General features: G+C 36.5%; 7 protein-coding genes, 1 long non-coding RNA gene and 1 pseudogene across 10 annotated transcripts; 5 read left to right on the top strand and 4 right to left on the bottom strand.

Annotated features, from left to right (window-relative positions):
* The first annotated feature begins 10,624 nt into the window (after positions 1–10,624).
* Positions 10,625–13,781, top strand: LOC137743810 (heat shock cognate 70 kDa protein 2-like). The gene is made up of 2 exons (XM_068483747.1): positions 10,625–10,838; positions 11,850–13,781. The coding sequence occupies exons 1-2, from the start codon at positions 10,625–10,627 to the stop codon at positions 13,583–13,585; spliced, it is 1,950 nt and encodes a 649-aa protein (XP_068339848.1). The 3' UTR covers positions 13,586–13,781.
* Positions 13,782–14,472: 691 nt separating this feature from the next.
* On the bottom strand, positions 14,473–16,714 carry LOC137743576 (uncharacterized). Its single transcript, XM_068483496.1, has 3 exons — positions 16,583–16,714; positions 14,997–15,186; positions 14,473–14,879 (listed from the first exon to the last, which is right to left on the bottom strand). The coding sequence occupies exons 2-3, from the start codon at positions 15,165–15,167 to the stop codon at positions 14,808–14,810; spliced, it is 243 nt and encodes an 80-aa protein (XP_068339597.1). The 5' UTR covers positions 15,168–15,186; positions 16,583–16,714; the 3' UTR covers positions 14,473–14,807.
* A 6,318-nt stretch (positions 16,715–23,032) lies between these two features.
* Positions 23,033–24,492, bottom strand: LOC137743431 (uncharacterized). The gene is made up of 2 exons (XM_068483320.1): positions 24,242–24,492; positions 23,033–24,150 (listed from the first exon to the last, which is right to left on the bottom strand). The coding sequence occupies exon 2, from the start codon at positions 24,092–24,094 to the stop codon at positions 23,156–23,158; it is 939 nt and encodes a 312-aa protein (XP_068339421.1). The 5' UTR covers positions 24,095–24,150; positions 24,242–24,492; the 3' UTR covers positions 23,033–23,155.
* A 6,689-nt stretch (positions 24,493–31,181) lies between these two features.
* On the top strand, positions 31,182–32,991 carry LOC137743109 (WUSCHEL-related homeobox 2). Its single transcript, XM_068483015.1, has 2 exons — positions 31,182–31,554; positions 32,549–32,991. The coding sequence occupies exons 1-2, from the start codon at positions 31,182–31,184 to the stop codon at positions 32,989–32,991; spliced, it is 816 nt and encodes a 271-aa protein (XP_068339116.1).
* A 1,683-nt stretch (positions 32,992–34,674) lies between these two features.
* On the top strand, positions 34,675–39,512 carry LOC137742117 (inner membrane protein PPF-1, chloroplastic-like). 3 transcript variants are annotated; one of them, XM_068481874.1, is made up of 12 exons: positions 34,675–35,102; positions 35,182–35,292; positions 35,387–35,461; positions 35,600–35,660; positions 36,031–36,104; positions 36,209–36,313; positions 36,563–36,670; positions 36,851–36,954; positions 37,697–37,846; positions 37,928–38,042; positions 38,917–39,057; positions 39,303–39,512. In XM_068481874.1, the coding sequence occupies exons 1-11, from the start codon at positions 34,776–34,778 to the stop codon at positions 39,022–39,024; spliced, it is 1,338 nt and encodes a 445-aa protein (XP_068337975.1). In that variant the 5' UTR covers positions 34,675–34,775; the 3' UTR covers positions 39,025–39,057; positions 39,303–39,512. The 3 variants fall into 3 exon arrangements, with proteins under 3 accessions (XP_068337975.1, XP_068337974.1, XP_068337973.1); XM_068481873.1 differs by having other exon boundaries at positions 39,243–39,512; XM_068481872.1 differs by lacking the exon at positions 39,303–39,512 and having other exon boundaries at positions 38,917–39,164.
* A 153-nt stretch (positions 39,513–39,665) lies between these two features.
* Positions 39,666–41,549, bottom strand: LOC137742118 (uncharacterized). Its single transcript, XR_011069360.1, has 3 exons — positions 40,347–41,549; positions 39,914–39,996; positions 39,666–39,814 (listed from the first exon to the last, which is right to left on the bottom strand). It is a non-coding gene; the product is annotated as an uncharacterized lncRNA (long non-coding RNA).
* Positions 41,550–48,804: 7,255 nt separating this feature from the next.
* On the top strand, positions 48,805–49,833 carry LOC137741475 (osmotin-like protein; annotated as a pseudogene).
* Positions 49,834–59,266: 9,433 nt separating this feature from the next.
* Positions 59,267–63,225, top strand: LOC137742327 (ubiquitin-conjugating enzyme E2 7). The gene is made up of 6 exons (XM_068482168.1): positions 59,267–59,425; positions 59,541–59,643; positions 60,373–60,470; positions 60,547–60,647; positions 62,492–62,569; positions 62,911–63,225. Exons 1-6 carry the CDS (start codon positions 59,380–59,382, stop codon positions 62,986–62,988), a joined length of 504 nt encoding a protein of 167 aa, XP_068338269.1. The 5' UTR covers positions 59,267–59,379; the 3' UTR covers positions 62,989–63,225.
* Positions 63,226–66,188: 2,963 nt separating this feature from the next.
* LOC137743108 (uncharacterized) lies at positions 66,189–67,114 on the bottom strand. The gene is made up of 3 exons (XM_068483014.1): positions 66,976–67,114; positions 66,653–66,815; positions 66,189–66,326 (listed from the first exon to the last, which is right to left on the bottom strand). The coding sequence occupies exons 1-3, from the start codon at positions 67,104–67,106 to the stop codon at positions 66,189–66,191; spliced, it is 432 nt and encodes a 143-aa protein (XP_068339115.1). The 5' UTR covers positions 67,107–67,114.
* Between the last annotated feature and the right edge of the window lie 1,952 nt (positions 67,115–69,066).

Below are 69,066 nucleotides of genomic sequence, written 5' to 3'. Positions count from 1 at the left end.
TCATTGAATTTGTAATTATGCGTTAAATCTAGAACATGCTCCAATCAAGTTCAAACAACTTCTACTCGGATCAAAATTCTAACAAAATAAGATTTCGTTTACCCATATATATATACACACACACACACACACACACACACACACACACACACACTTCACGAACTCACTACTAAGAGATATATGTCGAACTTGCATCCGTGCGTTAAACCTGGAACATGTCTTTGAACTAGCACCCTTGCGTTAAACTTAGAACATGCTCCAACCAAGTGAAAAACAACCTCCACTTGATCAAAATTCTAGCGGACTGTACGGTTTCATTTATATATATATATATATATATATATATATATAATCACAAAACAAATGAGAACTTTTTCTTCCATGGAAAACCAATGCCATTTGGGTTTTCCAAGGGATACCAAAAGAAAAAAAAGGTTCAGATAAATGTTAAATCTTCAAAAGCATATAGAAAAATTTAAGATGAGCTTCTCTCAAAGTTGGATTCCATGGCTCATAATGATGGACAAAAGTTAGGCAGTGGGGGGGGGTCTTCTTGTACGTCTCCTGAAATTAAGAGAGCATGGGCCGGTGGCGCCCCCATTGTCCAATCATGTAGCAACAGGTAGGATGATCGACGTCAGTCTTTTCATCAGATGCCAGTGGTCGGAAAACCTTATGGCCACGTAATCCACTGATTAGTTTTAGATCCTCTTTGTTAGGATCATGTGGATCCGTAAATCGTGTCCGTTCATCTTACATTTTGAGGTCAGAAATCATTTTAAATATTTTTATTTAAAATTAAATACAAACAGTACCTAATAAAAACTGACAACATAATATACGATGAACGGATACGATTCACAGATCCTCAGAATCCTAAGGATCCGGGGAGGAACCTGTTGGCTTAACCTAAACGCGTCTGAATATATATATTCATTACTTCTTGCTTAAAATTTTCTTTTATTCATGTTTTTCATGGGCCATGTGTATTACGTTTTGACTTCACCGTTTAAGATTTAGAGTTTAAATACTAAGCAGGGAATAACTTTCACGCGGGAGAGGCATCTTTCAACCTTTCACTTTGATTATTACACATGTATTCTAATTAGACCTTACATAGTCGGCAATGGCCATGAAAATAAATGTCATTTAAGTCGTACTTTACGTGATGATTTTTTAGAGTACTAACAACAACTCTTAGTTTTAATTACAATTTGAATGTTGCAAACATTCAAGGGCGGAGCTAGCTATATATAGACTCCATGAGTTATAGCCTAGTGCAATTCTTGGTAAATTAGAAATTACTATTGAGATTTAGCCTAAATTTGTGAAAAATAAATTTTAGCCCATCCTAATTAAATCTAATTTACACTCCATACTTCAAGACAAGAAAAACATCAACCCGCTCAAGTATAAATTCTTAGCTCTACCCTTGTAAACATTGACATAAACGGTGTCCTTTGAAACTTACTAACTTAACATAACTTCAGTTTGATCCAGTTGATCAAAACCACATATGTTCATAATAATTCGTGATCGTGTGATGAAGACTCAGCAATATATGTTTTCAATAACATATTTCTTATTCCCCATCTTATTGGTTGCAATAGTTCCATTTGAGGACGTACAACTAGGAAATTTGCCGACACTCTTAAATAAATGTGGATCTTACCATTATATGTGAATCTTATTTGTATTAAAGAGTGTCAATTTTGTATGTTTACATAACAATGCTCGTTACTTTATAACTATTATATTTTTGCAATAACAAGTTTTGATTTTAATTTTAGTTACTTTAACTAACATTTATTAATTTGTACTTTATACGAAGATGGACTCTATGCATGGTTACCTCATAATCTTTTTGTTTGGACACCATTTAATATTGCATGCAAATCATCGTGCTTCCTGCTGCCGATATTATCTTTGAAATGATCAACGTGCGGGAAGATTCCAGTTGTTTATAAACCCATCCGAATCGTAAAGTCTGAAATATGGTTGGTTAGTGGTGTTGGAATCTAATTCTCTCCATGCATTTTTCACAGAGTACGGCCTTTTCGCTCATCTCCATACCAAAAGCTACACATTCTACATGTGGAGAGATTATATTAGTTGTAAAAAGGAAGCAAAATTGCAGCCTTAACATAGTCACTTGTCCATTTGATTTTGATCCCTCTCTCTCATACACGCCCACAGGGGCTATCCTCTTTGCTCGTAGACAGTTATGTACGTGGACCACAAGGACCAGTGCACTTTCGAGTTTTATATATATACAGATATGTACGTGGACCACGAGGACCAGTGCACTTTCGAGTTATATATATATATATATATATATATATATATATATATATATATCTCTCTCTCTCTCTCTGTGCGTGAGTAAACTTTAACTATAATAAATGAGAAACTGGTTTCATGGCTGAACCTAATTGCCAACTTTTTTGTTACGAACCCTGCATGGATCAAGCATTATGAGGGGGTCAACTAAAAAAGCAAGGTTCTTCGAATCTCCATCCAATCTTAGTGAGAGATGATATTCGTACCATTTCTCTATCATGCCTATAGATTGTAACAAGTGGCTGTGTGTGCATATTAATCATAGAGGGCAACAAGAGTCAGAAATTGGCTAGCTAGGGCACTTCTAAGCTAGCTAGATACGCGCACCACATAAGTTCAAATCTTTAAATTAAACTAATAATAATTGGATTTTAAGTTTGAAAAACATATGGAAAACATATATTTGTAAGGACAGTTAGCTCCTAAGTAAAGTAATTATTTACACTACCTTTTAAACAAAGGTATCAATATCTCTGATTTGAACGATAATTATGTAATACAATCTCGTCCATGCATAACAACTTATCTTGACAGATCAGTAATAGCATGTCCATAACATAAACACCAATCTTGTTAACTTGCTCTTTATGCTGAGAAAAAAAAACCTTAGTTGATAGAGAGAAAAAATAGAAAAATCCCTTTGTCATCGGCCCCTACCTTTGGTTTTGGGATCAGTGGCAATCCCTCTTGGTCTCTTCCCTTTCTTCGCCTCCATATTTTTCCTATCTTCTAACTACTCTCATCTTCTGGTTGTGGTTACTCTTTCGCTTTGATTAAAAGAATATTTGTGGTTGTGATTGCTCTTTCTTTGTCAAGAAGAGCCTTTGTAGTGTGACTAGTGTCTATGGCATAGTGCTCAAACTATAAGTTTTGAGCGGAGGTTGGCTGAGTTGGTGATCTTTGTGTTTCTTGCGGTTTTGTACACATTGAAAAGGACTATGAGGAGGAATTTAAACGTTTATTGGAGTTAACTCGTAGCAGCGTTTTTTCTTTCTTTCAAAGAATGCAAGATCATCAAAGGGTAGTGCGGGCATGAGTGTTAATATTCTTGTTGGTTGGTTGTGGGTATCCTTTTGGCTAAGGAATTGTACCGCATTCTTGATAATTTGTAGTTATGAAGTTGATGTGTTTTTTTTTTTAGGTCTGTGAACTCTGGGTTAATGTTTGGCATGTCTGCCCTACATGCGTTATTGATCATTCTTATTAAAGTTTCACTTGATCTTAAAAATTATAACGTTATCATTATTATATAGGGTGGTGATATCCACACACTCATTTTTACCTTTCACATAGTCCTCTCAATTGTTGCCCGTTAGATCGAATGAATTGAAGATGATCAAATGACAGAAATTAAAAGGGGGTGTGTGAATAGCACCACCATATATATATATATGTAACCTTGCACTATAAACTTGACAATTATAAAATAAATTATGTAATCTTGCTTTTCGTTTTCCTATTTACATATTCGTGTCATTTAATTGTATTAATTAGATATTGTGAGCCATAAAATATGTTTGCTCCATAATTTATGTGAGTGTGTATATACAAGTGTGACCGGAATAAAAATTTATTGACCAGATCATATATAACTTAGTCCATCTTTAATGCAAGACCGAAACTCAAATCTGACCTTTATTTAAGATTCAAACATATTGTTTGGGCATAAATAAAAATAAGGAAAACTAACGAAAATGACTTGAAAACTTTGAGTTTTAATGAAAAAGATAAAATAAAGGGTAAATTGAATAGTACCAGAATTGACTTTTTAGTGTAAAAATGTGGTTTTTCGTTAAAGTGAACAGTACTGAGAGCTTTTCGTTAAAGTTCCCATAAAAATAAGGTTTGCTATGAGATCAAATTAGTTTTATTTACGCAAAAGTTGCACGACTCAAGCCCATCAACTTTAAAGCCTAATTTGAAATCCTATCTCAGGGCTCAGACGATCACCTCACTTCATCCCAACCTGTCTAAGGGCTCAGAAAAGATTCTCATTGAGGAACGTTTACCACGCGGACAACCAGACTCAAGAATATCTCACCTCCTTAAATGCCTATACACGCGCACATCATCTGACACGCTCATGTTATTATCACGATCGTGCAAACCACCACAAAGCACAGTTGAAAACCACTTACCAGGAATTACAGTCACTGTCAGTGCCAAATGATGTATTTACCCCTACTTCAGCTCAGCAATATGATCGAAGTCGCTCCTTCTTCATTGCCTATAAATAGAACCAGAGGCCTTCAAGTAGAAGACCTTCGTCAAAATTCAATCTTTATGACTAAACAAAAACTTGAGTGATTCTTCAATCAACCCAACTGCTTTTTGCTACAAACCTAATTGCTTTTTAGCAAACCACTGGCTCCTTAGCTACAACCTTAAAAGCCTTCGAAGCAAACGTTGCCTATGATCCCTGAGATCTAAAACTTTTACAACTATGCCACCACGTGGTATGCTTCGGTTGATTTGTCATTCCAACCATCATGATGTCTTTTCTAAGGCCCAGATTTTACTTTTATAAACGCTTGTAATCTTCACTTCATCATGAATTCTCATGAAATGATTACATTTTGTTTTTCTCCTTCATTTACTTTTTAGGCAAGCATACACAAAATTATACTAGATTTTAAGTCCTCGTCCACTCAAGGCACATAAAAGACTTAACCAAACCAACGTCTCACTAGGTGCACAATCACTTGGTTAAGAAGGCCAATTTACGCACAACTTTCAGACTCACTCAAACACACAAACACTTTTTGTTGACAGTCTCCAACAGTGTCACGCCTCTCTTTCACTCATGTCACCCCGTGGCACCAAGATTAAAAACAACATAACTGTAGCAAAGTCTTTTGATAATTGCACGGAGTGACACAAGTGAAAAAGAGGCGTGACATATATATATATATATGTGTGTGTGTGTGTGTGTGTGTGTTGGTATTAAAATTCAGATGGATGGAGTCTTTTAGAAGTGGAATTGCTATTAGAGATGCAACATAACTGTAGCAAAGTCTTTTGATAATTGCACGTGCAACTCTGACATCAAATGGATAGATACATGCTACTACATAATTAGCAAAGTACCATTAGGCCATCTCCAACCAAAGGGTCCAGAGGGCGGAAAATAGCCCGAAAACCATCTCCAACCGAGGGCTAAGCCAGAGGGTTCGTGGAATCTGAAAGGGCTGGAGGGCTAGCTGCAAGCAGCCAGCCCAGGGCTGGCCAGAAAACTGATTAATCATGTCGATTATAACCGACATGAATTCTTAAAAAGAATTTTGAATCCAACGGCTGGCTGGCGCCAGTTACCGTTGGATTCAATTTTTTTTTTTTTTTTTTTTTTTAGGTTTTTTGGGCCTTTTTTAAAAAAAAAAAAAAAATCTATTTTTTTTCCTATAAATACCTAAACCATTCCTCACAAAATTTTCACCATTTCAATTCTCATATTTTCCTTCCTCTTTCAAAAATCTATCCTTCAATTTTTTTTAATAATTTTGAAATGGCCTTGTCTGCAATGAAAGGTAAGGATTGGACCCGAAAAGAAGATGAAGCTCTTTGCAAGGCTTATAGATGTGTGTAGAAAGATAGTGTGAGGGGGAATTGTCAAACAAATGACGGTGTTTGGACTCGTGTGTCCAAAAAATACTTAGAGTTCTATAAAGGCACCACTCTAGTGAATATTCAAAACCACGAGAGTTGTTCTTCAAGATGGAAGAAACATCTTCAGCCAAGTTTGAACAAATGGCATCAAGCATTGTTAGCAACCGCAAGTAGACATGAAAGCGGCGCTAATTACTACGACAAAGTAAGTGTTTGCACAATTTATTTTAAATATTTAATTATATTACATTTAATTTCATAAATTAATTTCCTTTAATTTTTTTCTAGGTACACCAAGCGGAGGAATTGTATATGGACAGCAGCTCGAAACCCTTTTAGTTTCACAGTTGTTAGGACATTTTAAAGGGTGGGTGTTATTTGAAGATCCACCACAGAGAGCTCCTACGCCGGTGTTCGGAACTGCATCCTCAGTTGTAGATATAGATGAAGATGGATCTCCAACCATTCAATAAACAAGGGTAGAAAATCCGTCTTCGGGTGAAGGTTTCATACCTAGGACTATGGGACGAAACAAGGTGCGAAGGTTGAAGGAAAAGGGCAAGGCAAATGATGATTACACCGCTCAACATGAAGTGGCGGCCTTATTGCGATTATTGGCGGAGCAAAATGCCTTTGAGGCGGAAGAAAGGAAGTGTAGGCATGAAGAACGGGCCAAACAAATACAAGAAGAGATGAATGATAAGAATATGGAAAGGAACACTTCGAATTACATTCCAAAGAGTAAAGCCTATTTTGATAGGAAAAAAAAAAAGAAATTATGAGCCGACGACAGTTGTTTACCTCTGACTATACTCCTACGATGGCGGATGATGAAGATGATGTTGATTATGGATATTAAATTTTAGTTGTTGTAGATTTTAAATTTAAGTTAATGTTGTTTTCGAATTTAATTTGTAGTTATTAAATTTAATTTGTCGTTTTTAAATTTTAGTTGTAGTTTTTAAATTTAAGTTGTTGTTGTTTTTAAATTTAAGTTGTTGTAGTTTTAGAATTTAAATAATAAATTATGTTTGGCCCTATGGGCCTCGATTGGAGACGGTTTTTTGTGATAGAGCTAAAACGAGCCCTTTGGCCCTTTGGCCCTCAGTTGGAGATGGAGGCAAATATGGCCTTGTATTGTTCATTAAAATATTAATATCTTGGAGGGCCAAAGGGGTAAAACGAGCCCTCTGGCCAGCCCTCGGTTGGAGATGGCCTTATTAGTTGGCTAGTTTGCTTTATAGACTAGCTAGCTAGGAGCCTAGGAGGCGTGGTTAGCTCCATACGAGAAAATAACTAGGGATTTGGGCCATTCGGATTCAAATCGTGGGGATTCTAGGGATTTCACAACCGCAAAGCTACAACTGAAGTGACCGCTGCTGTGGGAGTGTACAAATCTGCTGCCAAAGATTAAAGCAGCTCTTCTTCATGCATGCATCAGCACAGCTTTAATCTGATCAAAAGAATGATCTGGACTGATCACCTATCACAGCTTCACAACACATGAGGATCGACCAAACATGTATATCTCCAGAAATATGTGTGTGTGTGTGTGTGTGTATAAAAAAACCTATACATATCTATATGTATGTGTCTCTGTATGACGACAAAAATAATAAAATTTGAGACAAGGTTTAGTCTAGCCAAGACTGCATGCTGAGATTAGCTAGGGTCCGGAAGACATAATAACTTTGTAGAAACTAAAGTTATTTTCAGTTCTTTATCCTTCGACTAAGCTGTATTTTAGATCATTGCTGATCTTCAGCTTGGCATTAGGTTGACATATATAGTTACACTTTTCGATCTTTATTAGAAATTTAAGATGAGTATTGATTAGGAATTCATTCAGGTTTTAAGATAAGTGAAGTTAATTCACTTTAGTGTTGTAAAAGGCAGAAAACAACTATTTACTGTTATACTTATAAAATAGTTTTTTCTTTAAAGGGATTGTACCGGTAGTTTTACGCATTTATATTTGTTTTTTTTTCTTAATTAGAATTACGATTTCACTATTGTATACTATGTTTTACCAGAGAAATTATTTTCCAGAGTGCTCGAAACCCCACGTCACCTTTGACACATGCATCACCCCTCCAATCAGTTGATGCCACCAGCAGCCCCACTAAATTTGAATCCACTATCCTACATATTAATCCCAAAACTAAATTTTAAATTTGAATCCACTATACTACATGTTTTTGCTGTTGTCCATTCTTACTTCTGCATCAGGTAATCATATATGTATGAAAACTGGGTATAATCGTACTGTCATTCAAACCAAGTTTATTGACACTATCATTCGTAATTCACAGACAGGTTCATTAACAAACAACATTATCATTCATATATTTTTGACAGAAGTTTCTCTCTATTTCGTACTGTGTGTCAGTTTAATGATTCTAGGGCTGTCGCAATTGTTGCCTTTGAGCTAGTTGTTGGCCAAAATTTTGCACAAAATTTTACAGCTAATCAGATACACTGAACCAACCCCAAGAGGTCCTTCAACATATGTATGCTTAACATTAGAAATTAGAACTCACATGCAGAGGTTCATTCACATTATAAACCTACATGAAAGGTCCACCACTCTTCTATGCAGGTTTCATTAACATTACAAACCACATTAATTAATAGGTTCATTACATCTATTATAAACCACATCCACATGAATATGTTCACTAAAGGAACTCGCCTACATATTAGGTCCCTTAATTAGAAGTTCAGGTTCATTAAACACATAAAAATTGGATAATTGGTTTCACTATTATAAACCCCATTACTGATCCATTGCCAACCACATACAAAATAATTTGCAGATTCACAACAAATTTTAAACCAAGGATTGGTTGTTTTCAAACCTGTGAAGAAGGTTTAGTAAAAATCCTTTTCTCACATATTTTAACTTCACAAACAATACCTAGTCACAGAATTTGTAGAAGCATATCAGTTAATGTATACCAGCGCATAATATTACAAAAAATTTCTCCAAAGAAAGACAACTTTTCCCAGATTCGGAGATTCCACATTGACATTTGCAGCAACTTCAAACGGGTTATCAATTGTAACAGCTGAATTTATTTTGGTTGGACTGTAACAGCCGAATTTAGAGAGAGCAGTAAAGTTTAGGACGTAAATCTCGGGAATAAAGGACAAGAGGTTGCCGTATGGGAGAATGACATATGGGGTAATACTATTTTGGACCACAACTTGGTATTGATTATAGATGGATTAGACCTCATACAAGTACTACGGAACAGAACCGAGATTCATTTGCCCCTATAGAAAACCACAAATGTAACAGAATGTCCAAGCCCACAGGAGAAACCCAAAAATCGATTACCGAACCCACTTTGTTGGTATGCGTGTTTTCCAAGCTGACACCGATTGATACCGACAGTGTCGGTTACTGACATTCGGTTTTCGATCAGTCCGGTGCGGTTTGTGGTGGCGGTAGCTGATTTGTGACGGCGATGGCAAGAAGGGGGTGGGAGGAGGAATCTTGGTGGTGGTGGTGGCTGGAGGCAATAAGTTGAGAGAGAGAGAGAGGGTTTAAGATGAACGACGGCTAGGGCATATCGATGACTGGAGAGGATTTCTTTTAATTTTATTTTACATTGAGTCATTTAAATATAGGCTAAATTGTAGCAAAGGTCGTGAAGTCATACCATAAGTTTAGTTTTGATCTCTGAACTCTACTAACAGTTGCTCTTATCCTCAAATTATGCCCCGTGTTGCACTTGTGGACTTTTCGTTAACTCTATCAACTTTTAGTTATGGGGTAAAATGGGTATTTAATCTAAAGATGAACAAAAAATAATTAAAACTAAAATCACTTTGTCAATACTTAAGGAGTTCTGATCATAATCAAAAAGTTTCGTGAATAGGTCACAAGATATTTTAAGGAGGAGTTCTTCCTCAATCCCCTCAATCCTCGAGGAGCCAAGTCTTTCTCTTTAAAATTTTATTTTCTTATTTTTTGGATGAAATTTCTACTTTATCCCTCAACTTAATGAAAAAGTTGACGGAGTTAATTAAAATAATTACTAGTGCAACAAATGACATAATTCGAGCTATTAGTAGAGTTTAGATATGAAAACTGAACTCGTAGTATAGATTAGATACCTTTGCTCCAATTTAGCCTTAAATATATTCCTTGTACAACTTAATCACAACGTTTGAAGTGTCACAGTACGTTGTTTGGTCCAAATATTCATAAATTTGTAGATCTTCTTAACGTTCTAATACAACCGTTGCCATTTCACCAAAAAAGGAAACTCATGTTTGTCATTTACAACTAAGTTCTACTGGTATTTCATTACATTTTAAGTAATAATTTTTAAGTTCAAATCTCGTAAATGGTAAGTTCATAACCAATTTATTCTTCCAACTCTTAAGCTAAGAAACTCATGTTTTAGAAAGAGAAAATAAAAACAGAAAAATTAAAAATCTCATATTCCAGTTTTACTCTGTCAAACCACACATTCGCTATAAAATATGGAAACAGTTGGAGAAGAAGCTTCTGGAAACTCGGTCTATGAAATCCCACACAACTCGATCTAGAAGGTTTACTCTGTTATATATCTACATGTAACCATCGGTTCAGCAGTATAACCTAATTCACCTTCATACTACTCACAAAAAAGCAAATTTCATTCAAAAGGTTTTTTACAAGTTTTCAACAATGGCTGCAAAAGGGGAGGGTCCAGCGATCGGCATCGATCTTGGAACCACCTACTCATGCGTCGGCGTTTGGCAGCACGATCGTGTTGAGATCATAGCCAATGATCAGGGTAACCGGACGACGCCGTCCTACGTTGGTTTCACCGACACTGAGCGCTTGATTGGCGATGCCGCAAAGAACCAGGTCGCCATGAACCCCGTCAACACTGTTTTTGGTGAGTATACCTGCACATCTAAACCTCGTTTAATTGTTTTTTATTGTTTCGTTTCTGCAGATTGCATGCATGATTTGTCTAATATGACCTTTGATTGAAAGATTGTGTGTCTTAGGGTTTCATGGTGGTTTGATAAGGCTAAAGGTTAAATTGGTCATTGTGATTCATTTGTGCATGTGTGATGACTCAAGTAAGTAAATATAAATTGGATTTGATTGATAAGATGGTTTTATTTTATGTATTTTGTCGCATCTGAAAAAATAAATGTGGATAGTAATTCGTCGTTGATTATATACTATTTGATCACATTTTTAATCAGGGGTGTATGACATCTCATAATATATTTGATATATATAGTATCCTTTAAAGAAAAACTAATGAAAAGTTCAAAAAAAAATTAGTTTTAATAAAAAATGACAAATGAAGATGTAATGAATAGTACCTGAGAAATATAAAAATGTGGTTTTTCGTTAGAAGTGAACAGCACCATGAGTTTTTCGTTAAAACTCTCATCTTTTAATAAAAAAAAAATTAGAAGAAAACATGTCATTTCCTAAGATTTAATTTTGTGAATCACAATTCAGTGTAGCCTTTGTTTCCAATATTTTTTTTCTTTTTTTGAGATCCTGGATAAATAGGAAAAGAGATTGGGCTCCACGTTTGGACTTGAAAGCGAGATGGCTGATTATTGTGGTTGAGTGATGACTAAAGATGTGTGATTACTAGTGTGTAGATTTGATGTCAGTGACAGATAATTAATGTACTTGTTTTAAATGTTTTAATCTCAATCTTTGGTATATCTAAACATGATTTGTGATAGTACAGTTGTAATTGTTGTTTTTAGGTTATTGGCATCTTATGCTTTGATTATGATGTTTCCCTTATAATGATTTGCTTGATCAGTAATGTTTCTTTCATTATCCTTTTTTTTTTCTTTTTTTTTCTTTTTTTTTTGTCAAAGCTTTAATATCCAAATTTTGACCACTTTTACTTTTGTTTGCTCTATGTTAGATGCAAAGCGTTTGATTGGTAGGAGATTCACTGATGCCACAATCCAGAGTGACATGAAGCTATGGCCTTTCAAGGTCATTGCTGGTGCCGGCGACAAGCCAACAATTGTGGTTAACTACAAGGGCGAGGACAAGCAGTTTGCTGCTGAGGAGATCTCGTCTATGGTTCTCACCAAGATGCGTGAAATAGCAGAAGCCTACCTCGGTTCAACCGTGAAGAATTCCGTTGTCACAGTCCCGGCATACTTCAACGACTCTCAAAGACAAGCCACGAAGGATGCCGGTGTGATTGCGGGCATGAACGTTATGCGTATCATTAACGAGCCAACTGCAGCCGCCATTGCCTATGGACTTGACAAGAAAGCAACTAGTGTTGGTGAGAAGAATGTCCTCATCTTTGATCTTGGTGGTGGCACTTTCGATGTTTCGCTTCTTACGATCGAAGAGGGTATTTTCGAGGTCAAATCTACCGCTGGTGACACTCATCTCGGGGGTGAAGATTTTGATAACAGAATGGTGAATCATTTCGTGCAAGAGTTTAAGAGGAAGAACAAGAAGGACATTAGCAATAACCCCAGAGCACTGAGGAGATTGAGAACATCTTGTGAGAGAGCAAAGAGGACTCTTTCTTCCACTGCTCAAACAACTATTGAGATTGATTCGCTGTTTGAGGGTATTGATTTTTACTCCACCATAACCAGAGCGAGATTCGAGGAGCTCAACATGGATCTCTTCCGAAAGTGTATGGAGCCGGTGGAGAAGTGTTTGAGGGATGCTAAGATGGACAAGAGCACTGTCCATGATGTTGTTCTCGTCGGCGGTTCTACTAGAATTCCCAAGGTGCAGCAACTATTGCAGGATTTTTTCAATGGTAAGGAGCTTTGCAAGAGCATCAACCCTGACGAAGCAGTTGCGTATGGTGCGGCCGTGCAAGCTGCCATTTTGAGCGGTGAGGGAAATGAGAAGGTGCAGGACTTGCTCTTGTTGGATGTCACCCCTCTTTCACTTGGATTGGAGACTGCCGGTGGAGTTATGACTGTTCTTATCCCACGAAATACTACGATTCCCACCAAGAAAGAACAGGTTTTCTCAACCTATTCGGATAACCAACCTGGTGTGTTGATTCAGGTATATGAAGGTGAAAGAACAAGAACTAGAGACAATAACTTGTTGGGCAAGTTTGAGCTCTCAGGCATCCCTCCGGCTCCAAGAGGTGTGCCCCAGATCACCGTTTGCTTTGATATCGATGCGAATGGAATCTTAAATGTCTCTGCTGAGGACAAAACCACCGGGCAGAAGAATAAGATCACGATCACCAATGACAAAGGTAGATTGTCGAAGGAGGAAATCGAGAACATGGTTCAAGAGGCGGAGAAGTACAAGGCAGAGGACGAGGATCACAAGAAGAAAGTGGAGGCCAAGAATGCACTCGAAAACTATGCTTACAACATGAGGAACACGGTGAGGGATGAAAAGATTGGTTCGAAGCTCAATCCGGCGGACAAGAAGAAAATCGAGGATGCAGTCGAAGACGCCATTCAGTGGCTTGACGGGAACCAGCTCGGTGATTGTGATGAGTTTGAGGACAAGATGAAAGAGCTTGAGAACCTCTGCAATCCCATCATTGCCAAGATGTATCAGGGTGCGGGTGCTGATGTGGGTGGCGGAGCCCCGGACGAAGATGCTCCTCCGGCGGCTTCAGGTGGTGCTGGACCGAAGATCGAGGAAGTTGATTAAGAAAAATTTTTTTAGTTCCATGAACTGCTCTTTTGGTTTGGGCAATCACAGTATGTAGTTGGATATGTCTATGTTGCGAATTTAGTTTTTTTATTGGTGCTATGGTTTATGAATTTCGGTTCATATTTTTCATTTTCCATCCTGCTCTTTGTGACCGATGATTAATAATCTTTTTATTATCCTAAATTTTCTTTTGCTACCAATCTTGTTTTATTCTTTTGATTTAGGTGAGTTTGTTTCAAACAGGTATTGTTTGGATTGTGTCATCGTTCTCGCCGAACTGTTAGGGTTTGCAACAGTAATGTTGTTGATCCTAAATTACCGTTGCATGACTGATTGGTTTTTAGTCCGATGCTCACATCTAACACGTCACTATCGGACCGGGAGGATGGCCCCTCGGGCTGAGAAGTGAGCTTCTCGGACACGCATGTTAAGCCGAATCAGCTCATGTTGATAAGAGCATTTACTAAAAAATAAAGATAAAACAAAGCCTTGTTATACAGACGCAAAGACTTAGGACTAGGTTGGTATTAATGTGCTTTTTGAAAAAACAATTGCTTTTGTTGTACTGAGAAAATAAACGGTTGTAAAATAAAGCAGCTTAGTGTTCTGTAAACTTTAGTTATAAAAGTGCTTTTAACAAAAATAAATAAATAATGTCTGAATGCTCGGTAAAATTTTTTATGTATAACTACTGTAAATATGCAAAAACGACGAAAATGGGCATGGCAGTGAATGTGGAATATAATGTTTATCTTAAGAAATTTTTTTCATAATGTGTATCTTCCCTATTCACTTACCTAAAAAACAGGACCATCAAATAACTTAACAGAACTTAAATCCAATTCAAATTTTAAATAAATTAGAGAAAAAAAATATTTTCGCAATTAAAGAGAAGAAAAAGAGGATATTTTCATAATTCATTTTTAAAGTTAATTAGGTTTACAGATCAATGGAAAATATCATTAAACCAAATTAGCAACAGATTTTCAAAAACAATATGTCCAGAAATTCCCATACCTATTGAATGAAGCAGGGAAATTATACGTGAACACTCTCAGGTGTTGCAATAGAAACACGGTTGTGCTGTCCACACACCCCTCTTAATTTCCGGTCATCGGATCAAATGAATTGACGATTAAAGGACAAAAATGGGTGTGTGATAATTGATGACCCCAAATAATCATGCATCAACTTAAACAATGTTCCCTACAAAGCCAAACTACTTCCTTCCCCTGCTCAGCCTCTGCAAGTGGTAATTGATGCTTCCCATTGACTTTCTGTTTTTGTTGCTCTGTAGCGAAAGGATCAGGTGCATTACGATAGACTTCAAGGAATGAAAAGAATCGATGCAAAAAAGGGAGAACAAAATGAAGATGCATAATCCAAAGGAAAACAACGAAAAATCTACCTGAGCCTCCATACAAGTACCCAAAAGTTCCTTCTGCTTTACACACTTATCATCACAGAGCTGGTTAGTAGCCATGCAGTTGAGAAATGCTATCATTTCCTTCATGCAAGGTTTGTGAAAAGTCCCAAATTTCTTTGGATTTATATATACCGTACCAACCTTCCGACCCATTTTATGATTTGAAGAACACCTATCCAAGCAAGAAACTGTTAGGGGTACCCGACTTTTGAAAGAAGACTGGAGAAGTTCAGTTGCAAAGAAAATCAAATACATCACGAGAAAAGCTACAACAAACATGACCACAACCACCGCTTTGTATTTAAGTTAAACAACTACTTTCACCAAGGTGGAAGGTGCTCATGCATGGTCTTATCCCATGAAAATCTGGGTTTAAACTTACATAAACATTTTACATAAAGCGGCAATGCTGTAACCTTTTGCAGTTCAACTACTAACAAAAAATGCCCCCATAAAACCCAATGTGTTGCTCAGATTAGAACTCCAGCCTGCAAATCAAACAAGTCTCATCCCAAGACAGTACAATCGGATGTCCATTGGAATTGTCTCGATCTACTCACTAAGAAGAAGTTCAAAAGACGGTTTTTGGGAACAAAGGGTTTTTGGATTTGTCTCAATTTACTCATTTTTAATTGTGTGCCACGAAAGAAGCTTCCTTCATCTACTGGATGTATAAACCCTATGAAATATCACAATCAAATGCATTAAAACATTATCGCACAGAAAAGTAATTAAAAGATCTCATACGGTGATCATTAAGGCATAGTTTTACAGATGTAGTATTTGTGTTCTTGTCCTAATGTAGCTTGCACATCCATCATATGTTTTGCCTACTCACTCTACCATACAAAAGGTTTGATTTGTAAAAAGTAAAACAATTTGAAACAACTAAGCGCTGAAAGAACTTGTATATCAATGAATGAAATGCACCATCATTGTAAAATTCTTTCAGCCTCCAGTTCCACCATAACAGAAACAAGGGTGCTCACAAACTTTGACAGAGCAAAATTACAAAGCTTGAAAACCAATACCACACACTCTATTAAACTACCAAAACAAGTTCAGTGAAATGTTATAAAACTTGAAAACCAAGACGCGGCACAATCAAAATATTCTTTCGGATCTCAGCAAGCCCAATAATCAGTATGGATTAAAAACAGTAATGAAGTTTGCACTGTAAATGAGCCGGAACAAATTAACCCAATTGCAGCGTAAATCAGCGAGGGCAAACTAACCCGCTTACAGCGTAAACCAGCTAATAAGAAATTATCCAGTTGCATACATTAACCCAGCAAGAACAAATTAATCAAGTCACGGTGTTAATCAGCAATCAAAAAATTGACCCAGTTGCAGTGCAAATAGATGGATAAGCACTAGATGCAAAATGCTAATTAAATCCAATTAAATTAACAAACTTTACATTTTCCCCCAATTTTCACAACCTACGGAACACCATTTGGATCAAAATCAAGTAAAAACCAAATAACAACGGAAACCCAATTCTACAAACACAGAAATAAAAGCACGATAAATTTAAAAGAAATGGAGGAAGGGAAGAGCAAAATTACCGAGTCGGTGGCTCTAACCGCGGAGAATGAGAGAGTGATAACGAGCGACAATGGCCACTCTAGGGCTTGCTGGTTTTTCAAAATGTTATTCAATTTTCAATTGGGGATTTCCAGAGAACGCCGAAGTTCTTCGCAAATGGGACTGAGAGTGAGAGCAAAAGGCCCTGAGCTGAATTGGGCTAGGCTAAATTACAACCTCATCGTTGTGGGCTGACAAATTCTTGGACAATTAGCTTGGGTTGGCCTATTAAAATAGACAGATAAAATGAAAAAAATAAAAAAGGACAATTGGATTTTTAGAGTCTCGTTCTTTTGGTCTACATCGGGTGACAATAAAGTTTTAGCCTGGCGACCAAGAGACCGAGACTCTAAGAACGGAGCATGATTAATCGTAGTAAAATGAATGATGAACACGAACAGAAAATGCAAAGCACATCAATCTCAATAAGCAAAATGAAATAATCTTGCAAGCGCTCCGTTAATCTCATGATTAAAATTCAAAGACAGGTTTGCTAATTTGCTATGCTAATAGGCTAATTTGCACATTAAACATTTCCAATGGTAATCTACTTGTAATAAGACTAATACTAAGCATTCATTGATTTCAATCAATAAAATGATTGCAAAACCACCAAAATTATCTCTTTAACACCAAGTCTGCAGATCATTGAACATTCCTTTAGAGTGAAAAAAATTTTACAAAAAAAAAAAATTAAGTGATACGTTGAATAGAAAAATAGAACAGAATGACACTTTTTCGAATCGAGGTGGGTTGCCCAAACGGCCAGAGAAAACTCACAAAACTCTCCATACACATATTAGGCTAAAACCTAACTCTCCATATACATATTAGGCTAACACAAACCTCTCCGTTAATTGTTAACACGTGGGGCTGGCTCAAGTGCTATTAATTAACAAAAAGTTGACGAAATTTTCAATTTTTGGCATAAATCCTAACAGACTTTACTACATGAGCTTAAATCCTAGTTTTTTTTACCATGGACTATCTTCCAACTACCATATCACCACGATAACTATTAATCCAATTAAACCTTTATATAATTTTGATTCGAATTTGAGGCAACAACAGCAGTTGGATTTCCAACGGTAAAAACAAAATAAAAAAATTTGGGGCTACGCCATGTGATGCGTCAGATTTTAAAAAATTGAAAATTTTAACGGCCAAGAATAATCCAACTTTAAAAAATTAATACAAAGTTCACACTTAAAAAAGTACACTTGCAAAATTCAAATAAAAAAAATAAAAAAAATAAAAAAAAAACCACACACTTGCAAATTAAACAAATGAAGGATAAGACGAAGAAAATATTAAAAAATATATTGCCCTTGCCCTTCCTCCTTTAAATGTGAGGACTTGCACAAAGTCAAATACTGTTTAGAGTGAATAGTAAGAGCAATTTTATTATTCTTGCCCTCCAATTGTTCTTGTCCTCCAAAAACGAGTGGAGATGCTCTAAGAACTACTGCATGTATTGCGTTCTGGAAAGTTAAAGGGTGAGAATTAATATCCCATCCATTGTATGGAACAAAGGTAACAATTTATCGTTAGCAATCAAAAAGTATGATTTTCTCCTCTCCTATTTTCCTTTCCTTTCCTCCCTTCCTCTCACACTTTCGTTTTTGTCATTTTCTCTCTATAAAAAATTCAAAACAAAATATTGACGTGATTTAATCGTAATCGTTTAAAAAAAAAAAAAAAAATATTAGGAATAGAGAGTATCCAACTCCAGCAATCAAAGCTAACATTGCAAAAAGTGCAGGAGGATCCTCTTCGGATCTTATTTGTGAGGATCCCGAGAATCCTTCAATTACATATGTTCATCATACATCTTACGATCAGAAATCATTATAAATTTTTTATTTAAAATTGAATATAAACAGTACCTGACGAAAACTAACATCACGATGTACGATGAACGAACATGATTAAAGAATTTCTGGAATTCTCACAAAGAAGATCCCGATCCTCACAAAAAGGACCCAGGATCCTCATTCACAAAAAAGCAAAAGTAGCTATCATGTCAGATATACAAATCGACGTCTTTCTACAATTTCTTCTGGCCAGTGCATAGGCAATTAGGCATACCAAAATTCCTAGGACCCTTGTACCTTATGTCTAACTCCCAAATATTCAACGCTCAAGCAAGTTGATGGATGATGAGCGGGAGAAACAAAAAGAAAAGTTGGTGGATATATGGACCCTTCTCAATATCTAAAGTTCCAACAGCACTCCACTAATTTGCACAAAACATGATCAAGTTGTTTTCTTCATCTTTCTTGATTGCCAATTCCCAATTGTCCATAATTCAAATTGCTTTAGCTTGAAGGCGTAACGGTTAGAAATCAGTCATTCAATACGCATTTATTGATTATCTAATCTCTTAAGGCTTGATGGATGAAAGAATTATACTAATTTAAAATCAACTGATAATGTTCGTAATGTTGAAGAATTGTTAATTATTTGTATTTCTATAATTTCAACGTGATATTCTCTCACTGTCATGTAATCTTTCGGTGACATGCAGTATTAGAATCATTTCAATCTCAAACTTTCCATGTGTTTAGCAACACTTTTGAAAATATGAAAAGTTTGATTTTCTCTGTAAAATTCCTAAACCAATACTTGAATATCATGAACTGGATCAAACTAGAGCATACGCTCATTACGTGTTATCTGGTTCCTTACTTCTCCGATTCATGTATTAAGTAAACAAGCCTTAAGATTCAAGTCCACACATCGTTCCGCTTATTTGCAAATCTCAAATTCATTTATCTTAACACGTAACAGGTACAATCGTTTAACCATTGTCTCCTTTGTAGTATTCAACACTTGATCGATTGTGAGAGGATTAGTGCATACCCTCGTTATGTATAAATTTTTCTGTTTTATCGTCTGTAAAATATGACACAAATCTCATCCTCAAACATGCTTTTCTTCAAGCCAAGTAACTCCAATATTCGTAGTCTTATACCAAACAAGTATGGCTTCAGACATTATTGCATGCATGTGTGAGTGAAAAAGAAAATTGACAACGACAAATGCAAATTCGCGGCTTGATCTTCATATGTTTGATTGTCATGGCTGATGTGTCATGTCCAGAGCAAAACTACAAAGTTTCCATCAAGGAACAACTCGATCTGCTTTTGTTTGTCTCTTTATATATCCAGGATAGGCCTAGAAATCTGGCCTAGTTCAAAACGGAGCTCGGCCCCACCTTATTTTCAAGACTAATGTTGAAGAAACATAATATAATATAATACATTTCAAGAGTAACGTTGAAGAAATCATTTTTTGTTGATGCTACAATATATTTGCATTGAAAGGTGACTGATTTGAGTTAAACTACACAATGCGATGATTGTTACGATTTAATATCGAACTCGTAATTTGTATAAGTCGAATTCAAGACTCTCATTACAAATGTAGAAACTAACTTTTGAGATATGTATTAATGCAAGCATGTTTCATTCATCTTTAGTAGTAGGGGCTCGCTTTGTAACTTTTTTTCATTAACCTAAGGGGGAGGTTACTTGAGGTAGGTCACAAAATATTTGCGTTAAAATTATTGGATCAATCAACATTTTGCGCTTTTAAGGAAAGGTCAATGAAGAGAAATTCCATTAATTGATATTGATCTTGGTTGGGGAAGAAAATTATTTTGGTTGACTTTAGTTGAAGAGCAAAATTGTTTCTGTTGATCAATGTTAGAAAATAAAATGTCTATCAACTTATGTCAAAATACAAAATACCTACTAATTATATGTTTGGATGATGAGCTTTCAAAACGTCAATAAGCTTTTGACTCAATTGTTAAAACCCACTACAAAGACAATGAACAAGGGACTTCCAAAGTACCAATTAACTCCTCAAGAACTATAAAACCTATTACTAAAACCCTGCAAATGCACTAAAAACACAATAAAGAGCTTGAATTTAATTTTACAAAGAAGAGAATTCGACCTCACATACAAACTGAGCACAAATGAGCCAGCACATTATCCTAACTGATTAATCTAATTCACGTTCGCCACATGTTCGCCACATGATTGGTTTGGAAACAAATTGAGAAAATGATAAATTAAGTGGGCCCACCAACCCAGGGTTTAAATGGGATGGACCCATAAAATTGACAGCGGCTTTGGGGGTTTTGGACCACAACCCAAATGGAATGGAACTAGCTATGTTTGTTTCCCAGCTCTAAAACTTAGCCAAACACACAAGAATGCTTTCTTAATTCAAAACTTTATATGAGTCATTTAGTATTACGGTCTAGTAGTATTTCTCTTCATATGTAAGTGAAAGGTTTTAGGTTCGATTCTTGCAGAAGACGAATTTAAACCACATTATTGCTAGCTCATTGTGAGGCTAAACTCATCTCTTCCCTCTTAATAGTATAGATAATATCGTTTATTCCAAAAATAAATAAAAAATAAAAAAAAATTTCAAAACTTCATATGGAAGGATGTAATCTTTCTCCAAGTTTCCAAGTAGTTCTTTGTCTTTAAGAATTCAAATTTTGAATGGGCAACTTTTTGCCATGTCGCGTGATAACAACGACATTACTTGTTGTTTAGGTAAAAAACCTAACCCTCTCATGCACTCGTTTTCAACCTTTCTAACATTTTTTGTTGGAGTACCAAGTCTTCCTCTAAAGGGCAAACAATCATGACACCTGCCCTTTTAAGCCTTAAATTGTTAAAAGTTTTTCAGTACGAACTTAAAATCTCTTTTGACAGTCATGACTCACGAGATTAAGATTTAGTTAGTCTTCATATTAAGATTCGATAATGCGGATATACTTGCACTTTAGTGGACATAATCATGTGGTAAGCGACATCACATGTCTATCACGGTGATGCATGTAGAGAGGTCGCCATAGCCATTGGTATTACTCTAGCCATTGCTTTTGTGGCATACACATTATACTAAACGACTGCATTTTGGTAGCAAAAGGTTGGGGGAAGCGTACTGATTTGATATTAGGATTTTGTCTTCTTTAAAACAAAACCGTCATTTGGGAAATTTCTATTTAAATTTTTTCACCGGGTTCAAAACGGCATTGTTTTAAAAATAAATAAATAAATAAAACGAAACAATGCGATTGCAGAAAACCCAACGCAGCACTAACTACACCACAAAAAGCAGAGGGGCGAAAACCTAGGCTTTAGCTACGAACTCTGGCGAGAGGAGGGGCGGCTTGCGCCTCTATAGCTTCGCCCATGATGGGATGATTACGAGAAGTAAGCGTTTATATGAAACCTCTCGCCCAAAACTTTTTTCAATTTTGAATTGTACCGTTTGAAGAAGAAAATATACCATGTTACCGAGAATATACCCCTTTGTGTTTACAACACTCATCACACACGATTGTAGGGAAAATTCTCTCCCCTCCCCTCCCTTAGAAGATGCAAAATACAATAAGTCCCTAAAGTTAGCTCAAGCAGCGAGAGATAGTAATGAGTTAGGATTAAGATAGGTAAGAACTAGATCACCTCCAATAAGTCCCCAAAAAAAGGCCAATGAGGGGTGGGGACCTAGTACTACTACTACTACGATCCTATTTCTTGTTAAGTTGAGTCACTCTTAAGCATCTAAGATGGGTAAAATCTGGATTCTGGTGTGAATATTCTGCATTCTTTTAATGGAAAGGAGGGCAGCAACTGAACTAGTGGGTACTCCATTGTCCAATTGTTTCCTTCAAGACCAATTCAAACCACAGAACACTTTATTCAAAAAACAATTAAATAAGTGCCCCACAAAGTTGATTGCCTGTGGATCATTTTTGGCTAATTGCATTAGTTGAACAAATTTCAACGGATGCAATACCCACTTCTGCCCAACATGGCTTAAATGAATACGACTGCACTATGTCGAAGCCACCTAAGAACATAGAGAAACTTACTAACATCAGAATGTCATTGTGGCGGAATTTCACACCATCACGCACTGTCACGTTACAGTTCATAATTGGATAAGAATATCGTTACATACTTACAAAAACATTCCGATATAGTTCTTTTGTAACAGAGTCTTCAGACAAGATTATAAACCCTTTTCCGGAAAGCATGCCTTAAATATATCTGTATTTATACTTCATTACTTCCAATTGTAGAATGAAAAAGTGAAGAAAAACAATTTTAAAAGAAAGAATATGTTTAACCAAACCACAAGATAATGAATGATTATTGGTCAAAGAGAAACCTGAGGACATTTGAGGACTGGACAAAAATGATTACCCCACAAGTTCCCCACTTGAATTAACCAGCACCTTAATAACTCCGCACAATTTGTCAGTTTTGTCTGGGAATCCTCCATGAGAGCTCAGACCATCCATGTTTTTTAACCCTACCTAACTCGTGAAAACGGTATCTCAAACTAGTAACGCATTCACCTCTAAACAAGCCCCGCAAGCTAAAAAATAAAAACAATGGCAGTAAAATGAAGAAGATAAAAACCTTCAACCTCTAAGATTAATACAGAAGTAATCCTCTTTCAAAACTAATTAACAGAGATCTCTTGGTAATTGACAGATATTTAGTTGCCCAATCCTGTCAAGTTGGTTTGGACATTGTAGGAGAAGAAGCCAGTGGAAGTACCTTGGAAGAGCTTGGAGGATTCTGATGATTCTCCTTGTTCTTGCCAGCAATGAGTCTTATAAAAGACCCATCTCTCTCTTCTGCAGCCATTGTTGAATTTGTTGAAGCTTTCACCCCACAATCTTGAGCTGCAGAAGCTGCAGACCCACCATTTTTAGCTGCTCTTTTCTCAGCTTCCTCCATCAATCTCCTCAGCAGCTTCTCCTCTGCATCTCTCAAGAACTTGAACTTTGGAGGGGGTGAAGATCTCAGCCTGTTCATATCAGCTTCTGTGGAGGATTCAAAGAGGGGGTTGAATCCATGGTGTTTGTAGGCCTCCAAATTGCTCAAAGGTGAAGACTTTACTGATGGGGAAGGCATAGGGGAGAGAAAAGGTGTGTCCACTGCCAAAATCAGATCACTCAAACTTCTAGTCCTTGACCTTTTTCTGCTGCTTCTAGACTTCCCATCTTCTGATTCCAAATCCTCCTTTTCTTCCTCCTTGATTGTGAACAAAAACCTTGGTGGGCCAGCAAGATTGTGCAGCCTCATCAGCTCTGAGATTTCCACATTTTCTTCCCCATTGAGCTTCAACAGCAAATCCGTGCTAGAACCCAGTTCCAAATCTGGCTCGCTACTTCCATTGACATTCACATCTGGCTCTCTCAAATTCTCATGGGAATTTGAATTTCCATCGCTGCTGGTGTGAAAAGAATTGGGTTTTTTGAAGCAATTAAATTGGAAGATTTCCTTTGCATGGCTGGTGATGTAACCATCATCTTCTTCCTCCTCAATCTCTCTGTTGGTGATTCTCTTCTTCCCCCATAGCAGGTAGTAAAGCTCTGCAACAAGTGCCAACAGCAGGCACCCAAAAACTATGCCCAACCCAATTCCCAATCCACTGAAAGAAGTCATCTTTTTCTCTGGAATTTCATAGCCTCGTAGCCCTCAAAATCTCTCAGTTTTCTCCACTATAAGCAAAACCCACAACAAAAAAATAAGAACCCACAAATTTAAACCACCGAACAAGTACAAATTCTCCATAAAATTAACAGCACTTACCTTTAAAGGCCAAGATTTCAACCATCCAGAAAGGTCACAGCCACCACCGCAACTTGTCGAGAAGTAAAAGAACCAATGGAGAGTAAAGCGTAAAGCTTTGATAAAATTAAATAATTCTTGTTTCCAGCAGATAGTCAAATTAAAATTTTATAGTTTGTCAAGCATTCGGTGAGTTAAGGTTTTTTGGTTTTGGAAAGGAGGCGAGGAGGAGATTATATTAACTTGACAAATGGAGGATGCGCGTGTGTGGAATGGCAATGGCTGGAAAGCAACCCACATGGGTTTGCAAAAGCGTGTGTGCCAATTTAATCATTTAAAAAAGGAAGTAAAATGGAAAGGAAATATTAGGGTTTAGAAATTGGAGCAACTCCACTCTAAGTCAATTGCCCAAGCAATTACGCTATTGAGCTAAGTCAATTGCGATTTAATAAACAGTAACGGTTCAAGTACATTTTTTTGGTATTGTTTGAATTTCTTTGTATTGTTTTAAAAATCCCCTCAAATATTTTTGTTGAAACAAGTAACTTCTCTTGTTCCATAGATCTCGTACACTATGTAGTTATTATTGAAGTGATGAAGAAAAAAAATCATGTGTGGACTGCGCCTGACATATTATTTAAGAGTAGTGTTACACTTATTATCTATTTGTACCATTATTTATATCATCTTTTTAATAAAAGTATGACCCACCAACACATGTGGATGTCATCTCTATTAGAAAGATGATACAAATCGATAATAAGAATAACATTTTTTATTATTCAATATTTATTCATTCTTCTAAACAAAACGTATTATTTTCTATTCGTTGTTCCATATTTCATGCAATGTGGAAATCAATACACCCACCAGCCTCACGCAGCCTCACTCCAAATTTTAAGGAAAATTAATGAAAATAACTTGAAAATTTTGAATTTTAACGATAAGAACAAAATAAATGGTAAAGTGAATAGTACCATGATTGACTTTTTAAAATATGATTTTTTTGTTAAAGTGAACAGTATCGGAGAGCTTTTCGTTAAAGTTCCCCAAATTTTATTTAGTTGATGTGATCAGATATAGATTGTATTATATTTATGGATAATTTTCACTTTACTGTGTTTAAGTTTTTACAAAATTTTATTACATTTATTTGTGTTTATCTCACTTTAATATTTAAATTCATCCTCAAAATCCAAACCTCACTTCTCAAAATTGATTCAATTAGCTTCGAAAAATCTTTAAAAAAATCATAACAAAGGTTTAGGGCAAAATTTAAGGATAATAAAATGGAAATTACCTGCGTATATTTTGTTATTCTTTAATCTTAAAAAAAAAAAAATCAGATTAAATAATGACTAGTGGGAGTGCATCAACGAAGCCGCCCTCCACGTAACATAGCGTGATTAGAGGGACAGTGCCAAACAACACGCTGGTCACCCATGACCATCTATCTGGTCTTTCCCGGTGAAATTCAACCTTCTGCAGAGCTTTCTTAGGGCAACAGATGTAATATGCTTACTTTCTGCCGAAAATGAGGCGAAAGCAAAAGGGGGTTGCTTTCTTCTTTTTGTTGTTTCTTTTTTGGTTCTTACACAAGTTAAAGAAAACCATGAAAATTCGTTTTCTTGTTCAACAATTTGACATCAAATGGGGATTTTCGTTTGAATAATAGGCATTGCTTTTAACAACGTTTTTTTTTATTTGAGAAAATCGATATTCTATACCAAGTTACACTAAAGACAGGGGAAGAGTTTAAACCCGATACGCAGTAGGTTAAGGGGGAATACCATAAATTATTAGGGTCATCCACCACTTTCTTCAATAATGTTAATTATAAATACTTTTCAAGTGGCCACTTTTACATAGTAAAACATTTTCAACAAAACGCTTATGAATCTTAAACCATTTTAGATCAACATTCTAATAAAAGCATATCAAACTGTGTTAAAGTATTTATAAATCTTCGTCTCTTCTCTGTCATGGATTCGATTAAAAGTATGTGATTATATTTTTCTCTACGGAATTACTAACACGTTAAAATAGTTATCATGCAAATTTTTTGAAATAAATAACGAAGGCAGGGTGTAGGTTTTTGTATATTTGTATTGGCATGACATAAACTCCTCTAATTTACGTGGAGAGGTTCAAAACAACTGCATGGCAGGTCAAGCAAAGCTTGGGCTGGCGGATACCCTTTGGTAATCAAATTAAAATGGACCTACGCGGGCCCATTTATTTGGGTCATTGATGATTAATTAATGAGAGGTCAAATCGAAACCCTTTGTGATTTGCCCCATCATCAAATCAAGTTGCCTACATCCGATCCAATTCTGAATGATCCACGTTGGCCACCTAGACAATTTTTGCCGACAACGATATTTGGACGTGTTTATTGATAATACGGATGAATTTTACATACACTAGTAGATATTATTTTTATTTAAGTAAGAGGTCTATGTTCAAATTTCGTATGATTGATTGTTAGAGTGTTTTTTAACTATTGAAGATTTCATTATATGGTTTTTAGATTTTTTAGTTAAAATGGTATATATGATTGACATAACTCCTCCTTTTGATTCTTAAGATTTGAAATTGATAAAAGTGGTCCATAAGTTTGTCTACCAACAATCGTTTTGGTCCTTATTTAACCGAAATTTTCACGAAAAGACCAAAATGATTGATGGTAGACAAACTCGTGGACCAGTTCTATAAATTTCAAATCTCAGGGACCAAAGTGAAGAGTTATGCAAATCTCAGATACCATTGTGACTAAAAAGCCGATTTTTTAACATACAAAGCAATCAAACTCATTAGTAATACATGGCCAAGTTACAAAATTTGGAACATACAATACCTCAACAGATAAGGATTCTTAGAATATCAAATTTCAAAAAGTGAACAAATTGCTTAAAAATAGAGATATTCTATAGGGCCCCTCAATGTATGTTCTTAAATAGGAATATACAAATTCTAATATGAAGTTGTATTTGGCAAGAAGTAACATTTTTTTGGGACGTACGTGAATAACGCGATTGTATCTAACAAAATATAATGCGGTCTTACTCACAGATACATGGATCCAACAATTGCCCAATGTCTATTTGGTAATTTTGCTACAAGACTGACAAGTTACAAGGACTCGGAAGCTAGCTTGTTGCTTCGTATTTTCAAAGTGAGAGAAACAAGCATTATTTTAGGAGAGATTTTTTTAGTGTGTATGAAACACGGATACATATGTCGCTATCGAGTAGAGAGATACTTGGAAAAAAGAAACTTTACTCCAGTTATATAATAACATATGACGTATTGTCCTGTGTTCTAGAGATAAACCTCTCTTATCCTAAAAACATTTTGCACTTGATCTGCAGTTGAATGCGTACAAATTAATAATATTGCTTATTGTGGCGAACGTTATTTACACTTTGCCGACATAGGGCAAAATCTAAGTGAAGAGTGTGAACAAGACCATTTTCATAAAATTTTAGGGTTTGAACGTAGTAGAAGATGTCAGAGTCCTTATATATTGGGGCTATTTCAACAAACTGGGATCCCTATCCATTTTGCAAATCGAAATTAATAGAGTTGAGTGGGATTAATATGTAGACCTATACCTATACGACGTGGACTGTTCCCTCAATGTCCAGGCTCAACATATGAGGGACCTGGCAAAGGAATGTCATCAAATGTTTCTGCCATCACTTGAGTCGCTTAAATGAAGATTTAATGTTAATTGCCATCCATTTGATAAGGTATAAAACGTTTGCTTGAAAAATGTGGCTAAACCTGTTAGAACAAAAACTGTTAAGGAACGGTATACATCTGTTTCTTAGTCACATACATGATGAGAGCTAGACATAAAGTATCCACAAAACTGTTCTATGTAAGTTTTTATTATGGTTAAATGTGATGATCATTAGTTCGAAGCAATTGGTTTCTCATGTAAATATGTACGCACTTGACCATTAGTTCCAAACAATTGGTTTCTTATTCCAGTTCTGCCGCATATGCTGAGATAACCTCGTTGACGCCGTCGCCGATTCAAACTTTGCACTGTCAAAGAAGGTGTGATCGAACTAGAAACGAAAATCTGGTATTGATGCGGTGAGAGACTCGATATGGTGTTGTGCTTGGAGGGGATCGGGTGTTGGGTCGGATTTGGAGCTTAACCGGGTTCATGTTGTTGTCGTCGTCCTGGTCGTTGATAGGCTTACCCTTTAGGGTCCTCAATCGTAACATATTTTCAGTCTCTTAAGTGAATTTTCTAAGATAAAAAATGAGAGATTATATTCACACATTCTAAATTACTTCTCCCACACCTTTTTAATTTTTTTAATATTTTCTACACACCACTAACACTTGATAGAAAAATATTAAAATTTTAAAAGGATGTGGAAGAAATAATTTGGGGTGTGTGAATATAATTTCCCTAAAAAATAGGTGGAAAAAAGTTTTTAAATTCTTTATGCCAAATAAGTTTTTGGATGTTATATATAATTGTAATTCAAAACTCCTTGTTTTCAAGAAGAGTTAAGTTTTGAAGTGCAATTTTTAAAGGGGATGCCAAACGAACGGGCCCTTAGGTTTTCACTATCATTTACCTATTTCTTCCCATTATCTTCTCGAGATTAGACCCATTCAGTGCAGGAGAATCGGATCAAAATTTGTTGAATGTTACGCCAAAATTTGCTAAAAGAAACCAGGCCAAATAGACAAGGTTAAAGGGACCATTGTCGCATGCAGACTGAGAGATGTAATGGGAAAGTATCCTGGCCTAAAGCTAAACCTAAAACCCTAGAGAAGAAAGATAACAAAAGAGTCCGTGCAAAAAAATTTTAGTTTACTGGGAATACGACCCAATGCACCAAATATCATCATATATATGGTGAAAATGTTTTTTCAAGTACCCAATCACTTTTATTATTACACTTAAAAAAACACTGTTTTCGTACACTAAAAATCTCTCAAGTCTGCTAGAAAAAGCTGCATCGTATTCGATGCTGGTGCAAATATACGAAGCAATATGCAGAATGCTGGATAGGTTGGACTGTGGAAGGTGATGTATATTACACGCAACGTTTAACGTTTACAAATAACTAATACAAATTATTAATTAATTTAAAACAATAAATTGTCTGAAATGTATTGCATGATAGTCAGCACAAAACCCTTTTATCACGCATGCATTATCTAGGGTTAGCATGCACCACACCTACCTATATTATCCTCGATCGCCCCTCTTCCTTCCCATCGATTGGCCTTTTGTTAATTGGTATTATGTTTGTGAGTCTCTGACTTTGTTTGTGCGCCTACAATTTGCATGGATTTATGGCGCATGAACATGGTGTTTCTCTCATAATTTGTTTAGTAGTGATTAACAGATAGTGCTTATTGCCAAGAAAAAAAGATTATGTCATTAAGAGAAGGTTAGTGGGTTTGGTACAAAGATTAAAGAGAGTATTCACATTGACTAGCGTACATTCTTAAATAAATATAATAGTAATGATTATGAGTCATGAAGGGTTAGAAAATCATCTTGAAAAGATTGGAAGAGAAAAAAAGCCGTCTTTGAAACTTTTCAGTTCTTAGTGCGATCATAATAATGTAGCATTTGATAAAAAAACGTGATAGTGAAAGCTTGCCGGCCTCATCCAACAATTAAACTATTAAAATCAATTAATACTGAACGAAATTAATTGATTAAAATGTGGGCTAATATTATACTAATTATGATCATGATTTAGTTGTCTATCTACATATACATTAGTGATTCACAACATGAGTCTCATCGCAAAATTAAATCAAGATGGTGCGTGACTATGTTGTGGGAATATTTGTATTAGTAATTGCTCACCTGAAGACCAGTAACTTTTAAGAAATTATACTGAAAAGTTAATTGATTATGACCATTAGTCCTCAGGTGAGCAATTTCTAATAATTAAAATTTGAAATAATTCGTAATCAATTACTAACTAATGTAAAATTCAATTTACTCGATTGTAACTGACCACCACATTACTGCCTTGCTTTCCAAAATTTTCTTTCATACATATTGAAAAATAACAAGATACTTATAGGGATGCATAACTTTTCATAAATTGATATGTTAATTATTGGTACTTACCACATATTCTCTTACAGAGTAGTAATACTGAAACCAAAACGGGTTTTCGGCAAAATATAGTCATTCATGCAAATCAGTAAACCTGATTAACCAGTGGAAATGGTCTATTGGGCACTACGAAACCACACCAAACCTGAATCATAAAACACCACTCCCAACTCCCACCACACACCAAAATACACAGTCACCACTGCCCTCAACCCCAAAACCCTAAACGATTCAACTTCATCTCTCTCTCTCTGCACCTATCTGTTCCCACTTCAATTCCCAAAGCCTAGCCCTTGCCTACACCTTACAGCCCAACCGGCTGTCTTTTTTCTAACCCAATGACATTTATACCCATCCTTCCCTTCGTTTTCCTACCCTAGTTGTCCTCCTTTCATTCCCGAGATAGCAACATTAAGGAACAACAAAATGCCAACTAATTTCCTAGAACCTAGCAAAAAAGAGTGCACGGGCCAAATTGTCATTTCGCCACTCCCACTGTGTTTTCGAGCAAACACAAAGGAAAACGCCAATCCCCTCATTTACTTAATTACTCTCTCAAATCAGCCGCTACCCGCTATGTTTTCAGAGATATTCAGCACCAAAAACAATACGCATGTCAATCTCTCTCTCTCTCTCTCTCTCTCTCTCTCTCTCTCTCTCTCTCTCTCTCCCCCTTTGTCGTTTATGTTTGACTATCTGAGGCCCTCTATAAAAAATAATCCCATGCAAAAGGTAATAACCCTATTGTCGTCTCTCCAACTCCATCTCTTCTTTCTCTCTCTCTCTCTCTCTCTCTCTCTCTCTCTCTCTTCATAAACCCCTAAACCCTGGAAAAACAAAGACAAAAAAATGGAGGGTGATCACCATCACAGTGCAGTCCTACTGGACCAGCGGCATGTGCAGGCGGGTTCTGGGCGTGCCGGGGACAGCGGGAGTACATCCCGATGGAACCCAACAAAGGAGCAGATTGATATGCTTGAGAATTTTTACAAGCAAGGAGTGAGGACGCCAAGTGCTGAGCAAATACAGCAGATAACGAGTAGGCTGAAGGCTTTTGGTCACATCGAGGGGAAGAATGTTTTTTACTGGTTTCAGAATCACAAGGCAAGGCAAAGGCAGAAGCAGAAGCAAGAGAGCATAGCTTATAATCGCTTGTTACATAGAAGGACAACTCAGCCAATTTTTCTTCCTCCTTATGATTTGAATCCTCCTTGCCCAAATGGTAATTTTATTTTATATTTTATATTTCAAGATTCATTAGATTTATGAATATATTGTTCTGGAATTTTTAGATGGACTGTTATGAGCATATTGTTCTGAATTTTTTAGATGAAACTCTTACACACAATGGGTTCATTATATATAGCTTATACAAAAGGAAATGTTATTAGTACTCCACAAATCACATTCTACACTCTTTATAAGTGAAAATGAGATTTTTAAAGTGCCAATAACAATTCCGTATACAAAATATATAAACACATTGAATACTATGAACGTATTGATCTGGTTTCACATGACCTCATACTTCAAAATTTGTCACGTGAATACCACGTGAGAGAATGAATATGAAAGTGTTGAATATATATTTCATCTTATAGTTTAGGGAGATCGAACATGACTGACATGTGAGTATTGAATGTGAGAGAGTATACATTTTCTTTATGCACGCGACCTGGGTGTTTGGTTAAATGTTCTTAAACTCTATCGCAGTGGTTGTAGTGCTATATATGGCTGTTTCCAAATTTCTTTTTATTTTTCTTTCCAAATTTAGTTATTTAAGCTGTGTTTTATTTTCTCCTTATGCTGATCACAGTTGGTGTTTTTAACTTTTGCTTGCTTTATATAGTCATCACGAATAATATATGACATTTTGTACAAACTGTTACTTTGTCTGATGAGCAATGCTAGAAAGACCCATTTTTTGACCAAATTTGCAAACTATATGATGTGTCATCATAAACAAATAAGCAAGTTAATCAATATTTAAGTAATAATCCAATTATCAACAACCACGTTATATAATTTACAAAATTCAGTCTAAATAGTTTGTCTCCCTAGCATTACTATTTTATGATAGAATAACCTTTTGGGTTAATCCACTTTAAGTTGTTGATTCCCATCATAGCTCTTAAAGTTTCAATCTTTGGTTTCTCATTTTGTATGCAATAGTTTGATTATTTGACCAAATTAATAACTTGGTGTTTTCATTTCAGTAATGTGCAGCCCATACTACGTACCAGTTCATAGTGAGCTAGGGTTCTATCCGCAGTCTCCATATCCCAATAAGGTGCCTCTCCCTGGTGTTCCTAATGTAGTCAAGAGGAGACCAAGGGCCGAGAAATTGGAAAAGCGAAGAAGCACCTGCACTACTGGTGGCGCTGGTTATGAACCCATGCATCCACACAATGGATATAATACTAGTGGAGGCAGCGATATGGTCAACGATGCCACGAGCAAACTTATCAGCAAATGCGACCAACAAACACTGCCGCTTTTTCCCTTGCAACCCACTGGCATTTTGCAGCAAGGAAGAGAAGATCAAAACTACCCTTCTACTGTTAACGATGCTGACTGTTCCTCTGCTGCTCTAATTGGCTCTAGTGCTGATCAGATTGTTGGTGACCAGCAGCCTTTCTATGATTTTTTCTCTGGATAGGGCAAGCCTGTTGTGATTGGGAATTTTAAGTGAGTTAATTAAGGTTTTGTTATTGGGATGTAATTGTAGGGTTTTTTTAGTGTTAACTCATGGATCGTCTAGGGTTTTTGTACCTTTTCTCAACTTTCTTGACGTTAAAATATTAATTAAATAAACTTAACTCATATCTAATGCAATTCCGAGTTTTAATTTATTTTAATTGAGTTTTGGAGATTTTGTTCAAATTTTATAGTGGTGGCTTGGGTCCAAATCCCCTCCGGATCTTTCTGTACGGCGCCAGCAGACCCAATGATAAGCCTATCGAACCGATTTGCTTCTTCCTATTTTTCCGTTTGTTCTTAGTCAAAGTGATGGTGGTGGTTTTTCTTTGAGTCGGCGTCGAAGGTGTCGATAAATTTTTAGTGTATGATAAGGGAAAGTTTCAAAACTAAACAAATAACATCAACCAACTACTCAACTAATTTATTGGATATGTTTTTAAAAAATGCATGTTATTATTTTTACTATTGGATTTAAATTTCAGTCGTTGATTTTTACTGTTGGATTTGAAAAAAATAAAAAAACATGAACTAATGGTCATTTAGGCCCCTAAAATGTTAACGTCTTGCTGCTGGATACCCCTACCCGTTGGTGCCCAGCTGTCGGCCACGTTAAACATCATCGGCGTTGCACTTTAAAAACAGGTGGGCCCCAAAAAATTTGGGTCAGCCACATAGAAACTCGACTTTGGGTTTAGTTTGCGTCCAAGCCAAACTTTTTGGGTTTATGTCTCTTCATTAGATTGCATTTTCTGGGTATAAACCCAAATATCTGGGTATGTGTCTCGCCCTTGGAGTTGGTCTAAGGATAAAGGTGCAAATTCACAACTTATGATTTTAAAGCATTACCTATGTAGTTGAATGCGTTAGTGGAATTCATGTGTCAAGTGAGAAATGAGAAAGATAGATAAGAAAAGGTAAATGGGGAAGGTAACTAACATTCTCTAACAAAATAATTAGGCCAATAAACTATAACTAAAGTTTGATCACTGAACTACTTTTATAGCCTTACTCTTAACTACATAAAACCGTTAAAGTTGTAAATTTTTGCACAATGAAAAGGATAATGCTAGGGATACATATTTTTAAACCAAATTTGAAAATCAAAGGACGTGTCATCAATAGCAAATAACTACGTTAATTAACACTTAAGTAATAATCATATCATTAACGTCCATATCATTTTATTTATGTTTAGAAATTTGATCTTCGTAGCATTACCCTAATAAAAATAGTCAATCAAGTGGTATGTACCTTTTAAATTTGATCAAACAGTAAAGTTATTATAACTTTTCAAGGAAGCTCCTGTTTTTAACCGTTAGATCAAATTTCAAGAGTTCAAATCACTTAATTTGATGGCTTTTGTGGAAGATCTCTCCCCAAAGTAAATGATGGAAAATAACTTCATTTGTGTTTAAAGCTTCTTTGAAAGTTATTAAAGTCACGTGTAACAACGTCGAGCGGAGAAAGAGTGCTTTAAAAACACACGAGGGGTGATTAACCACGCAATTCAATATGCCAAATTGACGAAACAACCCCTCCTCACACCACGTGCTCGCTTCCCATTGGCTCCCGTGACAACCTCTCATAATTCCCCGCGCCAAAATTAACGACTCTTGTCAAAAGAAAAAAAAAAAAGTACGTATAATCCGGAAAAACAATATCTCCTCATCATCTTCCCTTCCAGTTGCTGTACTCTCACGTGAACCACTGAGAGAGTCTGGGACCCACTCTCAAACTCCTCTCATGGCAAAGACTCTCATCTCATCCACGCCCTTCGTCGGCGCATCTCTGCCGTCCGTCTCCCGCCGTGGGTCCTACGCCCTCCCCTACCGCAGCAGTGGACTCGCCACCACCAGAATCAGGCTCAGCCTCCACGACTCCGTTCCTCCGATAAACCCTTTCGACCACTCGCCCGTCGACGTCGCCTCGCTTTTGAGCCGCGCCGAGGGACTTCTTTACACGATTGCAGACGCCGCCGTCGCCGTCGACCCGAGCTCCACCGACGCCGCCGCTCAGAAGAACGGCGGGTGGTTCGGCTTCATCTCCGACGCCATGGAGTTCGTGCTTAAGGTAGTTTGGATTTCATAAATTTTGTAAATTTCTGAGAAAATGAATGAAATTTCGGAGATTATTTGCTGAATTTTGATAGATTCTGAAAGGCGGACTTGAGACCGTGCACGTGCCGTATGCATACGGCTTTGCCATTATACTGCTTACAATTATCGTTAAACTTGCCACATTGCCGCTCACAAAACAACAGGTTCGGTGTTTGTTTATTGATAATTTGTTTAATTCTTTTAAAAAAAAAATTTCAAAATTTTTGAATTTTTTGGTTTAATATTTGTAATATGCAGGTGGAATCGACGTTAGCGATGCAAAACCTTCAACCAAAACTTAAAGCCATACAAAAGAGATACGAGGGCAATACGGTGAGGCTTTGCTTTTGTTGACATGGGTTTTCTTTAACTGTTGAGTCGGAGTAATTGCCGAAATGGGTTCGGTTAAATGTTTGCCTGCCTCTTTTTGCAGTGGTAACTAATTTGTAGCTATGGTTTTTCGCTATGTAGGAAAGAATACAACTTGAGACATCACGGCTGTATCGGCAGGCAGGGGTTAATCCATTGGCCGGTAACCAGTTTAATTTATCACTATAAAGTTCACTTATGTATGCCTGCGTGCGTGCCAGATTGATCAATTACTGCTTTATTTGAATGTGAAACACCTTCAATATGAGTTGTAATCTGACTTAATTTGCATATTCTTACATGAATTTGATGAGCTGTTAGGTTCAGTAATGAGAAATGAAACACAACTGTTCGCCGTGTTGGTTCATCTTGAGATATCTAAGTTTACTAATGGAACCAATTTCTGTTTCTGTCTAACTTTTAAATTTTAAAAATTTCCATGTTTTGCGATATCACGTTGAGCTGTTGTGTTGAATTTAATTTCATCTCTTGATCGTATTCTGGTGTCACCTTGAGCCAAATTTTGAATGTAGGGTGTTTACCAACTTTGGCCACAATACCGGTTTGGATAGGTCTATATCAAGCTCTTTCAAATGTGGCAAATGAGGTGATTAGTTGGTTGCCACCAAAATTTCAGTGGTGAGATAACTATTATCATTAAAAATTAAAAAACAATAGTGCTGATATTTGCAATTTTTTGTTCATTCAAAGGGATTGTTGACAGAAGGTTTCTTTTGGATCCCCTCTTTGGGTGGCCCAACAACAATTGCTGCTCGACAAAGTGGTTCTGGCATTTCGTGGCTGTTTCCCTTTGTGGTAAGATATTTTGTGATTTCATGCATTATGAAGCTAGCAATTGGTATACTGCTAAGCTTAGTCCACCTTAATTGTGGAAGCAGTAAACCAATTGTTGTCTTAGCAGTGTCTAACAATTGGTAAAGTATACGGTTAAATGTGTTAAAGTTTGAATTGTACAGATCGAATAGTTGTATCATATTATTACTGAGTCCAAGTTACTTTCATGTGAATTCAAATGGTTATTACAAAATATAATTTATGACACAGGATGGACATCCACCGTTGGGCTGGTCTGACACTGCAGCATACCTTGTTTTGCCTGTCCTCCTTGTTGCTTCTCAGTATGTTTCAATGGAGATCATGAAGCCTCCACAGGTATAGATTTGTGTGTCTGCATTTACATTGGTTTCTCTATTCATTTTGATTCCTGTTTCCTTTTGCTACGAAACAATTTGTATGGTTGCGGGATTAAATTATGGGCCATTCTGGTGTGCGGTTATCTAGACTAAAAGATTTTTATTTTCCTGTTTGTAACCTTAACTCTTTCTTTGGCAGACTGATGATCCAGCTCAAAAGAACACTCTTCTTGTATTCAAGTTTCTTCCCCTCATGATTGGTTACTTCTCCTTGTCCGTTCCTTCAGGATTGTCAATTTACTGGTTAGTTTTTCATTAACAAATTTACTCTGCATATCCTCTTTCATGTATGTTGTATGCTAATACACAAATTACTGCCTGAATTTTGCATGGGACTTCCCTAAAGGCACCTGTTAAGGAACATGAACGCACTCCTTCCCTTTAATGTCTTAGAGCTCTTATTCCTTCTGACAAGGGCTTTAACATTTTGTTGATTTGGCCTTAGATGTCTTAAGCTATTTCTTTATTTTATTTTATATAAGGTCCATGGTTTTTGCATTTTTTGGTTAAGGGGGACAGCTTACTATTAATGAGTTTCTACAGTTACACTGTCAAATTTTGTTGGTACAGTCAGTAGCGCATCTATATCATACTGTAAAATCTTATCCATCCACTTCATTTTCATTTTTAATTTGTAATTATTATTCTCTCTCTGGTTGCCACCACTATCATGTTAATGAATATTATATTGCTTTCCTTTATTAAAAAAACAAAATACTATTATTAAGGGGAAGGGGGAGAGTTTGAAACTATTACATTAGTTCAGGGGATGGGGAAGTTTCGAACCAGGGAGGCATGGGTAGAAACCCCACACCCTATCCACTAGGATATTACTTTCCTCAAAAATACAATCTATCTAGCATTAGGAATAAAAAAAAGTATGTTTACTTTCCTTTGCAAGCTTTAGCTGGTGTAGTTCTTAAAAATGATTCAAATTGACCTCGTTTACGCTCATTCTTTATCAGTTGTACTATGTGGTTTCCAGGTTCACAAACAATGTCCTCAGCACAGCACAACAAGTATGGCTACGCAGATTAGGAGGTGCAAAGCCTGTTGTGAATGAGAATGCAAGTGGGATCATTACAGCAGGACGTGCAAAGCGATCAGATTCTCAGCCAGTAGAAGCTGGCAGTAGGTTGGTGTTATACTTTGGAGAATTATATAAAATCTTTCGTAAAATTTTGTTTCTGACCAAAAGAAAATTGGTGATCAACAGATTTAGGAAGTTAAGAGAAGAGGAGAAAAAGAAACAGTTGAGCACGGCATTAGCAAATGAAGAGGTTCAGACTTCTGATTCTGAAGATGGTCCAGATGAAGAAAGTAGTGACAAGGTAAAATGCAAAATTTAGCGTGATGATTAGATTTAACTTGTTAAGTAGTCTTCTAAAGAAGAAACCTTAGCATTATTTCTGAACAATATGAAAATATGACTTTTCTTTTTTACATATAATTTTAATGATTATTGAAGAAGATAGTAGTTGCGTGTATAGAGGCACCTGGCTAATCCATTTTTCAAAGCAGAAGTTTTCATTGGATAATAGTCCCAGCTACAGTTAAAGTACCTAATAATCATCCATGATTCCTTTGAATGAAACTAATTACTTTTAAAAAGCATATTGGAGGCTTGAAGTTGACTTTTACAGCATGATCATAAGCCATAACTTCTACTTTGTCTTTTTGGTGATAGTTTATGGGTTCCACTACTTGTGTGTCAATTGATTTACTGTTGCAAGAACTTGTACAAAGTAGCCATTGAGTTATAGTCAAATAGTCACGGAGTGCAGAAGTCTCTTATTTCTTCACACATGCATGATAATGTGCATGTCTGCCATGGATTTCTTCTTCTGTACTACATGCAAGGCAGCCCACTGAGTTTGATTCCCACCCAACTATCTGAAAATGGGATTTTGTTTATCTTGTCACCGTATATCATAAAACTCAGATGGCACTTGCTCTAATAAGTTATATGTATAAAAGAAATGAAATAATAATCTTATCAGTTAGTTAAATCTACTGTTGGAATGGTTTCTTTGTTGTTGTATTGAACATTATACACTTTGAACTAGTACCAAACGTGAATGTGATCCAATTAGTGAACATAGGAGCAAACATGAATGTGATCCAATTAGTGAACATTAGGATGTCTAGTTGTATTTAAAACTAGTTTAAGTTTGGCATTTGGAACTAATTCAGAGGTTCTATCAGGGTGAGGAGGTTCTAGAAGAGCTGTACGCGTCTAGAGTTGGAAAAGAGCTTCCAAATGATCCTCGACCAAGGAGAAGCAAGCGATCTAAAAGGAAGCGTGCAGTATAAATGACTGTATACTGATTAAGTTTGTAATTCACGGTGAGTCCTGCATATCTCAGCCAAGTGTATTGTAGTTAACATATTGCCATCTTTATGCTGGCTCATTATTTTTGAGATATAATGAAAATCATGCTAATTGGTTCTCATCTCCTATTGACCAAAAAAAGTTCTCATCTACTTAGTCTCTTCATTCCACAGGGTGCTAAAATGTACTTTCTTTTCAGATTTGTTACTTTTCGTTTATGGAAAACAAAGTAAAGTTGTAAGTTTGTGTATCAATGCAGCTGGTTTTTCCAAATTTAGAAGCTTTCGGCAGCAGGTCTGTTTTCATATTTTCCTTTTTCATTCTTCTGCAACTTACCCGAGCCATTAGGATGACATGTTATCCTTTGAATGTCTGTCATTTGTAGATTAAAAGATTGCCCGGGTAAGTGATATATGTGAACCTTTTTTCTTGCCTTTTAGTAATTCCTGACGTTAGCAGCTCTACAGAAGATTTAGATTATGGAACTCCTACACTAACATATTTGTTCATGCACAAATGCCACAAAAGCTTCTAGAATTCAAATGTTCTAAATCCAATTCTGTACAAGCACATACCTCAGAGGAGAGGTTTTTTTGACCTACAATGAAACCACTGATCTCCCTTTAGGCCTACATTAACTACAATAATCCAATTAGTTCTACTTGCTAAGTTAACTACAATTGCGTCGAATGTTCATTGCTCCGATGGTGGGCGATGATTCCCTACTGGGTTCGGTCTTGATGGAGTTTTATGGACTTTCCTTCCACTGACCTGATTTGTAATGTTGAACAAAGATGCAAAGGAGTCAAGGTAAAGTTACTTGAAATTGAGTAAATGCTAATGATAAATCCAATTGTATCATATACACACCTTACTAGGCAGAACATTTCTGGTTCTTGACCCCGCCGACCCTGAACCTGAGCCGGGCTGTGCAGTATTGAGCTTGTACTGAACTGCGGCCAGCAACAAAGAAAGGTAGTATGTATTAAATCTTGAAGGAAACAAGGTACAATCTGTTCGGTTGCCTTGCATTTTCTTTAGAATGATATGAATCATGTTCAAATGTTTGTTACATTTTCTCACATTATTTAGAAAGAAAGAAGATAGGGACCTTTCGTGCCTAGGATTGGATTAGATCAGATAACTCACTAACTTCAAATTACGTTGTCGGAAGAAATTGAGGCCAACTTCCAAACTTTGTCCACTAATGGTAGAATAACATCTTGTAATAACGAACCTTGAATTTACTGCGTTATCTAATCTAATCCAATCCTAGGAACCAAACGTAGCCACAGTGTCTTACCTGATTCAATAGCTTGAACATGAATATTGTAGTAGTCGTATTGAGAAGCTGCAAGCAGGAGCCACACCAAGAGGAGATGAATGGGAGTTTGTATTCTCATGCTAACAGTGAATAGGAATATTTTGGGATGTTTGGTGTGGCAGGGCTTCTTATAAGCCCGAAGAAATGATTGTATATGCCACGCAGGCATCGCCCTAATCATAACCTAATTTGAAAATTTTGAGGGAATGTTTTGTTAAAAAGTTGGATGGGAATCCTATGCCATTTGAGAAATGCTAAGGAGATTCTCAAAAGTGATACTCTCCATGGACTTTCTGCCACACTGTATTTTTTGCACAATATTTTTTAATATTAGCACGAGAATTGACGTAAAAATGTGAGGTGGCAGAGTCTCCTTAGCATTTCTCTTTTCACATTACAGAATCATGTAGAAATCTAGATTGCTGGCTCCTCATTGTTATTTGACTTCTTTGTACTTATGATTGCATCCATGACTACTTGAAAACCATGCTGTCGGCAACTGACATTTCCTTTTGGAAATAAAGACACCCGTTTAATAACCATTTTGTTTGTTTAAATTTTAGTTCTCATTTTCTGGTGGAGATGGAGGAATAAGAGAAGGTGAAAAGCGATAGGAGGAGCGTAGAAAGAATGTACATGAAATCGTACATAAAACGAAAACTAGAACGTCGAAATTTTTTTACGTGTTTCCGCTTTCAAGTTTTCATTTCTACATCCTTCGTCCCTCTACTACGCTTCTTCATCCGAATTCTCTCCCACTTATTTTCCATTTATTTCTAACAGGAAAATAAAAATTAAAAAATGACAACGAAATGATTATCATACGAGACGAGCATGACATTTACTACTTATATTTCTACTCATTGTATCTTTAGTGGCTTTGTTGTGATCATGATGATGTTCACCACACATGCCTATGCCTACAAATCCAGAAGTGCATGCGTCTTTGTTTGTTTGTCTCTTCTCATCTTTGAGCTTCTGTGGAGAATGTGCTTTCTACTGGAGTCGCTCTTACTCATTTCCATTAAAATCTGTACACTGTATCTAGAAGTTAGCAAGAGCAGAAGCACCTGAGAGAAAAAAGCACTTTTCATGATGGTGCTTGTGCTGGAGGCCACACAACTCTTAATAATTGATAACCAAATGAACATGCCAATAATTTATTTGGATTCCCATAATCCAACTATTGATTCTGGACTCACCTGACTCCTCCCATATGGATTTTTTACAGTGTCTGCAAAGTTGGATGGTTTTGTAAAAATTTGATGCCCAGAGGTGGAACCTGGCACGTGCATTTCGTCATTCTCATAAGCCAGAAATTCCTAAGTTGAAACATCAACGAGTTGGCGTAGTCTCTAAAACGACCATTTTGCACTTCTCTTGTGTAACAACTTGAGGGAAAATATTGGAAGACTACGAGATGACATTTTTAGTGCACCAATAACAACTCTCTGTTGCTCATTATTAGATGACGCCTTGTTAAAAAAAAAAAAAAAAGTGTTTTCTTGCACCCAATGCGTGCTAAGGCACCACGGGGGACAAAATCAACCTGTAGTATAACTTTGGAACCCTAATTGAATCGAATATTGTTTATATTGAATAGTTCCATTATTAAAAACGTTGATGTCTTTTATATAAAACCCTGCACTTGCTATAAAAATGGCAACTTCAAGCCAACAAAAGTTCTCCGCTTTGCAAGGGTCGAGGAGGGAAATGTCTATCGTATGCAGCATTACTCTCGCTTTGCAAATAAGTTGTTTCTAGGGCTCAAACCCGTGACCTTTCGGTCACAAGGAGCAACTTTTCCGTTTGCCAAGGACATGCAAGTAATGGGTAGGTTGAAGTGGGTTGCAATGGAGGAGTTTCTCAAACTTTGGGGTCTCAAATGTTATGGAAAATAAAAAATAAAAAATAAAATAAAAACAAACAAACAACACAAACTTAAGGACACTGGCACTACAATTTACTGATCTTCTTCTGCACTTATAAGTAGAAAGTCTTTGGTACGACTCTCATGAATGAGTTCATTATCAAATTATTAATGCTCAATTGTGTGTCTTAGCTCAACCGCATCCCCAAAATATCATTGCATACTTTGTTGTACCTGAAGTCGCTATTAGCATATACCGATAATTAGTGTCTCATAAGTTGATTACGCAATTTAAAGATATTTAATTCCGCCTCCTCAAGCTAACCGGTGGAGAAATCCAAACACGATCATGAGCAACTTTCTTGTCGATATCGAATAAGGAACCTTGGGTGTCATGACGAATGCTCTTATGGTTCCCAATATCAGTCAATCAATTCAAGGGGAGTTGGATTGTTGTAAACATATTTCCTGTACAAAACTTGTGACCACAAGTACTTTTAAATTTCAATCTTTTGGGGTCTTTGGGCTGACTAATTATTATTTCCAAATCTTTATGTTAAATCTTGATAGCCCGTGAAAAATGGCTTTAGAAACCGATCATGAAAAATCCACTACAGGTTTTTAAGTGGTTTACAAGCCTAAAGACCACAGTGCCAACTGAATTTGAATATTTTCACATACCATTTTTTTTTTTTTTTCACAATCGATAGTACCTATATTGAGGGGGTGGGAGAGTGAGCTAAACCTCACACTAGGTAATCCATACTAATGTGGTTCAACTTCACCTTTGACAAGAATCGAACCTAAAACCTTTTACTTTCAAGTGAAGAGGAATATTTCTAGACCATAGTACTAAGTGGCACACTATTTTTAACTTCTCACACATTTCTTTTTATTTATAATCGTCGCATTGAATAAATCAAATGAAAATAATGGACATAATTAAACTGGAAGTGTGTACGAACATTTTTCCCTTGCATGAAATGTTTTTGTAAATAGAAAGGCTATTTATAACTAAGTCCCTTATGCTTACATTATTTATTAAAAAACAAAAACTCATTTTACCTTTTCATTAAACCCATTTTCACTTCAAATAGTTCGGTTTTTCTGTTTTCTCCAATTTCAAACTTCAAAATGCATCTAATGTGGTTCAAGTTCACCTTTGGCGAGAATCGAACCTAAAACCTTTTACTTTCAAGTGAAAATGAATATTACTAGACCATAGTACTAAGTGGCACACTATTTTTAACTTCTCACACATTTCTTTTTATTTATAGTCGTCGCATTGAATAAATCAAATGAAAATAATGGACATGATTAAACTGGAAGTGTGTACGAACATTTTTCCCTTGCATGAAATGTTTTTGTAAATAGAAAGGCTATTTATAACTAAGTCCCTTATGCTTACATTATTTATTAAAAAACAAAAGCTCATTTTACCTTTTCATTAAACCCATTTTCACTTCAAATAGTTCGGTTTTTCTGTTTTCTCCAATTTCAAACTTCAAAATGCGTTTCATTTACCCGAGTTGTTATTGTGATGACCTATCTCGAATTAATATATATTTGATCCTTGAGTGCGTGGAAATGACTATTGTGTCCTCGTGGGCCTTGTGACATGGATGTATGTATATAGTCTTCAATTATTCTTTTTTCATTGACGCGATTTAGGGCCGAGTTGGGTTCGTAACGAAAATGTTACGAATAAACGATTGTGTAATTGGGCTAAGGAAATGGACCAATCACCACACCTCCTACTTTCTTGGGTCCAATTAGAATTTTAGGTTTGTTTTGGGGTCAATTGTTGGCCCTAAACATGCAGCCCAATTAGGGCTTAAGATCCCTTTTATCTATGCCCAATCTAGACCACACTTACACACACGTACATACTCTCACCCTTTCTCTCGATTTTTCCTTTGTCCGTACAGTCCGTACACACACACACCCACCCATCTTCATCTTGCACAGATTGAACTAATGGAGGTCACTTTCGAGTTCCTTGCAAAGTTAGGAACCTAATCATACCCTTAGTTTTGTGAAAAGACCTCGAAAACCCGAGAACTCGCAAGCTCCGGCGAGGTGCTCTGCTACTTCATCGTGATCGTGGACGTTTCACAGAGTTTCAAGGCTCAAGGAGTCTTAAAACAACTTCACATAGATCATAGAGAAGTTTTGGAAGGTTTTGGACATTGGGATAGGTCAGTTCCTTGAGTTGCAGTTTTGACCAGAATATCAAAGGATTTTCCAACTATTTTCCGTCGGTTTTGGACTTCAAAGTGATAAGAACATGTTGGGCTTCAAATCCATGTAAAATTTGTGAAATTTGGTTGAGATTTGAGTGAGATATTTAAATTTGAAAATTTTCCAATTTTCGGCAATGCATCGGCGATCAGCGCCAGAATTAGGCGAACCACCAGATAAGGAAGGGGAATATTCCGTCAACTTTGACGAAATATACTAACGACGTCATGTAAAGTTAACGAAATATTCTATTATTTAGAAAAAATATTCCCTAACGACGTTAAAGATTTCGTCCGTGCGGCCGGCAAATGTGGTCGTGCCTTGGCTGGCACGTGAGGGCGTGTAGGACGTTGGAAAATTATTCTAAAAATATGGGGATGCTCGTGGTGTTGAGTAGGCCATGATTGTATGTTCAAACACCCCAATTGAGCAATGTATGAGAAGACGGTTTTGGTTATGTATTTGAAATAATGTTAAAATAGTGGTTTCACATATAGGTGAGACGTTTCCAGAGGACGAATGCAGTCAGGTGAGACTTGGGGGTTACGATCCAGCTACATACCAGTGAATGGGTTTTTAGATTTCTATATATACGTATATATGCTTTGCGTTTTCCCAGAAATTTGTTTTAAATGGAGTCATGATTTTAAATGCCATCTCAATTGCATTATGCTTTAGAGTATGCATTAGTATAGATATGGATATTGTTGCTTGATGCTGGGGACGCCCAGGTAAGTTTCAGGTGAGTATATATTGATGATAGTGGATGCATTGTTTGTGGTTATACGTAGATGCATTTAGAGCTCATTATCCTGCACCGCGGTGCTAGTGCTCCCGCTCGTGGCCAGGGCACAGTCCTTCACATGATGTTCACCGCCAACACCGCACGCTCATCTTAGATCCAAGTTTGGTGCACAACCCTATCATATAGACCATATTCGGTGGTTCCGACTCGTAGGTGACCCGCGATTATTCGCACAGCCTTCGCATGATCGTAGCAGTTAAGCGTACTTATTTGCACCCAGCCATGTCGTACAGACCACAATAGGTTGTTCCTACTCGTGTGCAGGCATAGCTGATGAGATATAGGTTCAGCCGTACAGGTCACGTTAGATGACTCCGGCTGACATATCATTTTACATTAATTTATTTCACCTAGCTACTTATTTTCATACTGGGACACTTGACATGACATATATTTGATTTTCACTGCTCTCGAGCGTGATTTTTATATACGTATGTATTTTTATTTTTTGAGAAACTATACTAGTTTTACGGTGAGGGGTTATTACTTTTGGAAAGAGAAATGGTTTTGAAAAGCTTTGTTTTTGCCCACTCACGTTTTCTGTTTTGCACCCCTCCAGGTTCTAGATAGAAGTGCGTGTTGGTGGTTCACGAGGACTCTACGGTGGTTCTGATAGACATCCATCAATGTAGGGTTTTCTTTTATACCCTGTATAATTAGTATTTAGCCTGCTAGACTGCACCTTGGTACCTACGCTTTGATTATGTGTATCTACACTCTAATACTTCTTCTTGCACTTATTTCCTTGTCTTGTGTGCATTAGTTAATTGGTTTTTGATTTCTCACATTTCCATACCACAGTCACTTTTACATTGCGCACATGGCTACGTCCCCATCACATAATACCCAGCATGCTTTGATTTAGGTCGGAGTGTGTCAATTATATGTTGATTTTTTTATCTTAGCACGTAGGTATAAACTTTTGCATTAAAGAAACTGTTAGGTGTAGATTCGATTTCATTGGGTCTGATTTTAGTCAAATTGTGACATCTAGTACTATTTTCTGAATTAATAAAAAAACTGCTAACAAAAAGGCGAAGATGGGATTCACAATACAGTAACCGTTGACAAATTGAGCCACTGTTTAAAAAAATTCTAAGCAGATTCGATTCAATTTTCAATATTTTTATTCGTTTTCCTTGGTTTCCTTTTATTTTATTTTTTTTAATAAAACCCGCACATTGTTTTTATTATAAATAAAAAAATCTGAAATTTTCCATGCAACGATGAAATCCATCTTCTCTTCCTCGCGTCCCAGTCAAGTCAAGTACAATTATATCTAACAACTTAATTCACCAAAGTAACAAAAATGCAAAAAAAAAAAAAAAAAAAAAAAACACCCAGGAAATCACTTTGAACCCACCGAATCCGAAGGAGAGTGAGCCTTACCGGAATCTTGAAACATGGATGTGGCAATACCATGTCCCTGTGTAATAGTTTAGGCAAACAGGGTATAGCTGCACTCTAGCGATGCAGCAATACCATGTTCGAAAAATAATAAGGAGACTTTCTTAAATTAAGATTATCTATAGACTTTTAAGTCAAGGTTTAATTTAATTTTTATGTTAATATTATAAAATATCATAAAAATATAAAATGAGTCATTAACTTAATTTTCATATCAATATTATTAAACATCGTAAAAATACAAGATGAGCCACGTTATCATTTCTCTCAACATAGTAGTCTTACTCATTGCAAAGACGAGGGAGCTTGTAGATTGATGCTGCTTTGTCGTAACCGTCCGTATACCCCCAAACTCTAGGCATAACTCGTACGACTGCTCCTCCCGTAAAACCCCACCTCTTCCTTCATTGGTTCCGATGTTATTTGATATATAAAAGTTTAAAAATTGTTTTCAAAAAAGAAAAAAAAAACGATAATTGAAGGTAATGAATTAAGAATTATCTTAAAATACAGTACAAAATTACAGATGGTTTATGACTTGCACTTCTACTTCGTTGACGAACAATTTAAATAAATTTCTTTATCAAAGTAAGTTTAAAGCCTAGCTATCTCTGGCGGTTTCTGACCATCACAGACTTCCCAAAAATAATTTAAATAATTGATGGAACAAACTGTATTTATTTACCCATAGAAATTGACCTAGCTTCAAACCCCTTCTCAAGTAAACCTACCTCTGACACATTGAAACCAAAGGGTAATTCTATCTTTTTAACAACATTTTGGATTTCAAATGAGAAGTTTAGTCTATCGTTGCAGGTTAATTCTAACAGCCTCTATGATTCGGATTAGATTATGAAGTGGTTTAATACAGAATAATTGTTTACTTACCATTATTGATGAACGATCTATATGTTTAGCACTAATCATGCTACTACAATACTTGTGTTTGGATAGGGAACTTGTTGGAAACGACACAAACAATCGTTCTCTATGACAATGAGTTAGATGCTATCATTTTTAAAGGATTTGAATCTCATCCGGATTCAAATTGTGAAGATCTTAGGAATCATCACATTTTAGTGGTTCATCGTACATTATGCGGTCATAAATTATTTTGAATTTTTTATTTAAAATTAAATACAAACAGTATCTAACGAAAATTTCCCTCACGATATACGATGAACGGCTAAAATATAAGGATCCCTAAAACTTTCAAGAAGAGAATCCGAAAAAGGATTCTTATCCATTTTTAAGTGGTCAGTTCTTTATATATAGTTTTTTTTTCCTGCTTAAAGAACACAAATAAGTAAATATGTGAATAACTTGAAAAACAAGAGTAGCTTTTAATTATTTGCGATTCTGTGTATGGACAACTAACATAGCTCTGAACAGTGAACACCATATTATTCGAGAGAGGACATTCGTCTTATCTTTCGAAGATCCTTCAATCATATTCGTTTATCGTATATTATGTGACTAATTTTTATCAGATACTATTTATATTTAATTCTAAATAAAAAAATTTATAATAATTTCTGATCTCATGATATACGATGAAAGAATGTGATTGAAGGATCCTCACTAAGAAGATCCTGCGAGGTTCCTCCTAGATATTATTCATCTCTATTCATAAAATTCAGATTCTGTTATTATGTACAATTTATACCGAATGAATGAAGCGTATAATGTTTTATCTTAGGGATGTGCTATCCACGCACTCTTTTTTACTTCTCACATACCCCTTGTTAATTTCTATCGATTGATATTCTTCATTTAATCCGATTTGATAGTCGAAAATTAAAAAAGTGTGTAAAAAGTAAAAAAAAGTGTGTGGATATCACAATCCTTATCTTATGATAACAGTAACGAATTCAAAAGGACAAGACCCCCGAATTAACTTAAATAGTCAATGGAAAGATTTGATAAATCCTGTCAAATTATGCGAAAGACCTAACTATAGGTAAGCTAGTACTGTCACTGTGTACTAGAAGAACCAAGAAAAAAGCATGCTCACGTAAACCGCCCACCAACGTTCTGACACGCTGAAACTTAAGGGTAATTACGGCTTTTCACTCACACCGTGGCTCCATACACGTGGCTCGCTGGCTCGGTGTATGGCATTTCTCTTCTCTATAAAACCCCACCCAAAACCCTATTCTCTCCCACACTCATTCATCCAGTAAACCAAGAGAAATGGCTTCCTCTCGCTCTTACTCTCGTTCACTCTCACTCCTCTCCGCCACCACTCTCCTGATCCTCTCCGCCACATTCCTGATCCTATCCACCGTTGCCCACGCCAATAAGCATCCACAATCCATCCTGACTGTCGTCAACAACTGCCCCTTCCCCATCTGGCCCGCCATCCAGCCCAACTCCGGCCACCCCGTCCTTGAACGCGGCGGCTTCTTCCTCAAAGCCTTCAACCATCGCTCCTTCCCCACCCCCATCCAACCCTGGTCCGGCCGCATCTGGGCCCGTACCCATTGCACCCAAAAGGGACCTCGCCTCTCCTGCCTCACCGGCGACTGCGCCGGCCGTCTCGAGTGCAACGGAGCCGGAGGCGCTGCTCCGTCCACCCTCGCGCAGATAGACCTCCACAAAGGCGGCCCCCGCGACCTATTCTCCTACGGCGTCAGCCTCGTCGACGGCTTCAACGTCCCCCTGACCATCACCCCTCACAAGGGCCACGGCCAGTGCCCCGTCGTCGGTTGCAAGGCCAACCTGCTCGCCACGTGTCCCGACCGACTGAAGGTGAAGTCACCGAAGGGCGTCGTGGCGTGCAAGAGCGGGTGCCAGGCGTTCGGCACGGACAAGCTGTGCTGTCGGAACCACTACAACAGCCCCCAGACTTGTCGGGCTTCGAGCTACTCCAAGTTCTTCAAGCGCGCGTGTCCCACCACCTTCACGTTCGCCTACGACAGCCCTGCGCTCATGCACCAGTGCTCGTCGCCACGCGAGCTCAAGGTCATCTTCTGTCCCTAGACAGTGAAACTTATGGTTCCAGCTTCCAACTGGTTCAACACTTAAACGTGTAGTTGAGTCGCTGTCCTGGTTTTTAATTACAATAAAAAATAAAGTGTGTTTACGGGGTGAAATATTAAAGAAAATAAAAGGATCAAAATAGGTCTGGTTAAACAATGTGTGTTTACGGGGGTACCCTGGAAAAAAAAATTGTGTATTATGGGGGTGTGGATGGTTTGTTTGTGTAATGTTTAGCGATGGTTATGTAATGGAAGTGTTTTAAACATTACATAATTGTGCTTAGTATTACATTTCTTGCTTTGTTGTTTTATTTTTTATGGCCAAATAAAATAGTGTTGGTACTAGAGAAAAAAAAAGAGAATAATCAAGGGAATATGACATATATATCTTAAGGTTTTTACTAAATAAAAATCTTTGATATCTTATAAAAGAGAGAACCGAGATGGAACTCAAGAAGTCCGAAACATGGGTGCAGGGTTTGTGACAATTAAAGCATCTTCCAAGTTCCAAGTGCAGTAAGCTGACATCTATCAAGTTAATTAGTAGGAGTTTAATTAATGGGATTTTTGTTTTTGTTTATTTAAAGCTTTAGAGAGCTTAACTAATAAGTTAAGTCGCGAGTAATAGGCAGAAAGTCCAGTTATATAAATTTAAAAGTGAGCAGTTAATTAAAGATTAACACGAGAAAAAAATTTGATCAAATTTGACAAAGTTGTATTAAGAGAGTAAAGACGATGATAATAATAATTTGCGGAAAAAAGAAGTTGGATTTGCGGAAGTTAATAAAAGCAGAAGCAGACAGCAGGGAAGTGGCCAAAGGTTCCACCTTTAGAATCCTGTTGGCCATCCAACCCAGATCTTTGTCGGATTCTCTTTGTGAGAATCAGAAGGATCTCATGTGGTTATAAATTATTTTAAATATTTTTATTTAAAATTAAATACAAACTGTACTTGATTAAAATTGACAACATGATGTACGATGAACGAATACAATTCACAAATCTTTAGAAGTCTCACCAAAGGAATCCGGAGATGATCGTTGGCCATTTTTAACCTCTGAGGAGTATCCGATGGGTGCAGGAACGAAGAGCACAGGTTGACACAGACATATATATAGCCTCTGAAGAAAAAAGAAAAGACATAAAAATAAATAAATAAATAAATAAAGAGAAAGCCAAACAAATCTTTTGCTTCTTTTCTTTTTCGAAATTTGGCACTGTGCTATCACATGTAAGTGTTTACCCTTTTGCTTTAGGATGTATTTTCGATTCACTACTTATAAATTTTAAAATTTAAACTTATTAACAGTGATCAATAAAATAATGAATATTATCATTACTTAAGTGTGTAAAAATATTCATGTTCCCTCCTCTTTTCGTCTTTCGTTGATTAGACCTTTTTACGGTGTCTCAAACTATCGGATATTTAGAATCATTTAGTTTTTATATTTTTAGTCAAAAAAGATCTTAAAGATTAAAAAGTTTGGAGCAAAACTCTAGAATTTTTGTTTTCTTGTTCATATTTGAAGGGATATTTTTTTTAGGAAGTGTTATTGGCGCTCCAAAAATCTCATTCTATACTTCTTATAAGTGTATTTTTCTTTCTAAATATAAAAAGTTTGAAGTGTAGAATGAGAATTTTAGAATGTCAATAACAATTCCTTTTTTTTTTTCCTCAAACAACATTCACCAAATAAACCTTCCAAGGCCATTTAAAATTACTAAAAATATGATTTTAACCTTTCTAATTCAATTTTTTCCATATAAAACTAAACATAATTTTTTTACTCAAAAAAAACTCAGTGATTAGGATCCACCTAACTGAATTCATTAATTACATATTACTTTACACATTTTTACAATTTTTAGATTCCTAAAATACCCCTATTGCATATTTGATGTGCACAATTAATTTTATGCATATTGTAAGGAGAGAGTTAATGATTTTGCAAAAAGAAAAATTGTTAAAAAATTCATTGCATATTAATATCAAATATGAGAATTGTTGGCTTAATTGACACACCTCGACCCGGGATGTCCACTAGGACTCCGAATTGAGCTGTGTTGGCCGACACCTGGAAGGTGACGAAACCATGAAGTGTATTGATGTGGAAGATGTAAATAAATTTAAACCTAAAAGTGTCTAAGTACAAGAGTGCGCGGTGACCAGGTATGAACCCATTTCACACATGATGACATAGCATAAGTACAGTACTATAAAATAGGGTGAGAATTATGCCATCGATTGTAATCGTCTACCCCAAGATTTGCCAATAATCATCGTCGGTACGAAAACTCTGCTACTAGAACCTAAAGGGGCGAAAAAACAAAGGTGAGTGGGCCTGAAAAGAAAGTTTTAATAAAAATCTTTTGAAAACGTTATAACCTCTCACCGTAAAACCTGTATAGTTTCCAAAAAATAATAATACTAAGTAAGTACAAAAATGAATGCGCAAGTGCAGTGAAAACAGAAGCATGCCATGTCACAACGTCTTAGTAATAATAAATGCAAGCCAGGTGTGAAATTTTTCTAAACTAACGTACCAGTTGGAGTCACCTAATGTGACTTGTATGACTGGACCTATTGTTCATCAGTCTATGCTAGCACACGAGTCATAATCAACTAGTGTGACCTGTACGACAGGTTGGGTGTCAATATGTACGCTCTAGTGCTACGATCACATGAAAGCTAGCGCTATGCGCAGAATACCTACGAGTCGGAGTCGCCTAATGCGACCTGTACGACAGGCTATCACCTAACTTGGATCCAAGGTGAGCGTGTGGTGTGGGAGGTGAACAATCACGTGAAGGCTGTACCTTGGCCCTGGATGAGAGCACTAACACCGGGGTGCAGCAATGATGAGCTCTAAATGAATATATGCATGCTCATATAATTCAACCATTTCAATCACATAATAACTCACCTGAACTTACCTGCGCCTTTGTAAGATCATTTGGCATAACCACTTATCTCATCACAATGCAATATTTAAATAGAACATATTTAAATAATGGCATGCTATGCATAATCAATTTAAAACATTTCTGGAATACCGTAAGGTGTGTGTGTGTGTGTGTATACTGTAAAAAGGAAAAAGACCCACTCACTTGAGGTATACGCTACAACTCCCTAGCACGAATATCGAGGCATCACGAATGATCAGCGCCTAGAACAATTATCAAATCATGTCTCATAATTCTTATCAATAGAACAAGTAACTTACATATCCTATTCGAGAAGATCCGTATGTCGGATTCTTGATCTGTAAGTTTCGAATATCTTCAAATATTACATACTATAACGTATCAAAGTTTGGTGACAATCCAACAGTCGGATTATCGATTCATTTATTAACCAAGTGGCAGCCCTTAACGAAAATATAACCAAACAACGAAAATTTTAGAAAACGAAGGGCGGATTCGGGTCCAACATGTCGAGGAACCTAAGGAAGGACCTTGGAGTTTTCCCCCACACGCTGTCGCATCCGCCGCCGCGTGTGGCGGTCGGCCGCCCCGACTCACCGAAAAATCCAATAACTCCAAAAATTTCCAAATTTCACAAGAATGAAGATCTCGATGAGAGGAATAACTTTCATACTTGTGACTAAGGCCAATTTGGCCTGAAAAAGCCTCAATTTCACCCAAACATGCCGGAACCCTAGATTTGGGTGTGCTTTGATTCAACCTCGATTCGAACTCCAACGCCCCCAAACTTGTTTGGGCTTTGTTCCTGGGTTAAAGTGAGTAGTTTGATGGTGTTAATGGTCGACGATGCTTTCACGATGGGCGGATCTCTGCCGTGACATCTTTGGAACCCACGAGTTCCGTTCTTCCTCAAAATGGGGTCAATCAAGGTGGGTTTTGGGTGGAAATGAACGAGGGGAGGTTAGGCAGGTGTTTGGTAGTGGGGGTAAGCCTTGAATTGCAGGGAAAATGGACGGAAAACCAGTCAAAAATTGTTGCAGATGCGAGTCGGGTCACGGGGAGGAACCGTGTCAAGGGTGATCTAGTGCTCCTCCACTCTCTCCTTTCCTTTCCTTTCTTCTCTCCCCTATTGGTCACTCTCTCTTTCTCTTCTTTCTAATTGGGCGTCCTGCCCCTCATTTCTCTCCTTTATCTTTCATCTTCATCGCTCATCTTTTCTTCCCTTTAATCTGGGCCACACACGTGGCTTTCCAGATTTTGCTCCAAAAATCTGGAGCATTCCAAAAAATAATAAATTTACCTTTTGGCCCTCGACTTCATTCATTATAACTTCAAATTGCGTTCCGTTTGCACCCATGCGTTTGTAGTGATGAGTACTACAAGTATATGCCAAGAAAACAAACCTTACATGATATGACAAGACGGTCAAAAGTCAACGTCTTTGCCTCGAAGGGCATTTCCGTAAATTCACATTTAAAATTTATAAAGACTATAATTTTTGGGGACGGGTCGTTACATTAATTCTATGTATCTGGCATTATGAGTTTATATATATATTTTTACAAAATAAAAAAAACCTAATATATGTAATAATTCATAAAAAAATAAAAAAAATTACGTACCATGTACAAAAATGTTATTTGATTCAAAATGTGTATAAATATATATATATATATATATATATATATATATGTGTGTGTGTGTGTGTGTGTGTGTGTGTGTGTGTGTGTGTGTGTGTGTGTGTTTGTGTATTTATATAATTAGACTATATTAATTTACCTACTTACTATTTGAAATGTTCATTTCCAATTATGCAAAATATTGTATACCAACAACAAAATATTGCATAAACATAAGCTAATATATGTAATAATACATGAAAAATAATTTACCTACCATGTATACAAAAATGTTATTTGATTCAAAATATATAATCTAGGTTTTCTCCAATATATATATATATATATATGTATATATATATAATCTAGGTGTAGTATATATATATTTTTATATAATTGGAACAAATTAATTTCCAATAATTTACCTACAACAAATTATACTCCATGTGTAATATAATATCTTTTTTTCACTAAGACATGGAGAATAATTTACCCATAACAAGAAGAAATATAATTTGATGTATTATATTGAAAAATATTATGTCATACCTATATTTATACAACAATAAAATGTGCCTAATATATGTAACAATACATGAAAAATGATTTACCTACAAGTTAGAGAAGTGTTATTTGATTCAAAATATATAATACATATTTAGTATAATTTTTTTACTAATTGGAACAACTTAATTTACTTCCCAATTAATGCAAAATATATATATCACTAAAAAGGTAAATTTTTGGTATGATATGGATACAATTAATGCAATACAACTGTTTATATATTTTATTTCACTTTTTTCTACAACTTTTAATTTGGAATAAATTTAGGGATTTGGGAAAGTGGTATGGGTGTAAATAAATTGTATTAGTAGGTCAATAGTGTTCCGATGTGGTTGTAAATTTTAAATTTGGGGATGTTTATATGTAGATGAGTTTTTATCTAGGAATCATGAATAGTAAGGGTCAAAATCTAAAGCATCCTTAAATTTAAAATCATGAATGAAGAATGAGCAATGCACACACAAAAATGAACAAGTGTGTGTACCAAAAAGTGTTGTAACCTGTAACACTCCCAACAGACTTTGGTAGCGCATGCGATTGGCAACATGGAAAACTCAAAACCAAAGTTTTTGGTTCAGACTAGAATTTTCTATCCAACTTGCACCCCTAATTTAAACAAACAAAAGCAATCATAAAATTGGATCATATTGCAGTCCTATTAGACTAGAAATATGATTGTGTAAATCCTATCATATATGGGATATCTCTTAGATTATATATTATCATATTAGAGTTGTAATCTTATTAGGGTAAGGAATTTACATTCTCACTACTATAAATAAATGTGCAATGGGGTGATATAACTAGGGGTGGGTTCAAAAAACCAAAAAATCGAAAAAAACCGGATTGAGGCAAAAAAAAACTGAACCAAACCGAACCGAATCAAATATATTTTAATTATATATAAAAAAACCCAACCGAACCAAACCGAACTGAACCAAACTGAATCAAACCCATTGTTTGATAGGTTATCAATTCTCATCTTTCCTTATCTTTTCCCAATTCACATCTTTCATCTTTCCTTAACCCTAGCCGAAAAAACCATCTTTCCCAATTCCCATCTTTCATCATCCTCTTCTCTCTCTCTCTCTCTCTCTCTCTCTTATTCTGTTTAACTTCATCTTTCTCACACTCTCAGAGAGTGCTGCAATGGCACCCATGAGTCTTCCTCCTAGTTCAGATTCCACCCAACGGATGAAGAGCTTGTTGCTTACTATCTAGATTGAAATATCAATGGTCGCACCATTGAGCTAGAAATTATCCCAGAGGTCAACCTCTACAAATGTGAGCCATGGGATTTGCCCGGTATGTACTTGATTTTGTTTTGTTCGGTCTGCAAGATGGAGTTAAAGGTTTAATTCTTGGTTTTCTGGGTGAACTGGAAAAAAGAATAAATTGTGGGTTTTTTTTTTTTTGGGAAGTGTTATTCACACTTTAAAAATCTCACTTTACACTCCTCACAAGTATATTTTTCTTTTCAAATATAGAAAGTTTGGAGTGTAGAATGAGATTTTTGGAGTGCCCATAACAATTCCTTTATTTTTTATTTATAATAACTTATGTTGCAGGTTTGTTAATTCATGTGTTCATTATAGGAATGCTTCATGGATTTGGCTACAAGTTTGTTAATTTTAATAACTGATGTTGCAGGTTGATTTCTCACTAAGAATGCTCAAGGCAGGGAAGCATGTGCTTCAAGCTTCAGATTAAAAAAAAAAAAAAATGGAAAAAACCGAACCAAACCAAACCGAACCCACCTTAGATATAACACACACCTCATTATTACATATCTCTTTCTTTCTCTCTTGTTGCCGCCGCACCCCCCCACCTCTCTCTCTCTCTCTCTCTCTCTCTCTCTCTCTCTCTCTCTCTCTCTCTCTCTCTCTCTCTCTCTCTCTCTCTCTCTCTCTCTCTCTCTCTCTCTCTCTCTCTCTCTCGTTCTTTTATGTTGTTTAGTAAATTAGACCTACACTAGATTACTGAATTTTCCTCTGTAGTTTTATAGGTTTTACTCAAGGGCCGGTAGTAATTAACGGGAATTTTCCTATAGTGGGTTGTAATCATCCATGATATAATTGACGAAATCAATTTCTATTTTTTTGTTTTCTTTGTTCTTTTGATTTGGTTTGGTATTAGGGCTCCATAACTTTTCTTGATCTACTTTCCTGATTAACCAAACAGAGCCTTCGTTGCAACACCACTCCATTGTTCTTGATCCTCTTCAATACCAGAGCAGTGGTGGCGCAACCAATTCAACCCTAAACCCTAATTTAGCCTCTGGTCCTTTGTAATCGCGTGTTTGCTTGAATTTGGTAGGAGGATTTGGGCGCTAACGGTAGAAGCCAATTTGTTTTAGCTATACAGGTGTCAAATTTCTAGTGGATTAGTACCACCACTCAGCACTGCCAGCTGGTACTACGGTATCACCTAATAATTTCTCCTAAAGACGAGGTATAGGACACAATAAATTAGAGAAAAATTTAGTCCTTTTAAGTCATTTTATTAACATAAAGGATTCGTTTGGAAATATTTTTATAACTAAAAGTGTTTTTTTTTAAATTTTTTGGTAAATATATTTTTGATATCAATCCTTAATAAAAATACAAATGAATCTTGGAAAAGAACTTTAAGTGCTTTCTGTAGAAGCAGTGAAGCACATATCTGCCTATCTGGTGCTTTTTCCAAAAAACATACATTAAGCTAATAAATGTATAAAAAATTAGAAAGTCTATGAATTGGAGATATGAAACTGAAAAAAAAATACACTTGGATATTCTCATTAGCAAAATCAAATTCAAATTACTTAAGTATTGAAGAAAATTAAAAAAAATCGACCGTTCAAAGCCTCAAACTGAATTCAAAAATCGAAATGAAAAATCAAAGTCAGAAGGAACACAAAATTGTTGAAAATAATAGCACACCAATCTTGAAAAAATACCAGAAACCATTCAATCAACACATATCTACGACTAAATAGAATTTAGCTACAACAAACGTATTTGGACATTGAGTTTGCATAAAGATTAGTTTTTTGTTTTCAGTAACTACGACATATTGATCATGTACTGACGACACAACAATGATATAATAACAATATTAATAAACATTGATCATTGATGCAACTAAATGTCAAAATGTATTTATTATAGAGGCGGGCAAGGGTTGGGCTGACTCCATTTATGGTGGGACCAGATTCGACTTATTTTTTTGTAAATGAGTCTGATCTGGCCCAAGTTTATGCATTTTTATTAGTGGAACTGGCTCATTTGGAGTGTTTGATACAATCTATTTCCTACGGGTTGGACGGATCTGTTTTCAATCATATGTTGTATAATAAAACAACAATTTAAAATAATTTCTATGTGTTTCCATTACAAAAGAATTACGTCTAATAAAGACAGTACCAACAAATATTCTAAAAGAAATGAAGAGACTCTTAATATTCATTGTTTGAAGAAGTTAAATCGTTGTTTTACATTTTAAGGTTAGGTAGATAATGAATTATGGATCACAAACTTCATTGTAGACCATTAAAAGGTGCTAGGTGCCAAGACAACTCTTAAATGGTCCATACGAGAATATTCACACATAAGAAATATAGAACTCGATTTTACACAAGCAGGTTCAAACACTCAAAAGGTTTGAGAATGTAATTTCACCAAAGAAGAAAAAAAGTGTTAGAGCATATCCAAAGGAGATGCTAAATATAATATTTCAAAATTTTATTTAATTGTTGACGTGGTCAATTAAATATAAATGTTAAATTTTCTTCCTTTCCACTAGAAGTGTCAAATATTTATTTTATTAATATATTAGGTCTTATAGTTACATTAAATGCTAAAAAATAATAATTAAAAGTGATCTTAGTTTTCATTCTATTAGTGGTAAAGACTCATAAATAAAAAATAAATAAATTAAAGACATTTGACTCCATATTTGTTTGTTGTAAAAAAAAAAGACAGTTAGAAAGCAAGAAGTAAAATGACTCAATTGCCACATCACATACGACATCTCCCTTGAAAAACAATTTGACGTCTTTTAGTTCTAGTTGGCGTATTTGACATCTCATTTGAAGAATAGATTTCTTAATATGTCTAGAATGCGGATTAGTACATCATATGTCAATATACAGCTTATAATGGAAGAGAAGTTTTTTTTTTTTTTTTTTCAAATGTTTCTCTATTTGTATAATGATAGATGACATATATATCTGTATTTCTTGTCTATTAAAAAATCTCTCGGTAGAGAGATGGTCTTAACTCTTAAGCATCAACCCCAAACGGTGGTCCCCACAAGCGATACGAAAATCCACCTCCCTCATGAAGACACCACTAGAACTTCTCATCACGCTGGCCGACCAACCATGCCTTCCCACGTGGCACCGCATGACTCGCCGGCCACCGACTCCATCACAAGATACGCGTAGGCGATGAAAACCAGGTCGTCCCCCGTTCTCCAAAAGGTAGAGTCCACATCCGGAATCTTCCGTGAGCATAAATAAATACACATAAGTGTCGACTTTATAAATCTCTCCATCTTCCGCTCTCTACACCGTCGCGTGAGAGCTACGCCGCCGAAACTCTATCTTTACCCTTTCATGGCGGCTTCCCAGGCGAGTCTTCTCCTCCAGAAACAACTCAAGGGTATTCAGAAAGATTTCATTTCAGTTACTTTGTATTGATTCCGATCGTTGATTGGTTTATCGGATTGGGTTTTCTTCGCCCTGTTGAATCTGATTCTCCAATTTTGTTTTGGCAGATCTTTGCAAGAACCCGGTTGATGGATTCTCGGCCGGTCTGGTCGATGAAAACAATATCTTTGAGTGGAGCGTCACGATTATCGGACCGCCTGATACGCTCTAGTATGTGCCTTTCGGACTCAATTCCGGTTCAATTTACGGGCTTTATTGATTTGGTTTTGTGGTTTAGTTGTTTTGCTTAATAAGATGGTCGAGTCCGGGTTTTTTTTTTATATATTTTTATGTTTACATGTGGGGATTGGATCAAGAGTGATTGAAATTCTTGTTCTGTTTGATTCGATTTTGCTTTCGGGTTTCAATTTGATTGTGATTTTCCTAGATTTTGTGTTTGACTTTTAGTTGAGTGGCGGATTTAGGGTTTTTATCTAATGATGGCGGTACGAGCTTGCGAATTGTATTATTTCAAGTTAGAATTTGTTAAAGTTTCATACTTGGAACTTCGTCTTCAGTTAAAAACTGTTTAGTTTGGTTCTAGGGGTATGTGGAGGTAAAAATATTGTCTTTTAATCAGTTGCACATTGTTAGGTTGGAAAAGTTATACAAATTTCCTAAATTTGGGAAGTGGTTTTATAAATTGGGGATATGTATTGGTTTCAGGCTTTCAGCTTACTTTTCAAATGGTTTGTTGTTTACATTACCTCGGGTATCAATCTATTTTGTTTGTCTTATTTCATTACATGTATGGATAGGTTTATCTTCTTCTTTTTTCACCCGTAAGCAGAGCATTTATTTAGGAATTTGCCACTCATTTGAGGTTTGTTGTGTACATATTATATTCATCATTATGCATCGTGTAATTGAAGTTCATGAGTCCGTGTTATCTAATTGCAGCGAGGGAGGATTTTTCAATGCCATCATGAGCTTTCCTAATAATTATCCAAACAGCCCTCCGACGGTTAAGTTTACTTCGGAGATATGGCATCCGAATGGTTGGTTTCTATCCTAAGTATTTGATAATTTGCAATTGTTTTTCAAGTACTGATCTTGTCTATTTTTAATATGAAGTTTATACTGACGGGCGTGTTTGCATATCTATCCTTCACCCGCCTGGTGAGGACCCAAATGGTTACGAGCTTGCAAGTGAACGCTGGACGCCTGTCCATACGGTATGGATTTATATAAAATGGTGTCCGCGTATTGCTTCATTTGTAGGAGAGAAAATATCTGCTGCCATGGTAGCAATTCTTGATTCAAAGACTATCTTCACAATGTTCACATTGATACCTATGATCTGGTTCCTTGTGTAGATTCTGAGGTGGATGGGGAATATTCGTTTAGCCACAGTTCGGCTGATTGTTGACGTGTATAAAATATGAAATGGACATGTACTAAAAAACAAAAACCAAGGAAATGTTAAATATGTATTTATGCAAAAGTAATCACACATTAGATGATATAATAATAATTAGAGTCAAATTTGATCAATTACTCATAATTCCATTCATTTGTGATCACTTGGTATTATTTCAGAATAAGACTACAATAAAAGAAATGAAAATTGTTATGCTTGAATATTATGTTTTGTCGCCAATAAAAACAAGAAGTACCCTTCTTAATGAGGAGATAACTTGTTGTATGCTTACAGAGTTAGATAATCATTATGAGGCTTTCGCCAGTGACATTAAGCCAAGTGAACCATCAACCAGAATGTAAACAGAGTAGATAAAATGGGAAAGGTCAGTTACAGAGGGGGTCCAAGAGAATGGGGGTTGGATCGGGACTAGGTTGCCTAGTTGAGTTTGTTGCCTTTAGACAATGGAAGGAATAAATGGGGACTGCAGAGTTATAAAAGGAACACGAGTGGCTATGTTGCAGAGGAAATTTTAGAAGAGGAGAGGAGCAAGAAAGGTTTGTGATAGGGGAGAGAGAGAGAGATTGTCGTAGGTGGATGAATTTGGGTTTGAGGAGGATAAATATAACATGGAAGAGAGTAATTTTTTTTCAAATGCGCAGTTGTTCAGAAAAGTAACAGGGGTGGTGGGATTAGAAATTGGCAGCTTAGTGAGGGTGATGGTTCCAAAATTCCTCTTTTATCGATAGAGTTGGGTGTAGCAGATAGCCTAGAAGTAATATTATGAGCAGGGCATTTTTTTCTTCCAAAAGTCGTGATTGTGTTCCATGTAAATGCAATTACTGTTTTTTTCATAACATTTTTTTAACTTCAGGCTTGATTGTTGTGACAATTATATCATCTTACGATTGTTATGTTTATTTTTTGCCTAATAGATTTGAGCAAATACTCTTTTTGTTTGGTTAATATCCATTCCACTATTCATAATGTATTGTCAATAAGTGGAAGTCATGGAGCTTCGCTCAGACTCCTAAAATTACAAAGTATATTCCCAAAGAAATTTTTTAATGTACTTGGAATTTTGGTTGTTCCATGCAATGCAAGTTATAGACCTATACGTTGTCGCATCCACAATGTAGTTTTGGTGGCATGACATGTATCACACCTTCACTCAAGTGCTAAAAATGTTGTATGTATTGCATGACTCCTTTGTAGTGGGAGTGATTTCTCCTCTCATGGGTATCATTAGAGTTGAGAGAAAACATAATTTATGAGATTTTGTGGAGTTGTCAGATCATTACTAATATTTCACATAGATCTACAATCTATCATGCCTTTTGCCTAAGGCTCACCTTAAGGTTCAATAATATGGCTTTGATGTCTGACCTTGGGGCTCTTCCACCGGATCTCAAGTCCGGAGGAGCTTGTCTCAGTGGTATCATATCCTGCTGTCATTCGGCAAGTTCTCGTATTTCCTTCCAGCTGGTTAAAACATGTGGTTTTACTCCTTATATAATTTTTGTGGAAGAACTTGGTAATCTAAGGTATTTGTGAAGCAAAAAGTAGATGTTAAGAAGCATTTTCTCAATGGATATGTTTTGCTTTATTTTTATTAAAACAATGGTACTGCATTTACAAACGTGGAAATGTTGTTTCCAGGTTGAAAGCATAGTCTTGAGTATAATATCGATGCTATCCAGTCCAAATGACGAATCTCCTGCAAATGTTGAAGCCGCTGTAAGTGATCCTTTATTGTATTGTCTCTGAACTGCTCTGCATGATGTTGAATGTTATAAACATTTCCCACATTGACAACTAAAGTTATATTGGGAAGCAATATATTTCCATTGCATGAGTTTTGCATATGGTAGATACCCCATGTTCCAATTTGTTGACGGCTTTACACATAGCACGTTAGAACATATTTTGAACTTACTGCATATATTGATTTAATGTACTTCTCGTGACTGTCTAAGCGACTAATGGCACATAAGCGTGGTTGTCTGAATATTCGGAGAGAGAATTAGAGTTTACTGTCGTCTAAGTATTCTAAGATTCTGCCGGTGTCCAAATTGCAGAAGGAGTGGAGAGACCGGAGAGAGGATTTCAAGAAAAAGGTCAGCCGCTGTGTGAGGAAATCACAAGAGATGCTATGAATATGAATATGAACATGATATTGCTACCAAGTAAAGCATTTTCTCCGCGCAAGTGTGTTAGAGGATGTGTTAATTGGCAAAGCGTATGCCATTGATTTTCTCACGCAAAATATCTTTATTTCTTTTTGTTTTTTGTTTCTCTCTTTTTCTTCTCATTGTCTAGTAATTGTTAAAACATGGAACATCGTTGTATTCAATTTGTATTGGCCTATTTGGTGAGCAAGTGTTCTTGTCTAAGCGACTAATTGCTTTCTTTTGGTTTTTGCTTGATGGACTGGATTCCGGCTTCAGTTTACCGTCGATGTCGTTTTCGGTTTATAATCGGCATCATCATGCTGGTTAATATAGGCCGGCCAGCTCGTAGTGACCGGGTACGTCTACCTCTTATACTCAGCACAAATTATTAGGCGCTTGCCCGTCCGCGTGCATTTCACGTGGACTGGCATGTGTGCAAAATGGTTGATGTCCATGCAAGTGGATGTTCTACTATGCTCTGATGTATCTATATGGCTTACCGAAATTCAATATGAATTTTTCAGCAGTCGAATTCTTTGAGAATCGCAACAATTGTGGCAACGGTCCATATCATCCAATCCACTTTCTTCTTAATTTTGGTCCTCTGGTTGAAAATAAGAAAGTCTTTATGCATCTTTAATGAGATGCAACTTCGAAATTGAGATGTATAAGTTATATTTACGTTCTATTTTAGACTTATGAGAAATATAAATAAGAGTTTTACTCAAGTGAGGGAGATGTTAATTTGAGATTCCACCGTCAAGCCAAAACATATATTTTATGAGAACAATCTAAACACGTAAAATACGCATTTCAACGAAGAAGATGCTCTTTATGCCCTAATTTTTCAAAACTGTTATAGATACTTTTGGTTAGACAATTGATATTGACACTCTAAAATTTTCATTTTGTACTCAACCCTTCTTTATTTAGAGAAAAAAAATACTTGTAAAGAGTGCACAATGAGATTTATTACAAGAATAGTGACTATTAGGAGCGGAAATGCAGATTTGCCTCTAGGGATGGCATTCAAACTGTCAAACCAATAACTGTAGATAACTGCCCAAATGTTATGAATTTGCATATAAAATTTCGGGTATATTTGGGATATAGGGAAAAACCATGAATATTATTTGGTTATTGTTTCATATATGGTTACATGGGTCTCCAATTCGTATCGCCCACCGAATCTGACCAAATAATATATAATGATATTATAGAATAGTACTATATATATTTATATTCATTCTTCACCGAACTCATTTGAGAATACAAAAGTTGCATTTTGTGGGAAAGTTCAAAAGTTTTGAATCAAAATCAATAAGAATTCAATAGTGTTTATGAGAGATATCAAAGATCATGCAATGTCATCTATGTTTTAAATTCAATGTTTTAATTTTTATACTTTACAAGATATGTTCACTGAATCATTTTATACATCAAATATTCCAAGTTTATCGTCTCTCTTTAAGAGTCTCACAGTCAAGAAATTGGTGAATATTTAATGACGAAATTAATATCTACTAAATTATAGTTTGTCAATTGAATGAATATATTTTTTTATATTGACGAAGATGAATATAATCGTTAACTGATGGGAAGTTCGTTACCCGATGAGTATGGTTATTGATCCCCAATGATTAATTTATGGTTATGAATATAATTAATTTTTGTGGTTATATGAATGGATATAGAATTCCTGTCCTCAAACTGAAGCGTTTCCATCCCTATTTGCCTAGAATAAAAATTATAGATGCGGAACAAAAAATGCCCTATTAATTCATTACTTTTAGTTCCATTAGGTGGATATCTGTATTTTTAATTTATAAGTAATTTTTTTCCATTAAGAGGCGGTTAAAAAAAAAAAAACAAAAGCACTCCAAATGATCCCCAAATGTTGCGCGCGCTCTTCCACGGCCGCAGAAACATTTCTTCGCCCTTTTTCATCGTCCTTGATATTTTTACTGGAGTACTCTCACCACCATAGTCGACTCAACTACCATCTCGACAACGTGTGATGATATCTGAAGTACCCACCCATTCACCACCGTCGTTGGCTACCATCTCGACAACATGCGAGAACATTTGAAGAACCCACATCTGGGTCCTACTTTCAGGTGAAACCAATAGTTCAGTACACCCACACAAATATAGTTTTGAAGAGATTCAAGACTCGGTTCATATATATATAGTAACTCTCTCTACCATCCCTTGATTTTCATTTTAGGGCTTCTGAGTTTGTTTATGCGTACATAATTGGGAACAATTTTATAGTTGAATTATTTTTCCGTACTTATTGCAGATTGTTGAGAATGAGTCCTATATTGATGGGAGGAAAGACCTTATATGAGTTTATAAGAGGTTGTGCTACCTCCTATATTGTCAATTGGTTTTATGGTGGAACTTCAATTTTATTATCATATCAGAGCAGGTTGTTCTACGTGTGAAATCAAACGGCCACACGCGCTCCGCCTCACCCTGTTGTTTGTCCACGTGTTAGGCTTGAAATTTTACCACATATGAAGAAGCGCATTGAGAAGACCTTGTATGAGCTTATAAGAGGTTCAGCTACTTCCCATATTACCAATTGGTTTTATGGTGAAACCTTAACTTATTCATGATATCAAAGCAGGTTGTCCCATGTGTGAAGTCAAACGGTCACACGAGCTCCACGTCACCCTGTTACATTGTCCACGTGTTATACTTGAAAATCACCACACGTAAGGGACGTGTTGAGAATGAGTCCCACATTATGGGAGGAGAAACCTTGCATGGACTTATAAGAAGTTAGAGTTACTCTCCATATTATCAATTGATTTTACGGTGAAATCCAATTTCATCACAATGATGATAACAAGGGCGACATAGTAGTCATTCACAGAGGCAAAAGCTGATATGTATCCAAAGGATGGAAGATGCTTGTTTTTAATTTGCATCATTTGGCTCGGATGCAAAAGATTGCGGAACAGCCATCAGCTGTGATATGGAGGCCTTTGCAAATAAGTTTCCAGACTCAACTGGGAAATGACATAAATGATTTATAACAAACCAGTTCAGACGATGACCAGAAAGCAAGCTACATGTTGGAATTAAACTCACGATTCATTTTATTAAACTTTTTAACGTAAAACTGGGAAAAAAAAACATTATAAATTCATTTATTCATGATTATCTCAGAAACAGAATCAGTGCTTTGTTGGTGGATTGACATAGCTTCCCAACCTCACCACGATCCCATCAAGATCTCTTACGTAACCCACTTTCTGTCCCCACTCTTTCGCTTCCGGCGCGCTCACCGGAACCGCCCCGTTCTCCACCGCCCTCTGCTCAAACCCAATTCACACAACAAAAAAGCAAATCAGTCACAATATCCCATAATCGAACAATAAAACAAGAACACTGCTTGATTCATTCCTTAAATCACAGCCGACTGCTTGGTTCATTCCTTAAAGTTGATGCGTATTCAGAAATAACTCATTAAAAAGCATAAAGCATTTGTAATAATTTATAAACGCATGTCAAACTATGATTTATCTGCACGAGAGGATGTTCCCTTCTAGGTAGTTAAGGGTAATTGAAGAGCCAAATATTTTCCTAATAACAATGCCACAAACAAGGGACATGTTAAGGCAGCTAATTAGGATTTTACCTTATAGGCAGCATCAACGTCACCGTACGCAAAGCAAACCTCAATGGGCTGCCTCTCGCGGCCGGAGCTTGGGGTCTGGACGGCACCTGTCAGATCATCGGTCTCGTGCTGGTGTAGCGGTGTGAATGCTATCGTCGTTTGCCCGCTTTCCAACTCCCCCCACCTATCAACAATTAATACCATCACCATCACCATCATAAATTATTAAATTTCCTCATGATTATTTACAAAACCTCTGTATATGCAGTTAATAGGTACATGACAGACAATTGAAAAGAAAAAAAAATGATGTGAAAATAATTTCCCTAAAAACATGTATGTACCTGTTGGAGTCGTCCAAGCGACGGATATCGTAGCCGAAGGCTTTGGAATAGAAGGTTGTAGATTTGGCAACGTCCTTCACGTAAACCACCGTGTAGGCAAACACTGTGTTCGTCTTCGACGCCATCGCCATTTTTTTTGATCGAGTTTCGTTTCTTTGATGTGTTTGAGCTTGTATTCCGGGGCTTTCATCAGTTTCAGTTTCACCGACTTTTGGATGTACGTGGCGAGTTGTGGAGAATTGGAATGTGCCACGTGGAGTCTGTGCATGTTGAACCAAAAGGTACTGCCGCGTGGTCAGTGATTCAGTGTGAAGTGGCGACCAGGCCACGATTTGTTTGTTCCTTGACATGCAAATGCTGTTGGACAAAACTTGGATCCTCACCGGTGAGGACCCAATATACTGACATTACCATCTATGCCAATCCAATCAAGCCATCTGTCGTTTAAAACTCTCTCCACACCTATAACCAAGCGACGTACTTTAACCTTGCACCTATAACCAAACAGTTCCTCTCTCCTCCGTCCCATGTCGCAGATCTCATCCCCGTCCCTCTCGTTACGCCAAATTCAACCCGAATTTCTCCATCAAACTCTCTCCTCCGACGAACCGAACCCTGCCCACCTATACTCAACTCTCCTCTGCATGGCACCGCTTTCTCTCCTTCCTGTCATGGTTGTATCGGGAAAAAGATAGTGGATTGGAGGCGGGTTCGACGAAGGAGAGAGGAAGGAGGAGGAGACGTGGATGTGGTTGACAGAACGGGGCTATCACACAAATTGCTTACTCTGTCGCACAGTAGGTGTTTGGTTAAATGTATTGGTGAGAAATGTGTAGTTGTGAGTCTGTGTTTACTTTCATTGCTAGATTTCCTGTCCACTAAATTTTCATCTTTCTGTTTTCATGCAGAAAATTATATTTTGGATGCAAAATTTGATGTTTTTGTGATATTGCTACCCAAAACAAGAGGCGATATTAGCAATTCTCTCTCCTCCACCTACGCCCCGGCGCCTTCATTGCCATCTTCTCCAGGTACCCAACTTCCCAATAAAAAAATAAGGGTACGTATTACTGTAAACAAATTATAAAACAGCAACTATCAAAATCAGAATAAAAATCGAACGTGAAGAACCCACTGTAGAGGAAAGAAACCACCCGTACCGTTCAGCAGGTAACTGTAAACTACCAGCCACCCTCATCTTACATAATTGAAAAATTAGTGCGTGGTTTTTCATTCTATATAAGTGAATCACAACAAAATCTAAAAGGATGGTGAAGACGAGGCGGGGTCATGTATGGGCCTTCTGTCACTATTTTCAGAGGCATATTACTCTCTTTCTTTTCTCCCTCTCACACTTATACTTTTTGATATCTTTTCCTCCTATTAAAATTGGTGCCTTTTTCACCTTTCATTGAATACTTTATGATGATGTTTCATTGGTCATTTCTTAATTGCTTCAATTAAACTGGTATTATTATTTTATGCTCGTGGGGTTTGTGCTAGGGGAGGCTGGCCGAGGCGGAGCAGGTTGGGTTGTTTCGTGCAACTATGAGGGGATGGAGAGGTTAGTCATGAGATGGGGGTTATATAGTGTGAAAAAGGCACGTGAGAGAGAGAGAGAGAGAGAGAGAGAGAGAGAGAGAGAGAGAGAGAGAGAGAGAGAGAGAGAGAGAGAGAGTCAATGACTGTTTAGGAGAAATTAATCTATAAAAGAGTTAATGACTGGAACATTTGAAAGGACCTTGAATATCTATACTTTTGGCTCAGCATTCTATTTTGTTCCAACTTCTTTCTCGCCTAATGAGTAGCCTATTTGATTGTATTAACTCTTACTTTGATATTTTTTATTTGTCATTGCTGATAATTTATATAACATGGTTTATCTTCCTAACATTGTCTCGATTATTCAAAGAGAGTAAATTCCTTGCTCTCTCTTTCTTTAATCTGGGAGGTGGGTTTTTCAATTTGATTCTCGACCCGAGAGAGAGAGAGAGAGAGAGAGAGAGAGAGAGAGAGAGAAAGTGTGTGTGTGTGTGTGGAGAGAGAAGGCAAAGATGGTTTGGCATTTAGGTGACGACGGTTTACTTGCGT

Source organism: Pyrus communis, chromosome 8 (genome assembly GCF_963583255.1).
Source record: "Pyrus communis chromosome 8, drPyrComm1.1, whole genome shotgun sequence".
In the NCBI taxonomy this organism is placed as follows: Eukaryota; Viridiplantae; Streptophyta; class Magnoliopsida; order Rosales; family Rosaceae; genus Pyrus; species Pyrus communis.
The sequence above is the reverse complement of the archived record's forward strand: the minus strand, read 5'-3'. Positions and strand labels throughout refer to the sequence as shown.

What these genes read in the sequence shown, in the direction of transcription:
- LOC137742327 (XM_068482168.1), top strand. Translation starts at nt 59,380, where the DNA reads ATGGCGGCTTCCCAGGCGAGTCTTCTCCTCCAGAAACAACTCAAGG. An exon ending in GCTGGACGCCTGTCCATACG is followed by an intron (nt 60,648 to 62,491) that starts GTATGGATTTAT and finishes TGTTGTTTCCAG; the next exon opens with GTTGAAAGCATAGTCTTGAG. An exon ending in CTGCAAATGTTGAAGCCGCT is followed by an intron (nt 62,570 to 62,910) that starts GTAAGTGATCCT and finishes TCCAAATTGCAG; the next exon opens with AAGGAGTGGAGAGACCGGAG.
- LOC137742117 (XM_068481874.1), top strand. Translation starts at nt 34,776, where the DNA reads ATGGCAAAGACTCTCATCTCATCCACGCCCTTCGTCGGCGCATCTCTG. An exon ending in CGTGGCTGTTTCCCTTTGTG is followed by an intron (nt 36,314 to 36,562) that starts GTAAGATATTTT and finishes TTTATGACACAG; the next exon opens with GATGGACATCCACCGTTGGG. An exon ending in AGATCATGAAGCCTCCACAG is followed by an intron (nt 36,671 to 36,850) that starts GTATAGATTTGT and finishes TTTCTTTGGCAG; the next exon opens with ACTGATGATCCAGCTCAAAA.
- LOC137743108 (XM_068483014.1), bottom strand. Translation starts at nt 67,106, where the DNA reads ATGGCGATGGCGTCGAAGACGAACACAGTGTTTGCCTACACGGTGGTT. An exon ending in CGCTTGGACGACTCCAACAG is followed by an intron (nt 66,816 to 66,975) that starts GTACATACATGT and finishes AATTGTTGATAG; the next exon opens with GTGGGGGGAGTTGGAAAGCG. An exon ending in ACGTTGATGCTGCCTATAAG is followed by an intron (nt 66,327 to 66,652) that starts GTAAAATCCTAA and finishes GGGTTTGAGCAG; the next exon opens with AGGGCGGTGGAGAACGGGGC.
- LOC137743109 (XM_068483015.1), top strand. Translation starts at nt 31,182, where the DNA reads ATGGAGGGTGATCACCATCACAGTGCAGTCCTACTGGACCAGCGGCAT. An exon ending in GAATCCTCCTTGCCCAAATG is followed by an intron (nt 31,555 to 32,548) that starts GTAATTTTATTT and finishes TTTTCATTTCAG; the next exon opens with TAATGTGCAGCCCATACTAC.
- LOC137743576 (XM_068483496.1), bottom strand. Translation starts at nt 15,167, where the DNA reads ATGGGTCGGAAGGTTGGTACGGTATATATAAATCCAAAGAAATTTGGG. An exon ending in GTACTTGTATGGAGGCTCAG is followed by an intron (nt 14,880 to 14,996) that starts GTAGATTTTTCG and finishes CTTTCGCTACAG; the next exon opens with AGCAACAAAAACAGAAAGTC.
- LOC137743810 (XM_068483747.1), top strand. Translation starts at nt 10,625, where the DNA reads ATGGCTGCAAAAGGGGAGGGTCCAGCGATCGGCATCGATCTTGGAACC. An exon ending in CCCCGTCAACACTGTTTTTG is followed by an intron (nt 10,839 to 11,849) that starts GTGAGTATACCT and finishes GCTCTATGTTAG; the next exon opens with ATGCAAAGCGTTTGATTGGT.
- LOC137743431 (XM_068483320.1), bottom strand. Translation starts at nt 24,094, where the DNA reads ATGACTTCTTTCAGTGGATTGGGAATTGGGTTGGGCATAGTTTTTGGG.